The sequence below is a fragment of the Aricia agestis genome, chromosome 6 (assembly GCF_905147365.1).
Source record: "Aricia agestis chromosome 6, ilAriAges1.1, whole genome shotgun sequence".
Taxonomy (NCBI): domain Eukaryota; kingdom Metazoa; phylum Arthropoda; class Insecta; order Lepidoptera; family Lycaenidae; genus Aricia; species Aricia agestis.
In genome coordinates this window covers 4604777-4676865 of record NC_056411.1, presented here as the reverse complement: position 1 = coordinate 4676865, position 72089 = coordinate 4604777, and the positions used below count along the sequence as shown (strand labels likewise).

The 72089-nt window shown below is 37.2% G+C and overlaps 1 protein-coding gene across 1 annotated transcript; it reads right to left on the bottom strand.

Annotated features, from left to right (window-relative positions):
* Positions 1-42891: 42891 nt before the first annotated feature.
* On the bottom strand, positions 42892-64974 carry LOC121728076 (glucose dehydrogenase [FAD, quinone]-like). The gene is made up of 4 exons (XM_042116182.1): positions 64489-64974; positions 45222-45379; positions 44770-44884; positions 42892-44568 (listed from the first exon to the last, which is right to left on the bottom strand). The coding sequence occupies exons 1-4, from the start codon at positions 64972-64974 to the stop codon at positions 43243-43245; spliced, it is 2085 nt and encodes a 694-aa protein (XP_041972116.1). The 3' UTR covers positions 42892-43242.
* Positions 64975-72089: the final 7115 nt, after the last annotated feature.

The window sequence follows — 72089 nt, the reverse complement described above, 5'->3', positions numbered from 1 at the left end:
TATACAGGGTGTTTCAAATAAGGTATACTAAGCGGAAAGGCTCAGGGTCAACTTTGTTGGTCCCGTGACTTATTCCGCGAATTTCCAAAAGTCGTATGAACCCCTGAGACACCCCCTTTCGGCTTAGTATACCTTATTTGAAATATGCTATCGAGTATAGGATATTTCAAATAAGGTATACTAAGCCGAATTTTCAACAGTCGTATGAACCCCTGAGACACCCTCTTTCGGCTTAGTATACCTTATTTGAAATATGCTATCGAGTATAGGATATTTCAAATAAGGTATACTAAGCCGAATTTTCAACAGTCGTATGAACCCCTGAGACACCCCCTTTCGGCTTAGTATACCTTATTTGAAATATGCTATCGAGTATAGGATATTTCAAATAAGGTATACTAAGCCGAATTTTCAACAGTCGTATGAACCCCTGAGACACCCCCTTTCGGCTTAGTATACCTTATTTGAAATATGCTATCGAGTATAGGATATTTCAAATAAGGTATACTAAGCCGAATTTTCAACAGTCGTATGAACCCCTGAGACACCCTCTTTCGGCTTAGTATACCTTATTTGAAATATGCTATCGAGTATAGGATATTTCAAATAAGGTATACTAAGCCGAATTTTCAACAGTCGTATGAACCCCTGAGACACCCCCTTTCGGCTTAGTATACCTTATTTGAAATATGCTATCGAGTATAGGATATTTCAAATAAGGTATACTAAGCCGAATTTTCAACAGTCGTATGAACCCCTGAGACACCCCCTTTCGGCTTAGTATACCTTATTTGAAATATGCTATCGAGTATAGGATATTTCAAATAAGGTATACTAAGCCGAATTTTCAACAGTCGTATGAACCCCTGAGACACCCCCTTTCGGCTTAGTATACCTTATTTGAAATATGCTATCGAGTATAGGATATTTCAAATAAGGTATACTAAGCCGAATTTTCAACAGTCGTATGAACCCCTGAGACACCCCCTTTCGGCTTAGTATACCTTATTTGAAATATGCTATCGAGTATAGGATATTTCAAATAAGGTATACTAAGCCGAATTTTCAACAGTCGTATGAACCCCTGAGACACCCCCTTTCGGCTTAGTATACCTTATTTGAAATATGCTATCGAGTATAGGATATTTCAAATAAGGTATACTAAGCCGAATTTTCAACAGTCGTATGAACCCCTGAGACAACCTCTTTCGGCTTAGTATACCTTATTTGATATACCCTATACTCGTATATGCTTTTCGAGTATATGATCTTACCGCCGTACTCAGAGACATTTAATTACGATTAACCTTCAATTTAATGGAGAGTTTGACAGATACTGTATGGGGCTTATGTCAAAATTTTGAATTAATTACATTTAAGTGATTAATGTTAAACTCTGAGTGCGGCAGTTAATGATTAATTTTATTAATGTGAAAGTATTTGTCTGCCATTTTTTCACATTCACTGTGAGATAAGACATGTTATTATACCAGTGTCAAATGTGCGGTCACCGTAGCCCGAAACGACATGCAATTGCTCTTCATAATCTTCATTATATTATAAAACTTCAGAATTTTAAGTTGCTTTAATAAAAGCATAAGGACACAGGTGGTTAATGAATTAAACTTACAACTAAACTACTAATACAGACAGACATACTTTCGCATTAATAATATTCGTATGGAAGTATGGATATTTCTTATACGCGTGGTCCTTCAATCTGGTCACACGGTGTATTAAAGCAACATTATTTTAACCCATCCCAAAATAGCACAAGCAAAGTATTTTCACTTCAACAATAACACGAAGAAGAATACCTGTATTCTATGAAATTCACTTAGAAAATAAAATTGTGAGACGCCGGACTATCTTACCTCGTGCAAAAACACGAAGGCGAATCCCGCTGGATTTATGTGAGGTCGCTTAAAATGTCTACACCTTAATACCCACCGTTTTGTTTGGCTTTTCAAAGTAATGGCGCGTCTTAAAAATCACGGGAAAATAAACCTTATTTATTCGTTAGTAAGGCACTGCGCATTTATCAATTCGAGTGCGCGGTATAAAAATCAGGTAAGACGAATGTGTTGTTTCGGAGCACATTTCGGTGAATGGGACAGGTGGTTTCAGACATGTAAATTTATGTGCGTATACTGCCTCCGTTAAGAATTATTTAGATCATTGTTTGAGAAAATAATTACGTATATTGCAGGTAAGAAACCAGCGTTTCAAGGAAGATCCTGCCAAAAAAATCATATGTTACATACAAAATTTTTTGACAGCAGATATTTTGAATTATCCTGTTGCTTCCTAGGCTGAAACTTTACTTTGTTTATTAAATTATTGTAAATTTTTACGCACGAAAATAAGATATAACGATATTTATCCATAATAAGATGGTCGAAGTTTGTCATAATTCGTGAGGGTTTATAAAAAAGTACGTAGCCAGCTTTAGTTATAACAATATAATACAACGAAAAATGTTTTCATTTCCCGAATACACTTTGTCGATTAAATCCTGAACGTCTAGAACAAAGGGGGCGAGCATGTTTATTTTATAAGATGACACGCTTCTTTTCCTACACAGTCATCCTGAATTTGTATGTTGGTTAGAGGGTTTTCACACTGCCTTCAAACCTAAAAGAAAATAGGAACCTGAAGTTTCAAAACCAACCCTGGTTAAACTACGCCTTGTATGCTATAAAAGACAACATAATATTAAGGCCAAAAGTATGTCATCTGCCTACTTTAAGCTTGTATTGGGTTAATTTTGGTGTTTGAAAACGTCGTAGATGACGTAACTTTTTAAAATTAATCTAATAAACTAATAATTAAAACCATCTCAAATATTATAACAACTTACAAAATTGAGTACGTCATTTTCTGTACCACGTCGTTTAGTGTGAAAACCGCTTTGGGTGAATACGTTAATATTACATAATCTTGCGTGGTCATAAAAACAAGTTCGGGTGCGGACGAGGGTAAAAATCCCGATTTATTTGCGCACTCAATCATAAAATAACATCTTTTGACGCGCCCTGCATCCGGCAGCTTGTACAAATATTTAAATCAATCCTGTTATTGGATATTTACATTTTGCTCCCGGTTGTATTATAATCCCAGTTGCTATGCTAAATCCTTTTCAATACTTTTGCCACACTTGAATTTGGTTATAAAATTTCTACGAAATTTGACAGACGAGTATGTAAGTTCATTTAATAAACTGAAGACGTGAATCATTTTTTTGCTATTAGCATTCTTCCTTATTAGGAACATACATGCCTGGACATGAACAGACGGTCCGGCTGATATTTTATCTTTGTGATCGGGTCCCGTTTTTATCCTATGAGTAAGGGACCATAAAAAGAAGAAAGTTATCCATCTCTGTTATTATACTATGCTGATTTTATAGAAATCTATATATATATATATATAAATATATATATATATATATATATATATATATATATATATATATATATATATATATATATATATATATATATATATATATATATATATATATATATATAAACTCGAAGGTGACTAACTGACTGATTGACTAGAACTTGACTGACCTCCCCTCCCCCCGCGGACACCGAACGGTTAACATCGTCTGACGTGCGCTCCGGGATTAAAAATTATTTTCGGTGTTTTTAAATCGGTGAATTCGTGCTGAGTGTGTATAAACAGCTAGGTAACGGTGTAATCTACGTGTACTGTAAGTGTTTTAACACATTTGCTCGTTTTTTCTTGGATTTAACTCGGTAAGTAAATTATTTGTTCACTTTTTATTTAGGGAATTGTAGGTAAGTAAAATATTGTGTGTGTCGGTCTTGCGATCAGTCGGCTATCCAAACATTGGATGGATATTGATCACTGCGTTTCTCAATTCCTGACCGGTCATGGAAATTTTAAGGCCAAACTCTACGGATTTAATCTAGTAGTATCACCCATGTGCGAGTGCTCGACCGAACGCAACATGTTTGAACAAACAGCTCATCATGTTCTCTGGGAGTGCAGTTTCTGGCAGGACGAAAGAACTACAATGCTAAACAACCTACTCTGCACATCTGGTGTCGCATACTACGGTGATCTCGTGGACAGCGCTAGGAACTTCCGTGCCTTCAAGCGTTTTTGTCACAATTACTATTGGCAACAGTCTAACACAATAAATTAATTTAGCTCTAGCGTAGTAGTCACTATTATTATTAACGTTTATTCCCGTGGTGCTTCCCCCTTCCAGTTCTTTGACTTTCGGTCACTGCAACTTTGTGCTGTCTCCCGCTTTATATGGGGAGGGAATCTGGAATTCTTCCTACTCCTCCTATTTTCTTCTGATTAATTTCGTTGCGGGTCCCAAGACAGCTTTAGCATGTCCCTCGGGCTCCCTGAGATCATATCAAAGGGTTTTCGTGGTTGGATACCGCTGTCGATCCTGGCGACACAGGAGATACAGTGGTGGGAATGTGTGGTGGGCCAAAGCCCGTTTAACTGACTGATTGACATAGTGATCTATCAACGCACAGCCCAAACCACTGGACGGATCGGGCTGAAATTTGGCATGCAGGAAAAAAAAAAAAAAAAAAAAAGGTAGATGTTATGACGTAAGCAACCGCCAAGAAAGGATTTTGATAAATTCCAACCCCAAGGGGTTCAAATAGGGGATGAAAGTTTGTATATAATAATTCCTCTTAACGCGAGCGAAGCCGCGGGCAATAGCTCGTTACCAATAAAATGCAGAAGGATCAGTGCATTCGTAGAAAATGTTAATTAATCTTTATAATATATTATACGAATGCACTGTCTTACAAGTAAAAGAAAAGAAGAATGCAAAGTCTTACAAAAAAAAACGCAGCGGATATACAAGTCTGATATCTCTGTATGACACATGACAGGCCAAACCTTATAGGTACTTAATGTTTTTATGACTGGCGCTTATTCATTACTTTATTACATTGCGTAAATGCATTAACCGCAAATAATGTATACTGTAAATGTATAGGTAAAGAATAATTACTCGATAAAGCTGTTACAATAATGGAGGGAACGTGTCGCGGTCGTGGTATCTCGAGTCTCGCGATGTTTATTCTAATGGCGTACATTTGTAAAATTCACTTTTTACCTCGCGCGCGTCGAGATTCGTGATGTCGGGAAATGTTACGTATATTTAGGGTTTTATTCTTTATTGTATTTAATGGTCTTTATGTTTTGCCAGCATGATTTAGATGCTGTCTTTAGCATGCAAGAGAAAACAGTTAATGATTAATTTCCTCTGATTAATTTCGTTGCGGCCCCCAAGACAACTTTAGTATGTCGCTCGGGCTCCCTAGGATCAAAGGGTTTTCGTGGTTGGATACCGCTGTCAATCCTGATAATACAGGAGATACTGTGGTAGGAAGCGTACATTTTTCCGAGATAAAAAGTATCCAAGATTCTTTTCTGGAACTCAAACTATCTCCAAACCAAATTTCAGCAAAACTTGTGAGCGCTTTTGGCGTAAAGAGGTAACAGACAGACAGACACACTTTCACATTTATAATATTAGTATGGATTAATATTAGTACATATGGAAGTATGGATTTTGAGGAAACCCAAAATATAAATTAGAAGTGACCTCTCTTATAACCATAATACCGTTTATTAGGGCGGCGAGCCCTTTTCAGGAAAGCACTTGACACGCCCTATAAAAACTAATGAAGTTAACTGAAACTTTCTTGTGTACATGTTACGCTCAAAGATCGAAAACGCTCATTGAGCGGGAGAATAGCTCACATCGCGTTGTGGTCATAGTAAAATAGCCACAACGCGAAATTCATGTTGTGGCTCTCATGAGAACGACCACGACGTTATAAAATGTAATTATAATATAAATTAAAATATTTGTTATTTATTGTGATTAGTTTAAGTATATTATAAAAATTGATTATTTTGTAAATTAATAATAATGAGTAACTTAAAATTAGGGATTTTAATTTTTATGTCAATTTAAAAAGTTACAACCTGTCCGTCGTAATATGGTTAAAACAATCTAACAACGCATCTTGGAATCTCTTCATTACCACAACGCGTTGAGATCGAATAGCATGTGAGCCACGACACGAATTTCGCTGTTTGGTCCTTTTGTGATTGCCACAACGCGTCGTGGCCGTTTTCATTAGAGCGAAAACACAAATTTCACGTTGTGGCTGTTTTATTATAAATTTTAAATTATTATAAATATTTCCATCTTCGAGCGTAACAAACACACAATGGTGGATACTCCACAAAAATAATAAGGTTTGGTCATCAACTGACAATACTTTGGCCAAACGTGGCCATTCATGAACCAATACGAGTGATTGAGAACGTAGATATTCGTTTTTGTTACAATAATACCCCCACACCGGTTTCGGTGACGGTGGCCGGTTTGATTAAAATGGCCAGTTACGCAGGAATAATTTCATAGTGCCCAAGTGTGGGCGCAGAACACTTTTTAATTTTTTAATTCAATAAGGGGGCAAACGAGCAAACACACTGATGGAAAGCAACTACCGTCGCCTATAGACACCCACAACATTAGAAGAGCTGCAAGTAGTTTAAAAAATTTGCAAGCACGCTACGCAAATTCTTCAAAGATTAAGACGTCCAAAATGGAACAATCACAGTAAAGCAGATTACACAATCAACATAAACTAATTAACTTTTTTATAAAATGCAAAATACTTTCCCTAATTACGGAAGGGAAAATACAAAAATTATGTTTACTGATAAAAATAACCGAAATTGGCTCGGTATGAAGCAACATTGAGTTTTGTTGTCTTTAAATTTTCAATGTTTGAGAGACTAAAAGGTTTTTTTAATCAATTTTATGTTGTATTTCGTATCGCGGGTACTCTGAGCATGAAGATTGGATCCTCTGATTCCCTCAATTACTTTGCGGTATTTTACCCGACTGTCCAAGGTAAAAACATGTAGTTTTTTTGGTTTTTTAGAATTTACAATTAATAGTAACCAAAGTACGTGTGGCGGTACCCACAATTCGCCTAACATTCCTGCATCGCGCTATCGAAGTTTCGGAGAACGGCAAGATATATACAACGTCTGAAATGACGTCAGTGGGCTTCGGCCTGACCAAGCATGCTATCTCGCTCGGTCGGAAGATCTTCCTTTTCGGCCACCACTAACAACGTTAAATACGTAATGCCTTACAAGAATACCCAATTCAACCTTAATAACTACCTCTATACTTAATTACTTGTGTATTAATTTTTAATGTGCAACAAAATGGCCGGCTACTACAAATGTGACTAATTAAATGGCAATTAGTATTCATTGTTCATTTAAGAATTACTATAGCACTAGATGACGCCCGCAACTCCGTTGCGCCAAAATTCGTTTATCGCGCGGGAACCGTACATTTTCCGGGATAAATGTATCCTATGTCCTTTCTCGGGATTCAAAGCATTTCCATACCAAATTTTAGTAGAATCGGTTTAGCAGCTTGGGCGTGAAAGGTTACAGACAGATAGACAGACAGAGACCCTTTCGCATTGATTATAATATTACAGTATATAGTTTATATAGTAAGTATGGACATTATCTTGCCTGAGTTTAGGCGATTGATCTCTGAGCCAAGCTCAGGAACTAAAAGTGAATCTCATAGGAGTATGAGAAGATGGGAGAAGCACACGTTAAATGTATAATTATATATTAGTCTGTATATACAATTCAAGTACTATCAGAGAAGTTGATTCATACACAGACTGCGGACCTGCGTAATTTGGTCGCGTTATGTATAAGCCAGCCAACAGATTGCGACTGATATTGAATTGACATAAACCCAATGACGTAGGTCCCTCAACTGCCTATAAATCGAATTCTACGATGGTACTATCAGAGAAGTTGATTCCTAGGCAGACGGGGGATCTCCGTAGTTTGGTCGCGTTACGTCAAACCCAGCCGACAGGTCACAATTAACCATAAAGTTAATATACCTAGCGGAATATTAACTTTATGGTTAATTGTGACCTGAGAAAGAGCAACAATCTCGAGCTGTCAAACGAAACCGAAATTGGTTTCATCTGTGTGTAAAAATGTGTATACGTATACACTTACACAAGCAAGATTGAACATGATTTCTATGAGATCAAATTGTCAACGTGCGGCACGTGCCGGCTGGACGTAAAAAAAGAGTGCTACTGTCATGTATCACACGTCTCTTTTCACCACGCAGTGTTACTGATAGTGACATCTCTCTTGCTCAGGCCTTTGTTTCTCTATTCCGCTAGGTAATTGCATAAAGTTAATACTTTATGCAATTAAGAGCTCACCTGACTCTAAAAATCAAACATCGTCCTTCTCTCTTCACACTCACGCCCGTCTTTCATATGCCAGGTGAAAAAGGACGGCGCGGAATCATCGCTGAGTTAGTTTTACTTCAATAAAAGACGAACTATAATGATTATGAAAAAAGTGTTTTGAGGAAATTTAGGTTTTATCAATACCTTTTTAGATGTTAAAAATATTAAAGAAAAGACAGTAAACTTCTAAGATCCAAGCAAAAATGTGTCTAAAACAAGGTTTTTTGTAAAAAAGAAACTATCGAGCATTTTTTGAGTAATCGTGTTTTCGTCTTGAGCATTTAATTTTTATGAACTGAAGTTACTTGTGTCAAAAAATCAGTTTTCTAGACCTTACAGATTTTGAGATCTAGGTTAAAGTATGTGGTCAAGTTAAAGTCATATGGGCTCTTAACATTAAATTGACATGATCCGACCAAATGACGTATGTCCCTCAACTGCCTATAAATTGATTTCTTCGATGGTACATACACACTACGGAGTGCTAAGTACTAAACACGATCACATGAGCTTAGAGAGCGAACAGACTAAGAGCGATTAGATCGTTTGCATTCTTTATAAGATCAAACGAGCCACGGATGTTTACTGTTTCTAAATCGGGTTCTTTATTTGCGCTGTTTCTTCATCAAAAGAATTCTTTTAAGAGCTGTAAATTGCTGTTTTTGTATAGTACGGTAAAATAATAAAGACACTAGAGCAGGGGTTTCCAAAGTGTGCGCCGCGGAGCCCTGGTGCGCCGTGGAAAGGCAAGAGGGGCGCCGTGAGTCGATCCTTCATCATTTGTTATGTAGAGCATGTACATGATTCAATATATTTTGTTTAATTATTATTATTAAAGGTGTTTATTGTATAATTATTGTTTTATTAAAGGTGTTTATTTTTATATATTTTTGTGACAAAATATTGTGACGTGCAACTGCGCCGCAGGCTGAAAAAGATTGGGAACCTGCACTAGAATAACGTTTGTTACAAACGTGTGTACTATAATAATATAGTGATTGTAAAAGTGCTACTGTCCACCGTTTCTTTCAAAAATTGACAACAATAAAGATAAAAAAATACATTCTACGCATGCAGATCTTTCTTGTTTAATAGCTGCAGGTGATTAGCCTGCATTGTCGTGTTTAAGCTTGGAATTAACATTGTTCCAACGCGGGAATCGAACCTGCGATCTCCGAATCACGCACTAAACTACAGAAGTGTTAAAGAAGAACATACAACGCAAGAATCTTCCACGCAAAATAAACAGGACGAAATAGATACAAATCAAGAGATTCATTATACTGATTACTTAATAACTTGGTTTTTGGCAATAGAAATTGTATACAACCAGGTCACCCGTATCGGCTAAAGTAATTAAAACATCGTACACGTCTCTGTTTACTCTAGACAGTTTCCAGACGACCTTATCTAGGTCTAATAGTAGATAACTTGGATAACTGAAGATGGAAGATAAAGTACTACCTAAATCCCTTTAGACCGAACTAATCAAATGACGTAGCTAATTTTGTTCGGTTTGATCTTTCATCATCATCATCTTGGAAAGGACGCTAAGCATTTTTAAATGATCCATTGAAAACTTTATTTACTACGCAAGAAGACATAAAATTAATAGAGTCTCGCGTAGTACTACCTGTTCCAAATTCAAGTGACGCTTTTAAAAAAGCATCGCAAGGCCTTACGACGTCGCGTTGTACTTATGATGTAAATTTTTAATTTACCCATGTAAGTAATATTTTATCTATACATAATATAATAAAATCGTAGGAAAGTCAATTCTGTACATTGAATATTTTTGGAAAAATACTTGGGACGTGATCTACAATCGATATGGAAGCCGAAAATATATTTTTTAGAATTTTTGTCTGTTTGTCTGTATGTATGTCCGGGATAAAGTCAGAAAGTACTGAATGGATTTACTTCAAATTTTGCACGAATATTACTTAGGGGTCGGGTCAACACTTAATGTTTACAACGATATCGCCTAGGGTGGGGGGAAGGACTCAAGTTTTAATATTTTTAGTTTTTTGCTTATATCGCTAAAACGGTGCGATGTAGAGAAAAAAGTCAATTCTGTACATTGAATATTTTTGAAAAATAATACTTGGGACGTGATCTACTATGCTAACGCAAACGAAGTCGCGGGCACCAGCTAGTTGTATCATAAGATAAAAGCGTTTGTAAGTACTTACCTTCGGTACTTGTACTATTATTTATTCTGTGCCTTCGGTTCAATGTTCAATTTTTGACACTCAAATTTTTATTTACTTACTTATAAAAAAATTTTAGTAACAAAAATTTTAACTAACGAAATTCTTTAAAAAAATATTCGTTGTCCAAGAGGCACGAGGCCGTGGGCGGTCGCCCACGTCGCCTACGCCTTACGCCGCCACTGCTTACAACGTCACAAACTCCCAAACTATTACCAGTTACAATATTCGTAATGATAATAATTATTTAGTAGTAGATATGATAATGTTTATATAATTGTGCTCTCTTGACCGAGGAGCTGTAAACCAAATACCCAAAATATTTATGTTTTATGGAACAAGGTCGAAGTGTCGAATTTATAGCGGTTGAGGAAATTTAAGGGGATAAGTACTCGTATTTACGATCTCTTACACCACTTTGGCTGTTGGCTACACTTTATAATTTTAATAAAACTTGGGGACGTACGCTTTATTATTATATTTGAATCAATTATTATTATTAGTCGACTTCCTTTAACAAACAATTGAAAATATATTGTGTCTGCGATACCCACGATCGAATAAAGTTTAAGACAAGTACAGATCTTTGTTGCAACACCACTCCGCCAAAAACGGTGGCGAGATAAAAATGTAGAATTTTGTCTGTAGAGACTTTTATTGCGGTGGTTATGTGTGGCGGCCTTTAGAAAGAAAGATTTTTGTGGCGGTACCCGCAATTAGCGCCACAATCCTGCATCGCGCTATCGAAGTTTCTGAGCACGGCAAGATATATACAACGTCTGGAATGACGTCAGTGGGCTTCGGCCTGATCGAGCATGCTATCTTGCTCGGTTGAAAGATTTTCATTTTTCCTTTTAAACAAGCAGAATATAAATTATGATCATAAAGTCAAAGCAACCGATTAGAGCGATCTAAGATTTTGTAGTTTCGTATAATATATGACTCGGGTCCTCTACGGGTCGTTCTGACACAAATCATAGACGCTTAATTAAATAACCAATTTCAATCAAAGATGAAAGGTACAGAACCGTCGGTAATGTAATCAAAGACGTATATAGACAAGATTGGATGTCGTGGGTAACTCACAATTTGAAAACTGACGTTTTTTTACAAATGCGGGCTTTAGGAACGGGAAAATGTTTGAAGTAAAAAAAAATGCATTCTGTGTATACCTAATTACCTAGATATTATATTAGCTAGGTTACGAAGAAGGTAAGTTATGAGGGAGCGTCCGTGGCCTAATGGGTACAACAGTAGCCCTAGCATGGTAACCAGTGGAAATGCGAAAGTATAGACAAACTGTGGAGATATGGTGGAGATAAACTTAAGGTGTCGTTCCAAATTTTTTCGTTCCGAAAAATTCAATTAAAATGCCACTTTATGACAGACTATAGTCACAAACTGTGGAGATAAGCTTAAGGTGCCGTTCCGATCTTTTTTCGTTCTGAAAAATTCAATTCAAATGCCACTTTATGACAGAATATAGTCCTAAAAATTCAAATAACATCTTACTTTACGACATATACTATAGCCGTCATAAAGTGGCATTTTAATTGAATTTTTGTCGGTTGCGATTAGCCGCGGACGATCGGAACGGCATGCACCTTAAGTTTATGTCCACAGTTTGTCTATACTTTCGCATTTCTACTTTTCGCCGTGCTAGCATTACAGATTTACACACCATGCCGAAGTTCCGCGGCGGAAGTTCGGCATGATTACGTCAGTAATGTCAAACGCATACAATATAACGCGACGTAATTTCGGCATGGTGTGTCATCGGTAATTTAAAATACATTGCATGCGGAATCAAGCCGAACTTCCGCCGCGGAACTGGTGTGTTTAGACACTAAGTCCGCTGGAGACGCCGAGAGGGTGCAGGTTCAATCACGAGTTGAGACGTGTACCAATATTTTCAGATCTCAAGTACATAATATGAATGCTCGTACGGTAAAGGAAAACATCGTGAGGAAACCAAAACCTGCACATACTTAGTCCTAGACGTTCTCTAGACTAGGCCAATTACGTTGCGCGAATTTCGTATGCGCTAATGGCTAAGGCAACCATGCGGAAAAAAACTCTTGTTTGAAGTATTTGAAGAAAACTGATGCTAAGGCCTTGTTTTAAGTTGCGAGGTTTGTTCAAATTATCAGGGACAAAATGAGTAACTGCACTTATGTTGTATGTTAGTTGCCCGCTTCATCTACAGCTCATGTTATATGTATCTGAGCTTAATTGATTTAATTATAATGAACGTACCGATCCGTACAGACCCGACCGTCTGTGAATAACATAATATTCCCCGATTGTGTTTAAATTATAGCATTGATTGTATAATATGTTAAACACTTGGATGAATTGTTCAATTGTTTGCCTTTTAGAGTTTGTTTATCTTCTATTCATTTTGGAAAGAAATAAGTGAATTTTATCAACAGACAAAAAATACTTTAGTTTTATGGGAGATAGATTTATTTTGTTTTTAGTATTTGATGCTATAGCGGCATTAATTCGTTAAAATTGTAACTTTCTTCGGATACAGACCAATCGACGGACCAAAGAAGATAAACAGGTCTTAGTAAAAAGGTCCCGTTTTTACCTTTTAGGTAACCCTAAAAATTAATCCTCTAAAAATAATCTTTATGTCCCTATGATACGCTGTAGTAATGTAGCATCTACCTCTATATTTGAGTGTGGCCCTTAGGCCACTGTATAAGGCCCTAAGGTGTAGCCAAGTCCAGTTCTCTTATAATAATATCTTTTTTTTTAACGAAATAAGGGGGCAAACGAGCAAACGGGTCACCTGATGAAAAGCAACTTCCGTCGCCCATGGACACTCGCAGCATCAGAAGAGCTGCAAGTGCGTTGCCGGCCTTTTAAGAGGGAATAGGGTAATAGGGGAGGGTAGGGAAGGGAAGGGAATAGAAATCTATGGACGCTTCACACCACGTCTGTCTGGCCCCGTATTAACTACCTGAAGGTCTTGTGTTACAGGTACCAGACAACGAAAATATATTTAATTATTTTATACTATACATACATATCCATGTCCCAGGAACATTGAAAACTTTTTGTTCCGTCGGCGGGATTCGAACCCGCGACCCCCGGCATGAGCGCTGACTACGCGCTCTACCACTACACCACAGAGGTCGTCGGATATGCCTCAGAGATTATTCCGAAATCGTTCGCAGACATACCGAAATACATTTAAATATCGGAATTGACTGAATACTATGTACTGACTGACTGACTGAATACTGAATAAATGTATGTGCACATGTATAATGCTGGGGTATCGGTAAATATTTTAACTGTATCGGCTTTAACGGTTAAAGAGGAGAAGGATGGCATATTTTCTGATAAAAAAAAACAATAAATGAAAAAAATTTTTTTCACAGAAAAAAATTTCTTTAGTGATCAAAAATAGCAATAGCTAGTCTACACGCACGACTAGACGTTGCACGCACACAAACACCGTGCCGAAGTTTGTCGAACTGAAACGAGGTTAGACTATAGGCACGACTTCCAACGCCGCCGCACCGGCCACCGCTGTGCCGGTCGAAGTGAGGTTTGTGTGTGTTAGGTTTATTTATTACAGATTACGGAGTTTCTTGATTCAGTCGCCGCGCTCAAACCCCGCAATAAAAGCTATGCAATAGCTTAAAAAACAATTTGCTTTACCGTGCTGCTGGCTCACAGAAAACCGGCGTGAAACAGCGCTTGCGCTGTTTCACGCCGAGTGAGTGAGTTTACCGGAGGCCCAATACCCTACCCTATTCCCTTCCCTACCCTCCCCTCCCCTATTACCCTATTCCCTCTTAAAAGGCAGGCAACGCACCTGCAGCTCTTATGATGTTGCGAGTATCCGTGGGCGACAGAAGTTGCTTTTCATCAGGTGATCCGTTTGCTCAGTTGCACCCCTTATTTAAAAAATAATTAAATTGTGACTTGAAATTTGAAACCTTATAAATGTCTTGTTTTACTTTGTTTTATTCTCTATTCAGTATCTTTAACGCACGGAAATTCACAAATTGTGTCTGACAGATCGGCCTGCGATCAGTCCAAACTGATTCAATCGGCCTCAAAGATAATGTAGGCCTTTAAAATAAACGAAATAAAATTTAACTAATTTTCTCTAAACATTGTCAGACACACTGTTTTTTTAATGTTTGGCGTTAGTAAATACTAAGAAAATCATCCAAAATTTCAAATTACCTGATATTCCCTCGGTAGCCTTTTTCCTGGTATCACCTATGGTCTGATTCTTATCACTATAAGAACAAGGTCGATTTTACATACAAGTCTTGGCATCTGTGCCTATGGGATTCGCCTATAAATCAGAAATATTAATTAGTGTAACCCTTTTTGCCTCACACCGTAATCAGCTTAACTGCTTTGTATACATTTTAGATTTGTTGTTATTAATGTCTTATTTTGGTATCTTATGCGATATACGTATCTCGTGTAATATTCTATAATGATATTTTATTATAACCGGTTAATGTCTGTTTTATGAGGTTACATTATGGCTGGAGTTTATTTTTTAACAGCTTTATTGATTGGTTACTGTTTTGACTCTAAGCTCGGCCGCACATCCTCCGAATTTCTGATCAGAAAAATTCGAACGCCGGGCGTCAAAATTTTCTGATCAGAAACGGATAATGTGCGGCCGGGCTAAAAGAGTTATAAATTAATTAATATTAAAAACTAGGATGACACGACACGAACTTAGTATCACTTTCCTTCTAATGTATACAATCCCTCAATTTCCACGAATATTTCAAGACTAAAATCATCCAAATCGGTTCAGCAGCTGTTAACGAATTTTAGCGAGACTATAAAATATTTCAGAACATTTTTATTTACCTATATTAGACCTATCTAAATCCGCTCACCATCACCAAAATCAATAGACAATAAGCTGTAACTTATAAGTTATTGAATTGCATGAGACCATAAATTTCAGTCATGCAATATTTCTTAAATTTTTTTTCTTGTCTTGTTATTTCTTTAAAACAGTAAAGGTGAAAAAATTTAATAAAGAAAGTAAACATTTTAGAGAATTTAATAAGCACAGAAAAGTAGGGTCAGCTTATTAATAAACAAAAGCGTCGGCCGCTTATCCCAGAATGGCTTTTTCGTGGAAAACCAGCGATTAAGAAAGCCTGATTAATGTAAAAGTGGCAATGTAACAAAATCGGTTGATCCGATTTTAATTTGTAATCTGAAGGGTCAAAGTATTTTTGATTTAGGGTCTGTCGTAAGTTTTTTTAATAAAATCCTCCGGGACAGGTGCCGACAGTAGATTTATTGAGTTTCTCTGTCACCTCGAATATTTAAAAATTGGACAAGTGCGAGTCAGACTCGCGCACGAAGGATTCCGTACCGTGATGGAGCAAATAGGCAAATTTGTTTTTTGTTTGGTAGCCAAGTATAAAGCTAGTCTACTGTAATTTCTGGTATAAATATAAAAAATAATAATAAAAAAGTGTTCACTTTAGATAATTAATAAGCGCAGAAAAGTTTTAATAAACAAATATTAATTTAATTTTGTTAAAGTATTTGTTGTTATAGCGGCAACAGAAATATAATTATAATTTGTGAATTTCAGCTGTCTAGCTATCGCGTTTCTTAGATATTCTCTCAAGAAATATCTTCCTGGAGACAGACAGTCAGACGGTAAGACATCAAAGTCTTGGTAATCTGGTCCCGTTTTTGCCTTTTGGGTACGGATCCCTAAAATGAAACAATCTGGACACTTTGTATGCGCTTTATTAAAAGTGATTTGGCTTATTACAAAATTTATTATGCATACTCAAGGTATCAGCGTAAAGTGACTTCTAAAGTTTTAAGTATTCTGGAATTTTGTTAACGTATTTTGTGAATACATTCTATTGTTGCTTTATTATTTTTTACCGACTTCCAAAAAGGAGTAGGTTATAATTTATGTTCGTTATGTTCGCCTGTTTAAATAATAACTAGCTACTTGACCGAGCTTTGCTGGGTATTCGATGAAAATGACATTTTCTCAAAATGATTCCTAGCTAGATCGCTTTATCGCCCCCGAAACCCCCTATATACTAAATTTCATGAAAATCGTTGGAGCCGATTCCGATTATATATATATATATATATATATATATATATATATACAAGAATTGCTCGTTTAAAGATATAAGATATATCGTGACGACGTATGAGTTATGACTTATGACATATTTTTATGTACAAAACTGTGTTCGTTTTCACATTTTAACCTCTACACATCTTAACCACTCAACCGATCGGGCAGAATTTTAGTACTATGTAGCTACCCTCACCTTTGAATTTTGGGATATAAGATAGTTTTTATCGTGATACAACGTATAGTACGGGAGCCCTAAAACAATTTTATTTTATTACTATTAAGCTAATTTCTTGTGAGTAGCTTTATTCTGATACTCGTAAGACGAACCAAATTTTTATCTGCGAAAAATCTTGAAAGTTGTAGCTAACAGAAATAGAAAGGATTTCATACTTCGACATGATGGTCCTAAAATATCGATTGTTCTATTTGTAGGACAATGTTACTTTTAAATTATACATATGGTTAGGGTTCCGTTTTAGGGTTCAGTAGTCAAACAAGTTTTGTTGATTACAGAACCCTATAACGGAACCCTAACGAGCTGATTTTTTGTATATTGATAGATTAATACTTAATAGTCATATATATAATTTAAGAGTAACATTGTCGTACAAATAAAACAGTCCATATTTTAGGACCATCAATAATTTAAATTATGAAAGTCTTTCTATCTCTGTTAGCTACCACTTTCAAGATTTTTCGAAAATAAAAATGTTGTTCGTCTTATCTCTAAAAGAAGAAGCTACTCACAAAAAATTAGCTTCATAATAATAAAAAAAAATCTAGGGCTCCCGTAATAATAATAATAATATCTCCCACACCGGTTTCGGTGACGGTGGCCGGTTTCATTGAGACCAGGCCAGCTACGCAGGAGTAATTTTATAGTGCCCAAGTGTGTGCGCAGTACACAAGAGCACTCTCTGTTCCTTTACTCTCATAACCCAGTGGGACGGAAGACCGACTCGACTGGCGAGAGATCAGGCGCAGGACCGACTTTTTACATGCCCATCCGACGCATGGATCATCTTACTTGTCAGACAATCAGGTGATCAGCCTGCATCGTCCTAACCAAACTTGGAAATAACATGTTTCCAACGCGGGTATCGAACCCGCGACCTCCGAGTCAAGAGCCGCGCTCTACCACCATACCACTAGACCACGGAGGCGTCCGTACTATGATTACCGCGCGATAACAATTTTTTTATGTAATGAAGTTACGGGCTATGTAATATCAATTCTATCTAATATTATAAATGCGAAAGTATCTCTGTCTGTCTGTTACCTCGTCACGCCCAAATCGCTGAACAGATTTTACTGAAATGTATGGAGATACTTTGAGCACGGGGAAAGGACATAAGATACTTTTCATCCCAGAAAAATGTACGGTTACCACGTGACAAACGAGTTTTATGGCAACGGTAAACTATAAAGCTAGCAGGGTGATGATGATGATTACTCTGAATGCGTATTAAGCGATCCCTGAGGCTGCAAGTCACTGCCAAGATGAGAGTTGGATTAAACTTTCTTGCCGGTCACTCCGCGCTACTAGATTATTGCTAAGCATTTTTTCGACTGGTAAATAACGCTTCAATGCGAGACGATTGGCGAAGTTTAAACACTCTAATCTCTAATTGAGTATACTGTATAGCTTTGTTATTGTTTACTAGATGACGCCTGCAACTCCGTTGAGCTAAAATACGTTTATCGCGTGGGAACTGTACATTTTTCCGGGTATAAAGTGTCTTATGTCCTTTCCCGGAACTCAATATCAAATTATATCAAATATATCAAATGTATCTCCATATCAAATTTCAGCAAAATCGGTCCAGTGGTTTGGGTGTGAAGATATAACACAAAATAACAACATGAAAAGATACAAACAACTATTTACAGTTAAGGTAACATAAGGGTGATTTTAATCACCCTTATGATAATGTACTATCAGAGAAGTTGTTTCATAGGCAGATGACCTACGTAATTTGGTCGCGTTTTGTCAAACCCAGCGGACAGATCATAACTTTCTTTGAACTGACAAAATCCAGCAAAAGGTGTAGGTCCGTCAACTAGGTACCTATGAAGCAATTTCTACGATGGAACATAAAGATTGCGTTTTAATTCTTCTATAATATTATATTATCTGTACTATCATTTTTCTAATTATATTTTGGTTTATTATTAAGTAAGTTTAATCATGCTACATTAAAAATATATAATACTAGCTGTTGCCCGCGACTTCGTCCGCGTGGACTTCAGTTTATAGCGCTCGATGTCAACAAAATTGGTGTCAAAAGCTTTTATAAAAAAAACCCTGGTACCCCTTAAATCAAAACAGCTGTGCAGTGTGCTCATAGTATTTCATTTTTTTAAATTAAACTTTATATTTTATGCTAAATTTTAAAGCTTATTTAGCCCCCCAATTACACAACTTTACCCATAAACTATTTATCATTGATAGGTTTAAGGTTACGTCACTGTATATAATATAAAGTACTGACTTATTAAATAACGTGTAAAAAAGAATTAACAATCGAAAAAAATCGAAACTCGCATGTGTCATGATACCACCTCTTATAGAAAGATGTTGGTGCGTCTCTTACGCAAGCGTTAGCGCGATGTAAGAGACGCACGGCGCCATCTAGTATGAATTTTTGGAACTAACTTAATTTGAACAAATTTTCGTATTTTCACCCCCTTACAACCCTTTTTTCCAGTAAAAAAGTAGCCTATGTCCTTTCTCAGGCTTTAGACTATCTGTATACAAAATTTCATTACAATCAATTCGGTAGTTTTGGCGTGAAAGCGAGACAGACAGACAGACAGACAGACAGAGATACTTTCGCATTTATAATATTAGTATAGATTGTAATAGAAATAGCAAAATATATTAAAAAAAAATAAGTAAGGAATATCGTTAGCTATAAATGTAGCACCCAAACCGATCAAATTGCATCTTACCAATGATATTAAGAGTAGAAATGTTCTAGAACTGTCGTATCTTATTATATTTCAGAGTATCATAAGTTACATGGCGCTCATGATGCATTATTTCATATCCCATACGTTTTTGATATCTAATTTCACTATCGGTACTAGAAAATCTTATATCTTTAAACGATCAATTCTTGTATATATATAATCCCATCAAAAACATCCTGTAAAGAAACCAAGTCTTGCAACTCAGTTTTTATACCGTAATAATTTATGAGATCCATGCAATACCAAGTCGGTTAATTTATTCAGTCCCTACATAAGGGAACTTCTGTCTCAAGTTAGTACGTAAGTTATTATCATAAATCAATATGAAAAATCTTTTACGTTTTAAATAAATAGATCGACTTGGACATCGCATGATTGGATTGTTTAGTATAACACTATAAAGTATCACACAGCACTACGGGCCTGCATCAATCGCATGGAGCGCAATAGACTAAACAATCTAATAATATAATAATTATGTATTTAAATTGTAAGATACATTGTGTTTTCATGCGATGTCCAAGTCGATCTATTTATTTAAAACGTAAAAGATTTTTCATATTGATTTATGATAATAACTTACGTACTAACTTGAGACAGAATGTCCCCTAGGTAGGGACTGAATAAATTAACCGACTTGGTATTGCATGGATCTCATAAATTTTTACGGTATAAAAACTCATATCATTTACATATATCATCTCATTTAACATAGTAGATGATCAACATATTCACTTACTTCCTGATATTATTACGTATAGTAAAATCCTGACCCATATTATATCGAGGTATAAAACTAATCAGTCTAATGAGACACATCTACAACCTTTTGATGTCGGGGATCATTGGGATTTTATTTCATTAGCATTCGTCCTTAATTAGGCGCATTAGAGCTCGTAATTCCATCGGCAGTAAAATGTTGCACATGTTCTGTGGGTCTTTAAATGTTTAATATGACTGTAAAATTAAATTATGGAGCGTGGATTATGTTTTAGAAATATTTTACTTACGTTTGTGTTTGACTTTTATGAGAGTAATATACGTTTGGATAAAATAAAATTACTATCTTTATATTATTAATACGCGAGCGAAAAACTTTGGAGTTTAGATACCTGTTGACAAATAATGCGGAAACGTAGGTGATTGAAATTTCTCACAGTTATAGGCTGTTATTAATAAGAATTTATTCATAGTACCTGGATGACCGAGCTTTGCTCGGTATAGCAATTTCTAAATTGTGATTGCTTTCAAGCAATCACAATAATTATTAGTTTCCTTCAACTTGTAACAATAAAACATATAACGTGATAAGACTTTACAGTTTTATGCCAGTTATTTTAAATTACCAAATAACATTATAACTGACGACTAGTTACTCTGACTATTTTAATATTGGTTAACTTTTATGACAATTAGATTATCCAAGAGCCAGCGATAGACAGATTTTTGTCATTTTATAAAAGCTGAAAGTTTTCCTGTGTGAACAAACAGCAACTGTAGAATTTCGATCGCGTTTAGGAGTTATTTAGTTTTGAAGGTCTACATAGCCTTCGTTACAATGTAAAGCGCTTTTTTTTTCTTACTTCTTTCGGAAATGTAGGAATCTCATCTCAGACACCCTTAATTATTCCCTAAAATGACAAAATTATTACACTTTAAGGTAGTATGGCAGTGGGAAGTAACTGTCATAAGGGTCCGTCAGTGGGAGACGAGATTCGAGAGAGCGAGTGGGGGAGAGGAAAAAAAATTACCTTAAATTTTATCGAAGGTGCGGTAGACTTTCAAAACTGGATAGTGGATACCTCCTAAAGTATCCGCGACCGAAGCTCTATAATAGTTGGTTGGCGTCCTTACCTCTATTTGAGTTACTATCTTTTGCCCCCGGCAATCGAATTAATTTCACGCGATCGAATCGCGTGAAATTAAAAAATCGCGTAAAACACGAGTATTTTAGGAACATTATGTTATTCCAAAACCAAAAGTAGCCTTTGTTACTCTTCATTCTTTCGACTTAGTATGTGCTAAAAATCGTGTCGATTAGTTGCTTTGCTAGGGCGTGAAGGAAGGACAAACAAACATACTTTCCCATTTATACTAAAGTATAAATGGGAAAGTATGTTTGTACGAGTAGTATGTTTGTAAATGGAAAATGTATCTTTGTAAATGTATGTTTGTAAATGGAAGAGTACGAGTATAGCATAATTATTATAGGTAAAAGAAAACTCTGGCTGTTTCTGGCTCTTGGTTTAGCTTATGAGTAGTTACAATATGACGGAGCGGTGCTTATTCTACTTCAACATCAGCTTAGCATGATAACGCTGATATTTTGTATTCTAAATCAAATTCTTTTATGCGACGATATACGACATCCCTCGTGTCCTTTTGCAAGAGTGTGATGACCAATGATACATCATCAGCACAGCTCAAGAGATGTACTCTCAAAATTTTGGGTACGTTCAGTTACTTGTGAGTAAATTCGACCAATAAACCAAAAAAATTAAAAGTAACAAAAAAAGTTTCGTTACACTCACTCTCTATACACCAAAAGCTCTTTTCCTAAATGTTTCATAAAAAAGACTTTTTTTCAATTCTTTCAGGCACCGGGGACTGTTTTCGTTTTCTAGAACCTAAAAATACAAAAAAAAAACTCAAATTATATTGTGGAGTATTATTTTATATTTAAATATTCTTGTAGCACACTACCTTTAACTATTTTTCTATACGGTGGAAAAATCCACAAAGTTCACTGCGGCTTTTTAACAAAATTAAAACAAAATATTTTAAACTTTCAATTATATACTTTTCGAAATGGTTAGTAAGTATATAAAAGGCAAATTCATGTAATAATTTTTCCAATAATAACTGTTCAACTAAAGAAAAATTAAAGAAATAAAGAACAATGGCCAAATCGTACCAGGTGGGCGGTAGCGTCCCGACATGCCATTAGTAGCAAAAATTCCCTAATATTTTAAGGCATCGAAAATCATTAGAAATGTGTCTATAAATAGCCACAAAAAAAAAAAGATCAATATATTTTAGTTTCGTTATGTTCTGACAGCCGGCGATCATTCGCAACGTTCTATTTTCTGGGCAATACTCTAGGAAAATTGAAATAATTAGAAATGAGATCGCCGAATATACACTTGTAGGCTAAACCGCAGTCGGGAAAAAGGTAGTTCTTAAGTCTAACCTCAAAATAATTGTAAACGTTATTAATTATTATAAAAAATCGTGGCTATTTAGACATAATTCTCAAACGGAATTATGTTTAAAGCATAAGAACAACCAAGTCTAGCTATAGTTTATTTTGGGACATCAAAAATAAAAGTCGAGTCCAGCTCCTATACAAATTTGGCCATGATTCTTTTGTACATAGAAAAAGGCACCAAAAGCCATTAGGGCAAAAAGAGACGATTCCGTGGAAAAAAACCACAGACGCAATAGTGCCTTTTTTCCAGGCAATTACTTTTAAGAATGTAAAACATTTTTTATACTTACTGTGAGTTTCCTTTTACGGTTAACACAAAGTAATTTAAACAAAAAACAGTGCAATCACGCATACGCGAGTTCGCGGAGTAAGGGCGTGGTGGCGCGAGTGCCTCGTCGCCGCCCCACGCGTCCTTTCACACATTCCAAGAAAACGGTCACTAAAGCCTTTGTTGCTTTTTTCGCCGGGAAATTTAAGAGCTAACAAATATGGCATTTTTTAAAACTTCATTTACTGGTTATTAAAATTAACTTTTTACTATTTTTTACACTGAAGGTTATAGATAATGAGCTGCCGATTTCGATTTTGCAATAAAAATAAAAAGCCATAGTGACCAGGGCGCCCTTATTCGTAGGATACGACGATTTATGCTCATGCTCATGCTCACGCTCACTCTCACGCTCACGCTCACGCTCACGCTCACGCTCACGCTCACGCTCACGCTCACGCTCACGCTCACGCTCACGCTCACGCTCACGCTCACGCTCACGCTCACGCTCACGCTCACGCTCACTCTCACGCTCACGCTCACGCTCACGCTCACGCTCACGCTCACGCTCACGCTCACGCTCACGCTCACGCTCACGCTCACGCTCACGCTCACGCTCACTCTCACGCTCACGCTCACGCTCACGCTCACGCTCACGCTCACGCTCACGCTCACGCTCACGCTCACGCTCACGCTCACGCTCACGTTTAAATTTATATACTTTATCATACATTATTTTATTAAATAAAACATTACTCACACTGCAATGTGCACACTAAGATCTTTTGAATGACAAGCTATAGGCTATACACGAATTATACTCTTTTATTTATGGTTGAAGTCTGTTGTCAAATTGAAAATAGATTTTAGTTTTTTTAAGTTTAATGAATCTGTACTGTAAACAATAATTACACGGTCCAGTCTGTCATCATTTGACTTAATTAATCTGAGACTGTCGCAGGAATTATGTTTAACAAATAATAAAGTCAATATTTTGACAATAGAAAAGCGTTGAAATTTGAAACTTAATAAATAGGTAATTTAGTTTTTTATTTAAGGTAGAATTTCGATCATTGGGAAATTTCTAGTACACTTAATATTGAATAGGTGATGGTCGATGGAAAACAAAAAAAAATATCCACAGCCGAACATATAACCTCCTCGCTTTTTGGAAGTCGGTTAAAAATATATTATATTAAAACTATTCATATTACATAGGTTGTAAAAAAACAAAGTGACAATATATTATTAGGGTCTGTATGACCTTTAGTAACTATTTAGTGATTTGTGTAGAGTCCCCTGTATAGAGTTTACTGTGAAAGTTGCAGCCCTGAAAAAGTAACGTAAAACGTATTTTTCAATTTTTGTATGTGCAAATTTATGATGCTAGAGCGCGTGCCACACAAATAATAATAATCGGCCAAGTGCGAGTTGGACTCGCGCACGAAGGGTTCCGTACCATTATAGAGCAAAAATAGAAAAAAAATGTGTTTTTGTATGGGAGCCCTCCTTAATTTTATTTATTTTATTTAAATTTTATTATTAATTATTTAAGTATAAATACAGCTGAGTATTTTGATTATATACATTTCAAGTGCCTACCTGTTGTCATCATTGATACCAAAAAATGTTTGAAAAATTACGTTTGTTGAATGGGAGCCCTTAAATATTTAATTTATTTTGTTTTTAGTATTTGTTGTTATAGCGGCAACAGAAATATATAATCTGTAAAAATTTCAACTCTCTATCTATTACCGTTCTTGAGTTACAGCCTGGAGACAGACTGACAGACGGACAGACATCCAAGTCTCAGTAATAGGGTTCCGTTTTTACCCTTTGGGTATGGAACCCTAAAATAAAAATAAACTATTTTATCACTGCTACTTTCACAGTAAACTTTATTTAAAGTACACAATACACATTACACGCCCTAAAGTAGTTTAACCACAGAGATAGATCAAGATAGATCCCGCATGTGTATGTACTTCACGTGCTATATCCCGTTCCCAAACGACGATGTTCGTCAATAATCGTCTTTCGAAAGTCTGTTCTTTAGTCTGCTATCCGAATCGGACGTCAATCAGAATTAAAAAAATGCCTAAATGCCTAATCGTGCCGTATTGAGCTATAGAAATTCGAACAGAAAAGTTGGCCTAGATAATGGAAACGTTTCTTATCATCGGTAAGTCATAGTAGGTAGGAAAAAAGTGGCACGCTCGTTTTCATATAAATGGAGGGACATGCGGTATCTATCTTGATCTATATCTGTGAGTTTCACTTTGTTTAGCTACACCCTTTACATTTTTAACATGCACAAGGGCTTGATTTCAAATAACTTAAAGTAGCAATACAATGCAGCATTTTGTCACAAGAGCTTATTACTGGTCTCTGTTGTACGATTTTAAGAGGAGTCCACACCGCCCTTTTTTTCCATACAAACGTTGTCCCCTGTTTCCTCCCTGGATAATGCTAGTAGAGTTATAATTTTTTTCCTGAATATCTACGACCACTAATACGATGTGCCTATATTTTCTTTTTTTTCATAATTTAATTATTAAATAAGATATGAACGTTCAAAAACCCAAAAAAATGGCCAGATTTTCCGCTGTGTTCAAACGTCCAGAAAACAGATTTGGCTAGATTGTATAAAAAAAAGCAAAACATAGGAATACAGCTCAAGCCTTTTTTTAATCTTTAATGAAAAAAGTACTTAAATCGGTTAAGTTTTGGAGAAGGAATCAGGGGACAACCAATCGTTGATTTTCTGGATTTTTTGCAGTTGTCTCTATCGCGTTCTGCGGTATAGGCTTGAGGTAAGGGAGACAGCTATAGATATTACACGTGCTTTTTTTTTCATTTCTCTAGCCCCTGGTGTATCCTCTTAAGGCTGCGGCTCAGTATGATACACACAATACAATTTATGCTACTACCAGCTCATTGCATAAAACAAATTTCACGTTGCATCTTAACGAAGTTTTGGGCTAAAAAGCTCCATTATACCGAAAAAGCGAATCAAAGTCCATATAACTAATGTTAACGACTTTAAAAGTTTCTCTCGCGTTTGCCAAAAGACTCGTAGTCGTATACAACTATTTATCATAGCAAACGGAATACATAATACTTTAGTACTTATAATCAAAACTGTGTTCTGATTCAATTATATTAATAAAACATATTTTACTTTGTAGTACCTAAATATTGATTTCCTTCCTTGTTCAATCCATTTTCTAAATAAAATTTGGTGGTTAACAAGCAAACGTGTCACCTGATGGGGAGACTACCATCGCGTCACCCATATACATTGTACACTCGCAACATCAGAGGAGTTGCAAGTGCGTTGCTGACCTTTTAGGAGGGAAAACGCTCTCTTCTTGAAGGCTTGCAGGTCGTTATGGTCTGGAAATACTGCTAGCGATAGTTAATTTCAGAGTTGAGCTAATCTATTTCCAAACAAACTAAAAAGCAATATTGTACTTAAATGTCAAACCAATATGTCGGCTGTACACTCTCGCCGAGAGCTCTCGGGCGAGAGTCTCGTGCGAGAGAGCCTTGCCCGAGTGTGATAATGTACAATCTCGCTTAGTTCAATCGCAGTTATGAACTCAGAGAAGATGGACCATTATTTTTCTCTATGAGATGGACGAAAACACTTCTCTTGTGCAGCTGCCGTAGCTCTCTGTGCTATGAGCTATTATAAATAATTAATTAGTAATTACCAAATATTTACACAATAAAAAATTTGAAAAAGGCGAAAACGTATCTACGATCAATGATCATTGATCACCATTCACCATGCATCGCAAGATATCATTGTAATCCAAAGATCTATAATCATATTTAATTTTATTTCTCACAGATAAAGACTGATAATAACGTTTATTATTGTTATTTTTCTGTTCTGCACTGTCTAGCGGCGCGACTAATAGTGAAAAACGCGAGAGTGTACAGTAATGCGCTCGCTTTCCTCGCGAGACCCTTTGTCTCGGGCGCAAAATACCGACACCGGACCGAGAGGGTCCGAGACAGGCGAGACGAGGCGAGCGCACCCATTTACACTCTCGCACTCGGGCCGCCTCGCTATGTCTCGGCGAGAGTGTACAGCCGACATTAAGTGCGTGAAACACGATTGGTCAAAACTCCGTTGTTTGATGTTTTTTTAAATATTGTTTTGCTGACTAATAGGAAACAAAGTGGATCAAACAAAGAACAAAGCATTCTTAATGTTGCAGATCAGAGTCGGATGCTGTTTGAGTCTTTCAAGGAATAGATCAAAACGAGACATTGGTATCTGTTGGCACAAGATTTCGGGAAACATAACAATCGTAGCATATCCATTTGATATCGGATATAATGATGAAACATACTGGGTGCTATTACATAATATCACCGAAATACATGCAATATGCATGTTGAGAACAATGAACACCTCCGTGGTCCAGTGGTTTAGAGTGCTCTTAACTTGGAGGTGGTGGTTACGATCCCGTTGGAGAATGTTTTTTTTTATGAAATAAGGGGGCAAACGAGCAAACGGGTCACCTGATGGAAAGCAACATCCGTCGCCCATGGATACTCGCAGTCAGCCTTTTAAGAGGGAATAGGGTAATAGGGGAAGGTAGGGAAGGGAAGGAAATAGGGGAAAATAGGGAAGGGAAGGGCAGGGAAGGTAAAAGGGTAGGGGATTGGGCCTCCGGTAAACTCACTCACTCGGCGAAACACAGTGCAAGCGCTGTTTCACGCCGGTATTCTGTGAGAACGTGGTATGTCTCCAGTCGAGCCGAATGTTATTTCTAGTAGTAAGTTTGATTAGAACGATGAAGGCTAATCACCCGATTGTCTTAAAACAGAGATGATCGATACATCGCATGGCCATGTAATACGATGATTTTTACCCCCCAAAAAAAAGAGGGGTGTTATAAGTTTGACGTGCACTATAACCAACACAAGTTTAAAAAGCATGAAATAAAATAAAATTAAGAAATTAAAAAAAAAACCCGAAAAACAACTTTAAAAAGTAATGAAATAATATATTTTACTGACTTTAAATTTAAATAATTCCTAAGTGTAAAGTGATATTTTAGTCCATAATTGTTGTCAAGGTGTGTCGGGGGACCGCTAATGTAGATGTTTAAGTTCACATAACATTTTTTTTTTAATTAAATAAGTGGGCAAACGAGCAAACGGGTCACCTGATGGTAAGCAACTACTGTCGCCCATGGACACTCGCAACATCAGAAGAGCTGCAGGTGCGTTGCCGGCCTTTTAAGAGGGAATACGCTCTTTTCTTGAAGGCTTGCAGGTCGTATCGGTCCGGAAATACTGCTGGTGACAGTTCATTCCAAAGTTTTACAGTGCGCGGCAGAAAGTTACGCGAAAAACGCACTGTGGAAGACTGCCATTCATCAAGGTGATGAGGATGGTATGTTTTTCGCGTGGGACGATAGCGAAAAGTTGCAGATGGTATGATTCCAAACAATTCCTCAGAGCACTCCCCGTGATACAACCGATAGAGGATGCAGATTGAAGCTACATCTCGGCGTAATTCCAGGGGGTCCAAGCTGTTTGAAACACTATGGCAGTCAACAATTCGAGCAGCCCTTCATTGGATACGATCCAGAGGGAGCAGTTAGTATTTTGGCGCCCCTGCCCAGAGATGAGAACAATATTCCATATGAGGCCGAACCTGCGCCTTGTAGAGTTGTAGGCGTTGGTCCGGGCTGAAGTACTGTCTCGCTCTGTTAAGAACAGCAAGCTTCTTCGAGGCTAATTTGGCCTTACCCTCAAGATGATATCGGAACTGGACTTCGCTCGATATGTTGACGCCAAGTATCTCAATGCTAGGGGAGATGGTTAAAGATGTGCACTCGAAACGAGGATAAACGAGCATTGGTGACTTTTTAGTGGTGAACGCGCAGACTTGTGTCTTAGTGGGGTTGAATTGGACTAAGTTACGTCTACCCCATTCAGAGACCTTCTCCAATGAATTCTCCACCTTAGACACAAGTTCGTTTCGACTCTCAGTGATATTTTGCCGAGAAATATTAGGGGAGCCGGTATATACATAGATATATAGCATCACCTGTACTATCATCCGCATAGCAATGAATGCCGTTGGTTTGTAACATGTCATTGATATGCAGTATGAATAGAGTAGGCGATAGCACACAGCCCTGAGGGACACCAGCATTAACAGACTGAGTTTTCGAGCATTCGCCGTCAACTACGACCTTTATGCTTCTGTCTGCTAAGAAACTAGTGACCCACTTACATAATTTCTCGGGCAGCCCGTATGATGGAAGTTTTGATAGCAGCGCTTTATGCCAAACCCGATCAAAGTATTATAGTTTAAGGGTCAGTTTTCAGCGCACCAAATCGGGACAATCAGTGACACGGCGATACAAAATGCAAAAGACATTGTTGGCGGTCCCCCGACACACTGTGACAACAATTATGGACTAAAATATCACTTTACACTTAGGAATTATTTAAATTTAAAGTCAGTAAATTATTTCATTACTTTTTAAAGTTGTTTGGCGGGGTTTTTTTTAAATTTCTTAATATTAAAAAAAAATTAAACCGACTTCGAAATTTCCTATCTCAAAAACTACTGAACCGATTTTGATGAATTGCAATATTCCCCAACTTGAACAATACCTAGTACAACTAAAAGGGAATGACTTAATTCAAACTTGTAGTTACGGAGATATCTTGCATCTGATCTTTAGCGAATTTTTGGAGAGCCATAAATAATAACATGTACATAATAATATTATAATATTCAAAGTAGGTGTGGTTTTATAATTGACTAGAGACTTACAGTTATGACTTGCCGACGTAGATAAAATAGTATTTGCATTTCTAACCTCGGGCACCTATCTTTGTGGTATAAATTAGAATAAACGAAGCTCATTTTCAAGTTTTTCTAATTTGAAATGCAAGCGGAGATGGACTTTTATTATCAGCGTGAAGAGATTAAAGGATCCTTTGAATATTTATGTTTTTTAACAGCCTAATTTGAAAAAGATTTGTTGCAAAAGTTTAAAATGACAATTAACTGTGTAACGTGATACTGCCTGGTAATTAATAATGTTTAAAAATGGGTATTGGGTTGTAAGCTTGTTTTACCACATTTATTTGTTCAAATGCGTATCAATGTACTTTAAAGTACTATAAATATATTTAATAATAAATATATTTAATGTATATTTAATAATAAATATATATACTTAAATAATATTAGTAGCTACTTGAAAAATGATCAATTTATGGCCTACTAGACGACGCCCGCAACTCCGTTGTGCCAAAACTCGTTTATCGCGCTGGAACCGTACATTTTTCCGGGATAAAAAGTATCATATGTCCTTTCCCGGGACTCAAAGTATCTCTATGCCGAATTTCAGCAAAATCGGTTCAGCGGTTTGGCCGTGAAGAGGTAACAGACAGACACACTTTCGCATTTATAATAATACTAGATAGCACCCGCAACTCCGTTGCGCCAAAATTAGTTTATCGCGTGGGAACCGTAGATTTTTCCGGGATAAAAAGTGTTCGCGCCAAACTTTAGCGCGACGAATGTGGCAGTTGGCAACACTGCGCATGAGTCTGCGCTGTCAGCTGTCATACGTTTGACATGCAGTTCGACACAGTCCATTACCGGCGCGCGATCGTTACATACGAAAAATATCGGCTAGCCGTTCCCGTGAATCGCGATCTCAGCTCAGTGAAAAAGAAGGTGACAGTGTCGTGTGACCACATCAGCACATCAGCTCTATCAGCCCATCTGCCCAGCTGTCTCAGCCACCAGGTAACCCCAGTTTCCTTTCTGCCCAACGTTGTAGTGTAGGGGTCCTCGCCCCTACAAAAAGTATCCTATGTCCTTTCCCGGGACTCAAAGTATCTCTGTACCAAATTTCAGCCCAATCGGTTCAGCCGTTTAGGTGTGAAGAGGTAACAGACAGACAGACAGACAGACACACTTTCGCATTTATAATATTTGGATTAAATGACACCCGCAACTCCGTTGCAACAAAAATGTACGTTTCACTCGTAATTTATTTCGAGGGAAACGTAATTTTTTCCGGGATAAAAATCCTATCTCCTTTCCCGGTACTCAAAGTATCCTACACAGCAAAATCGGTTCAGCGGATTGGGCGTGATAGACAGACAGATAGACATACAGACACATTTTATAAAGTTCCGCTTATAAATCAATTTCTGTGATATGTAAAACCGGAAGTTAAAATATTCAAATAGCGTGCGACTTTTCGCAAATGCGTTCGTGGAAAATTTTTGCACGAATAAAATACTCTCAAAATGTATTCGAAGGAAGTCAAATATTTCGAATAATGATAATATGGATGTAGAATAATATAATAATACAAGCGATACAAAATAAAGCTCTCAGTAGTACTTTCACTAAAATTTCAAAGTACATCAACCGGTGCATAAATAAAGAATTTAAAAGCTTAAAGATTAATTTTGCAAATGAGTCTCCATATTCATGAATATTCACGGGGGTCTTAAGACAGCTCTGTCTAACAGATTTGTAAGTCTTCATTTATTTAAAAGGTAGCATTCACCTGCGGCTCCGGTTTGAAATACTGGAAGTCTTTTAACGTGGTTTTAAAAAGCTTTAAAAACACTTTAATGGATACTTCAACTAACTTATTTAGAAGAAGTTAAGTTTATGAGTGCTGTTAAAAATGTACCATCGAAGAAATTTATTCATAGACAGTTGACGGATCTACGTGGTGTACTTGTAAATAATCCAACCAATGGTTGGAAGAAATTTATTCATAGACAGTTGACGGATCTACGTGGTGTACTTGTAAATAATCCAACCAATGGTTGGAAGAAATTTATTCATAGACAGTTGACGGATCTACGTGGTGTACTTGTAAATAATCCAACCAATGGTTGGAAGAAATTTATTCATAGACAGTTGACGGATCTACGTGGTGTACTTGTAAATAATCCAACCAATGGTTGGAAGAAATTTATTCATAGACAGTTGACGGATCTACGTGGTGTACTTGTAAATAATCCAACCAATGGTTGGAAGAAATTTATTCATAGACAGTTGACGGATCTACGTGGTGTACTTGTAAATAATCCAACCAATGGTTGGAAGAAATTTGTTCATAGACAGTTGACGGATCTACGTGGTGTACTTGTAAATAATCCAACCAATGGTTGGATTATCCAACCATTGGTTGGATTATGTAATTCAATGTAAGTCGTAATCTGTTAAGTGGACATTGGAATTGACATATTATTAACGCGAGTCACGACCAAACTACGTATGTCCGCCATCAGCCTATCTATCCAATCAGCCTATATAATCAACTTTAACGCCTCCGTGGTCTAGTGGTATAGAGCGCGGCTCTTGACTCGGAGGTCGTGGGTTCGATTCCCGCGTTGGAAACATGTTATTTCCAAGTTTGGTTAGGACAATGCAGGCTGATCACCTGATTGTCTGACAAGTAAGATGATCCATGCTTCGGATGGGCATGTAAAAAGTCGGTCCTGCGCCTGATCTCTCGCCGGTCGTGTCGGTCTTCCGTCCCACTGGGTTATGAGAGTAAAGGAATAGAGAGTGCCCTTGTGTACTGCGCACACACTTGGGCACTATAAAATTACTCCTGCGTAACCGTCACCGAAACCGGTGTGGGAGCTATTATTATTATAATCAATTTTTCTGATAGTACTTATAGATATACGAAACTGATAATAATTAATTAAATACCACCTTAAAACTCTTGTAAATAATTAGCGTGTCAGCTAAGATTGATGAAACATAGCTACTCAACAGAGTGTGTGAGCGGTTCTTATTACCGGCCTAGGTGTGGCATCTCACATGAGGTGACTTTCCGATATTTGCCTCAAATGTCACTATTTAGACCGCAACGCGACGAGGCGAGGCGAGGCGCGCCATTTTGTATGGATTTGACAGACATCTTGCAAATCTGTCAAATCCATATAAATTTAGAAATGCATCTACGCGTCGCGTTGCGGTCTGAATCAACCCTATGATATAAAAATATGTTATAGGTTTCATTTTCTACCGACGTTGGTCGAGTGGCGACCCGTGTCGCCGCTGCACGCTGCTTTGTAATAGCGTAGAGCAAAATTAAACGCACAGCCTATGCCATAAAGTAGCATTTTATTTGAATTTTGGCGGTCGCTGTTGCATGGCGCGTTGATTCTTTATTTATTTCTGTGATCTGTACCTTATTTGTTCAGGATCCAGACGGTGTCACGGCCAGGCGCTAAGCAGCCACAAGCTCGCCTTTACAGTCGAATGATTTTCCTTTAGAATGAGTCCACAACTCTTGAAAATCTTAAGTACTTTTTAAAAACCTTGTCTTCGCCGAAAATTACTGCCGAGATTTACACTTTTCTACGGTTACCTTGCACTTTTCTTACGACGAATTGAGCGAAATAGATTTTAATGGTCTCTAGAGTTTTTTGTTTGCGTCTATTTTTTTAAACTAGTTTTAAATGACTTTATACGGAGTGTAACAAAACTAAGTGATAATAGTATAGGGTGTGTATGGGTCCCCTTTATGGTATTGAGTTCGCTGTGAAAGTAGCAGCACTGAAACTGTCAGTTTTTTCACCTTTGTATGGAAACATTCGTGACGGGGGGGCTTGCTTATAAAAAAAAAAATGCCTTTTCAGCGCTGCTACTTTCACTTTCTACTTTAACTTCAAACAAGGGACAAATACACATTCTAAAGTTGTATCACTTAGTGTTGTTGCATCATGTATAATCGATATTTATAGACTAGGAGCCAGTGGCATCCTGATTTTCGTCTTATAAAAGCTGATAGTTTTTCAGTAGATGTGCCTTATACAAAAAAGAACGACCAGCGACTTTAGAGTTTTGGTAGCGGTTACTTCAGGAGTATGCGTTGTAAAGGTCTACCGAACCTTCGATAAAGTATATAAAGCTCGATTTTTTATCTTATTTTCTTAGGATGAACTAGAGAATTCTCTTCTTCCGCAGTCAGTCATTTTGACCGGTTGCTACCCACTGCCAGACTGCCTGAAAGTTTATTGTATATGTTACGCTCAAAGACCGAAAACGCTCAGTGAGCGAAAAAATGGCTCACAACGCGTTGTGGACATAGTGAAACGGCCACGACGCGAATTCGTGTTGTAGCCCTAATGAAAATGGCCACGCGTTCTGAAACCAGCTCTTGTGTATTGCGCACATACTTGGGCACTTTAAAATTACTCCTGCGTAACTGGGCTGGTTTCATTAAAACCAGAGTGCTCTTGTGTATTGCGCACACACTTGGGCACTAGAAAATAACTCCTGCGTAACTGGCCTGGTTTCATTGAAAACAGAGTGCTCTTGTGTACCTATTGTGCACACACTTGGGTACTATAAAATTACTCCTGTGTAACTGGTCTGGTTTCATTGAAACCAGAGTGCTCTTGTGTATAGCGCACACACTTGGGCACCATAAAATTACTCCTGCGTAACTGGCCTGGTTTCAGAATGCGTCGTGGCCGTTTTCAGGGCCACAACGCGCTGTGAGCCATTTTTTCGCTCACTGAGTGTTTTTGGTATTTGAGCGTAACATATATACAGTGTGTAACAAAAATAAGTGATAATACTTTAGGATGTGTACGTGTTCCTTGTAGAGAGTTTACTGTGAAAGTAGCAGCTCTGAAAGACGAAATTTTTTTTCACTTTTGTATGGGCAAGGGCCCGAGCGTCACGAGTTTCCCCATACAAAAGTAAAAAAATAGGCCTTTCAGGGCTGCTACTTTCACAATAAACTATCTACAAGGAACACGTACACACCCTAAAGTATTATCACTTATTTTTGTTACACCCTGTATACTTTAGGGCTATCTGAAATTTAGATGTAGATTTTTCAACCCTCTGCAGCGAAAGTTCAAGTCTGATAGACAACGTAAACAATAAACCTAACGCACTCCACACCAACCAGCACAGCGGTGCAAAGTTGCCAAACCTCGGCAAGGTGTTTGGATGCGTGCGACTAGACATTTGCGAATTATGATTGCATAAGTTGATAAAAATGCTATGGAATAACTTTACCACGGCAGTCACCGAGTGCCACACGTATTTTTTTCATTGTCTTCGATTTTAACAAGATAAATTTACCTCCATACAAAGTCCAAGTTTAAAATCGCATTACGGTGCGAGCTCGCGTGACGGTGTAGCGACGTAAATCACTGGTCACAGAACAAAACACGTGCATTCCCGTTTAGACTTTGTTAAATGTGTTTCGGAACGGACGTTTTACACGTTGTCTTCAGGCACGAGCGACGCTAAATCCAAGAAAATAAGCAGTCGCCACCTTTTACTTTTAACAAACTTGGGCTGTATGTAACGGAATCTGTGAACACGATTTTTACCTATCTCCAGTAGTCTTATTAATTCGAAACTTTGCATACGTATTAAAAGTCAATGACAATGCAATAATTTGTATTGTTTTAAAAAAATATATCGAATAATTCTGTAGGATGAAAATAAATAAAGTGTGTTTTTTTAGGTTTTTTTAAACTATTATTATTAACTACCTGGACTCAAAAATCTTGTATTTTTACCAACCGTAGAAGATAGAGGTATGACACATCGATGCAAAAAGACTCGCCTAAATAATTTCATTGTTGTTTAGCGCATTTATATTTTAAGTCACTTTACCTTTTTTAACTTTATACATGGGAGAACCATGCTTCGGCACGAATGGGCCGGCTCGACCGGAGAAATACCACGTTCTAACAGAAAACCGGCGTGAAACAGCGCTTGCGCTGTGTTTCGCCGAGTGAGTGAGTTTACCGGAGGCCCAATCCCCTACCCTATTCCCTTCCCTACCCTCCCCTATTCCCTTCCCTTCCCACCCCTATTACCCTATTCCCTCTTAAAAGGCCGGCAACGCACCTGCAGCTCTTCTGATGCTGCGAGTGTCCATGGGCGACGGAAGTTGCTTTCCATCAGGTGACTCGTTTGCTCGTTTGCCCCCCTTTCTTCATAAAAAAAACCTTGTAGAGCCCGCTCATGATCGATAATAATAATAATAATAATTGGTAACTAATTTTTTTTGGAGAAAATAGAAGTTACTGATTACAATTTTAGAGGGAATACGCTCTCTTCTTGAAGGTTTGCAGGTCGTATAGGTCCAGAAATACTGCTGGTGACAGTTGCTTCCAGAGTTTTACAATGCGCGGCAGAAAGTTACGCGAAAAACGCACGGTAGAAATCATGCGGTTATTCATCGGTTCTGTGAAAAATATGACATAATTATTATGAAGGGTTCTTCTGTCAGAAACGAGCAATTCTTGTACTTATATATAAATTGGAATCTTGGAATCGGCTCCAACGATTTTCATGAAATTTAGTAAATAGGGGGTTTCGGGGGCGATTGATGTCGTCGTCTTCCTGGCTAAGTGTCGTAACTGAAAAGTATTACTATTGCTGGGCAACTGTTTTTCGGTTGAGTGTTATGTATTTTGCCTTATGGATTTCTTATTTTTAGGTTTATCATCAAACTATTGACTGATTTCAGATTCTTTCGGCTATCTTTATGTTTTAATATGAATCGCAATGGTTATAAAAATTTTGGTAATTAGTTAAGCTCGAACAAAGCAGATACGTCACTTTGTGAGAACTTTGTTTTACATTTCTGTGTGAGCAGTCAGTTACAACGACAATTCTATAGGTGTTATCAAATTAATCTAAGTACATTCTATGTGAAATTATATATTTTTAACTTAGAAACATAATAATTATAACAATGAAATGAACAGTCTTAATAAAATCAATGAACTACTAGAAACTTAGCAAGTCTTGTTTAATATAATTATAGTCAGAATATCCAAGTATATTCACTTCATAGCGCTTGCTTCTTCTAGCCAATTTTGAATATTGGATGTAGCTGGCTTGGTACGATAATGTCACCACTTTTCTTAAGAGCGTATCCAATAATAATAATAGCTCCCACACCGATTTCGGTGACGGTGGCCGGTTTCATTGAAACCAGGCCAGTTACGCAGAATTAATTTTATGGTGCCCAAGTGTATGCGCAGTACACAAGAGTTCCTTTACTCTCATAACCCGATGGGACAGAAGACCGACACGACCGGCGAGAGATCAGGCGCAGGACCGACTTTTTACATGGCCATCCGACGCATGGATCATCTTACTTGTCAGATAATCAGATGATCAGCCTGCATTGTCCTAACCAAACTTGGAAATAACATTTTTCCAACGCGGGAATCGAACCCACGACCTCCGAGTCAAGAGCCGCGCTCTATAACACTAGACCACGGAGGCGTATCCAATAGTGCAGCTATGCACGGAAGTCCCCCTCACTTTGCTCGTGATTAGGTACCAAAAATCGTAAAATTATTTCCTGTATATCTTGAGCATTATTGACAGTGTATAAGACGGTTGAAGCCACAATGGAGATTTTATTCTGACCACTGCACCCATCAGAAAATAAGTATACGGTAAGAATACCTTTTATGTCCTATTTTTTGAGGAAATCATACAACCGTATGTACATACTACAGTTAGCATTACTTTTTTCTCATACTTTGACAGATAAGCGTTTTACAATAATGTGTTATCTCTTTAACGGTAGAAGATACCGATACGATTGTTAGAGAGAACTTATGCAAAAAGAAGCTACGATTTAGAAGGTAGTATCAGTGTAGTTACGACAGTTTGTTAGATACTACACTTAGCCAGGAGGGTGACGATGTATCTAGCTAGGAATCAATTTTAGAAAATGTCATTTTATTCGTGTTTTATCGAATAATAAAAAATAGCAAAGCTCGGTCAAATAGCTAGTGCATATTATGTTATGTAATAACCTACTGTAATCTCTAAAGAAGATATCGAATTCAGTATTAAGATTAAAGTGCAATATAAAATACTGCACTATAATTCTCGCTCCATCCACATAACTTATAACCATCCATCCATCCATTATAACTGGATTACTAGTAATTACTAAATGTACCTGGTGGTTGGACCAGCAAATCAACACAAGGACAATTGAACACGTAAGTGGAAGAACCACATAACTAACATTTTTAAGGACAATAACTAATTTTTTTCCCTTAAAATTACAACAAACCTGGTAACTTATCAACTTCATCATGTGGCTAATATATCTAGCTACACGCAATTCCACAGATTTTTTAATAATTTTTGCGGCCCTAAAGCCTCCATTAATGCAAAAATCGGCATTTTTTTAACTGTTACTTACCTGGTTCTTCCACCCACGTCTACAATTAGAAGCGCACGGGCATGTATTGTGTTTCCGACTCGTTACCCCCAACAGTCTAGCGCCACCGATATAATGACAGTTCTATTAAACTTTGAGAAACTTAGATTTTTGTGACGTATTTCAGAGGAGATTCTTCTATTAATTGTTCTTAAATCGTCTTGTAAGGAGCACAGTTATTTTTGCCGTTGGCTTTTATTTTTTAGCTCGCACTTTGACGGTAGAGGTATAACGTTTGGCAAAATATAAAGAGTTGTCGTCGCGACACTACTGGTTTCTATGTATAGGTACAAGTTGGAAGCCGGCTACATGAAGCGGCAGCAGACGACGTGTCGTCGCGACACTACTGGTTTCTATGTATAGGTACAAGTTGGAAGCCGGCTACATGAAGCGGCAGCAGACGACGTGTCGTCGCGACACTACTGGTTTCTATGTATAGGTACAAGTTGGAAGCCGGCTACATGAAGCTGCAGCAGACGACGTGTCGTCGCGACACTACTGGTTTCTATGTATTTCTATGAAAAGTGTCACTAGCTTCATGTCGCTAGCTGCGGAGGGTATTTCATAGAAATACATAGAAACCAGTAGTGTCGCGACGACACGTCGTCTGCGGTTGCTTCATGTCACAAGCTGTCAACCGGCACCTTAAGACCGGCCGCACATTGTCCGAAATTTCTGATCAGAAACAGTTGAAACGTCCGCGCTGTCTCTTACATTTTGCACTGAACCGAGTGAGTTCGAACTCGCCGGAAGGATATTTGTGCGGGGTGGCGGTCCGGCGAAATTCAACTGTTTCTGATCAGAATTCGGACAATGTGCGGCCGGGCTAAATCTCCAACAACTTTCAAATTAATTATCTCTAATTCAAATAATTTTGACGCTCAAATGATCACAGAACGTGGTATTTAATCCACATTTATTTTATAGATAAACGATGGTCTGTCGTTGTTTTGTCAGTTTAATGTTTAACCGGCGTCAAAACTCCTCAACATCAGCCTAAGGGCCTTTTAATGTGTCCTCCATTTTCCTTAAAACTTTCGAAAGTAGAACACATTTAAAATTTAAAAGTTGATATCGTTATTGCTATTGTTGGCCAACACTTAAGCCGTGTAGCCCGCCGTAAGTAAACGAGAATAAGTTTTATCCTGAAGATAATTTAAAATTTTGAGATGATGACTTTATGACATTGGATATTTTAATATACTTATTTGATGAAGTGCCTGGTTTTTAAGGTTTTTGACAGGAGTTTATTTGTTCATTGTCACTTAACCCTTAATTCGACCCTAAATAGCGGGCTATACGTTTACTTTAAAAAATTCTAGCTCGAAAATTATTCCATATTTTCATGAGGTTTCTGTATTATACTATTAAAAAACTATTCTAGATTTAATATAAAAATACTATTATAAATGTTTCAAAGAAAAATAATTTAAAAAATCGAAAAATGTAAGCCAAAGTCGAACGTTTGCAGGATACGTTTTTAGATAATGTCATTTAAGATATTTATAATGGTCTAAGTTACACTTTAGCAATAGTTATTTATTGTTAACTATCTGAATCATGCGACTGAATAATAATTTGGAGAAATCTGCTTTCATATTGTACCTATAATTATGCCTAAAGTATACGTTTAGCCGATTATACATTGCCGCATTCTCAGAAATCACACTATGAAATTCTATGTATAGCCGGTTTCACTTCGTCGAATTAAAGGTGAACTAAAATATATCATCCTGGACCTTTTGTTAACTGCTGCAGCTGGAGCTGTTGGATTAGCTGGACTTATACTTCGTCCATGGTCTTCATTAGACTTAATGTTTCGATGTTTTTTCTCATATTTGATAATATTTATATGAAAATGTTTCGGCCCCTTCAGTCTTAGCTTACTTTTGTACTGTTCTATGAGAAATATTTTGGTTATTATAGGAATTTTACATTTCTACCCTCTCTAAGCTCTTACAAAAGCTTTCTTTTCCTCATTGAGTAAGATGTAGCTTACTGAAAAAAAGTTTTTCTGATATTCATAATTTTGTAAAAATTGGTAAATTGCTAGTTTGAGGTTTTTCTTTATAGATATCAATGATTTTTTGAAAAAAAGTATAATTACCATACCAAAAGTATAACTGGACACGATAATTGACGTATTTTTACAAGTGAAATTTAACTAATTGATCTTTACTGTCTAGATGAAAATCCTCACCAACCTCCTTGACTAAAGCATTTTTAGTAGGCACTTAGATGGCTATTAAATTGGTTTTTGATATTATATTATCTTTTGCAATGTTTATACTAAGGCTCTCTACGTATATGACTCTATTATAGGTCATGAAACATTGTGTTACAGTTTTCATAGTTTCTGTCATTACTGCGCTTTTACCAACCAGCCATAAGTAAGTTATATGGCTGTATTTTATTAAAATTTCTATTTTTTTACATATCAGAACCTTAAAAGCATATTTTAAATGCTTTTTGAAATCAGCCAGTTGATAAATACTTTTACTTGAAGCTTCAGAAGCTTTCATATGCGAATGCTCTTAGTAGTCATATTTTGATTCATTTTAAAATCCTTAAAGAAAACCTCCAATTTGTAGAATATTACGTTTGAAATTAAGTCTATAATATAGCTACTAGTCTATGTGGTCATTTAAGATCCAAAAAAAGGACACTTATAATTATTTTTTGCAGGAACTTAAAACTACCCCTATGTTTCATCCCCAATAAATGTCACAGTTTAAGCAAATCGATATAACAGGCTATAGAAACAGCTATTATTTGTCCTAACTTAGCCTAGAAACCAATTATTTCTTCTTAATTTATTTTATTTCAAAAAAAAAAAATTTATGTGATTTGCTCTGAATCAGAGTTGCATAGCGGGCTATACGTATATATTGAAAGTATGTTTTGTAGGAACCCGGCAATGTATAATATACTATACTATCATTTTCTTGAAAATTGTCAAATAGAGATTTTTTTATATTTTTCTGTACATATTTAGACATTAAAGAAAAGGTATATGAACAAAAAAAATTAAAAATCGCGAAAAAAAATTCCGTCGAATTAAGGGTTAATTTGATTGGCTAAGGTAGAGCGGTAACTAGTCAACAACGTTATTGAAATGTTAAACCCCTATCAAAAAACATCAAAATCGAACATTTAAAATAATACAACTGGCTTTAGAGTTTAGATCTTTGTATTACTATTAGATACTAGTTAGAGAATAAATTATTAGTAGTGTATAGATACTGTTACGTGCTAGGGTTCGAAGGAATTGGAGAGAAAGACCTGCTGACTCTCTTGAAGACTTTATTCACTAAGTCCGTGTCACACAAGCACACATTAGGTCACAACACTTAGCACTAAGTCCAAACACTAATCACTAGGTCCAATCACTGAGCACTATCACTGTCCTAGGTCGTAGCCAAGTCGCAGGTTTCACTGGTTCACTCACTTGTTGTCACTCCGAAATCGCCTTGATGATAGCTCGAAACGAACTGAATGCCGGGCCGTCTATCTGCGGCTTTTTATATGGCGAGACGAATTTCAGAAAGTTCCCGATTCACGTAAACAAGTAAACAAGTAGAACTTTCTAGGAGGCTCGAGCATGTACCACAATAAACATAAACAACTAAACACGTAAACAAAAATAAACCGGTAAACACGTAATAAATGTTGGACATTTCTAGAAGGTTCGAGTATGTACTTGCGCATCACATGCCATCTAGTATTGAGTAGGGGATTTATGTTGTCGGCGTTCCCTCGATAAGTTTCGCTGGTTTGACGCTAGATGGCACTACATGTCCGTATACCGTGTACCGTAACAATACTATCTGGACACTACTACTAATAGTAGTGTCCAGATAGTATCTGCGTTAAAAATAAAGTTGTCTTCCTTATTCCTCGTGTTTATATAGAGATCAAAATATTATATTTAGGGTAAAGTTTTACTCACAGAAAACATTCCAAAATTAACTGTACGTTCACTAAAATAGCTATTAAAAATTATGCTAGTAGCAACAATAATGCTGAGGGTAGGCGGGAAATCCTTAAACGCGCTTTGGACTGGTTTAAGGATGGCCTACGTACAGATTGTTTTCGTCTCGGCGGTTTATAGAGGCGGATAATGGATGTGTAGGAACGACAGATGTGTCTCCTGCGGGGCCACTTAATGAGCGTTTTATCAACGTCTTGAAAAGTTTTAAGTAATACTTACAGCCTTGTTAACATGTAAAAACTCATAAATGTATACACTATACATGTACTTTTACTTATTATTATGAATTATATTATGTATAATATTAAGAGGAATGTAATATTATGTCTTGATAATGTCATGTGAAATCAAGAGAAACGTTTAATTTTAACTTGTCAAGAAATAAAAAAGTTTAATCAAGAAAAATGTTTTTTCTATGTTAACACGTGATTTTAATTATTGTAATAATATACTTAAAAAGTTTATTTATACTATTTTATAAGAAAATCTCTACAAAAGTCTCTTGTTATTAAAAATATGAAGGCGTTTTTGATTTATTTTACTGGCCACACTCGCAATGTCTTCTGTGTGGATGATTCAGCGCAAGATATTCTGTTGGTCTTTGTTTGAAACTTTCTTGTTTTACTTGCTGCACTTAAAATGAATGTAGAATTCAAGTGTTCATTATTTTTACAAATACTCGAAGGCAAAAGTTCAGTTGGTAGCGCTTTAGCAAGGCAAACGTTTTAACTTAGCTTTTCTTTGGTATAAAAGTAATTCATTAGGCACTGCTGCGTTTTGCATTCATTGCGTCTTTTGTTAATTTAATTCGTTTGAATTTTATAAACTATTTTATTATATAAAATTAAGTGCTCAAATAGTGTAAATTAACTAATCCAATCTTGTTTTATCATATCAGATGCCTTTTCTGCGATCATTATAACTGGGGCGTTGGTATTGCCTCGTACAATAAAAGGCATTATTGAAGCATCTACTACTCTTAGCCTTTTCACGCCATAAACCTTCAACCTGGGGTCGACTACAGCAGTTTTATCCCATATTGGTCCCATTTTGCATGTCCCCACTGGATGGTAAATTGTTGAAGTGTACTCCATGTAAAGACAGGCGAAATACTCGTATGTTCCCCAAATATGTGCTGAACACGAACCGACCGGTACTTTTACAAACTTGGCACCACTTCGTTTGAACGCTTCCGTTTCTTCCAAGCTTACTACATACTTTGCACCTTCGACTAAAACATCCATGTCTTCTTTCACTGTAAAGAATCGCGAATATATCAACGGCGGACCAAAGACGGGGTCAGTATGATTTAGTAATATAAATCCTCTGCTTTTAGGTTTCAGTAGCAAAGGCCTAGCAGCAATCCCATCATAAAATGATAGCGGTAACACGCTTGCTGCTCTATACGAGGTTGGATCTGCGTAAAACTCTTCAACATTTCTACTGTCAAAATGGAATTGAACATCTGGAGCTTGTTCTTCAGCAAATTTTGTTTTTATAAAGGCGACGGAATTCAGAGTAGATGTTGTTGATAGAGGTCCATTTTTCTTTGGTTCCTGTTGGCGATATTCAGTAACTTCTTTCAAAACTTCTTCAGAATTCACACGAGTAGAAGTCAAATTAGAAAGGGATAATATAAGACCATCGGTAGTGACGTGGTCTTGTAAATTATATCCAACTTTCAAATTAGATATGACTGGTATACCTAACTGTTCCAAATGTTCTTTGGGTCCGATACCTGACAACATCAGTAATTTTGGGGAATTTAAGGCCCCACTGCTGACAATCACCTCCTTTTTGGCGTACACGTCGAATATTTCTCCATGTTTATGATATTTAACTCCAATAACAGTCTTTTTATGCGGATCAATAATAAGTTTAGTGACAAACGCTTCGGTGACTATATGAATATTTGGCCGCTTATAACGTATTGGTCTTATAAAAGCCTCATTTGTGGACACCCTACGTCCATCGATTGATGTAGATTGAGCGATATCTGTCCCGAAATTGCTCTCACGATTCAAGTCGACTATAGGCAACCCAGTTTCTTTGAATCCTTCCACCAACATAATAGTATTCACATCGGTATACGGAAATCTCTCGACATTTAGCGGTCCCCTGACGGAATGATAGAATTTATCATGGGACTCGATATCTCTATTGTTTTCGGATTTCTTGAAATACGGCAGGACCTGAAAGATATAAAGCATTCTGTTGGAATATCAATGTTTATGGAGAGTATATCGGATCGATATTTTGTGGCTAAAGGCATAAAGTATCCTATTGTTTACCATTGGTTTATTTCATATAAACCGTTGGTAAACAATACATTGAGTATAGGATCAATATTTTGTGTGGACTTGGTATGGTTGCTTTGGTTATTTATTCATTACCTCTCGATAGCTCCAGCCCACATTTCCCAATTCGGCCCAGTGGTCGTAGTCACGTCGGTGTCCCCTCATGTACACCATGTAATTCACTGCACTCGAACCGCCCATGGTTTTACCCCTGCAATAAAAAAGGACCACTACTGAAACTGATACTACTATTTAGTATTTTCGTAATTTTCGGTGTTTATAAACTGTAATATAGAATAAGTAAAAGTAATTTAGAGTTTTGGACGAATAAAATGTTCACTATTGTGAGCTGAAAAAATCTTCGCAGAGTTATTATTATTTTGGAAGATCTTCAGTGGCCTTTTTCATCTATTTTTGTTGAAGAAAATCTGTTTTTTTTTAACCTGATTTTGGCCTTTGGAAAAACACCTTTCGGAATTCGGATGATCTTCCTTTGGAGCTCCCACGCATATCCCCTATATACGTAAAAAAAAGCGTATATTTTTTACCTTATCCAAGCACAGGTTCCTCCTCTCTGTGATCGGCAGGACAACTCTTCGGGTTGAGTGTTATAAAGCCAATCGATGCTGGACCTTCCGAGAAGAGGAGCCAGTGAAGGCACGCTGGTCACTTCCGGTTCCTCTGGACCCGCTTCCAGTAAAAGTATCTGGAAAGACAGATCACTTAATATTTCCAAATATAGAGTTTTGTTTTTGGGAATCTATTTTTATAATTTTATTATAAAAAGGGCTTTTGCCCGCGGCTTCGCTCGCGTTAAGAAGTAACTAAACAAACTTTCATCCCCTATTTTAACCCCTTGGAGGTAGAATAATTCAGAATCCTTTCTTAGCGGATGCCTACGTCATATCATCTACCTGCATGCCAAATTTCAGCCCGATCGATCCAGTGGTTTGGGCTGTGCGTTGATAGATCACCATGTCAGTCAGTCACCTTTGAGTTTTATATATATAGAAAGCCAAATAGAATATTTATTATATTTGTTTCTTTCCTTCTTGACCTTGACCAGCGTCCACAAGTTCAATCGTGTAAAGAGAGTATCTGGCTTGGCTTGCGTGAGCTTGTGGACGCTTGTATCCGATCCGGTGTAGTGTCGGTTTTTTGATAAAGATCAAAGGGCGCTTGCTTGGATGTACATAATACACTGACGCATTCACAAGTGTGTAAACGACTTCCAAATGCCAAGTGAGATTTGTGGACGCTTGTGCCTTGTCGATGCTTGCCAAGCCTTGGTAATCCAGCCAACAACAACAGCAAATGGAAACCCAGCATTACATTTCGTATCGTTGAATTTCTAAATTACAAGTGCTACAATGTAAGTATAAAAGCAACGTTCGCAACTGTTCTAGTTCCGTAGTTTGACAAGAAGTTAAGCTGCAAGTTACACGGGGAGTTGGGAAGCTAATAGGTCTAATAACGTAAGACGAATGATAAACGGAACTCTAAAACATAATATTCCAGCAGATAAACTAACTTATTAGTAATTGAACTGTTTTTAATCGAGGTTTGTTGACTTGCACAGAATAGATAAAAAAATTAACCGACTTCAAAATAAGGAGGTTATTAATGCGACATACTTAATAATTATTGTTAATAAAAAGAATAAGACGAATGATAAAGAAGAACAAAGCAACACAGCAGTGTATGGAAAAAACTGGGAAACTTTCCCGGGAAAAATAGAAGTTTGTTACAAATCAAAAAAGCCGAAATTAGAAACAATGCATTTGTAGAGGCCGCGGTTTGAAGCCGGTTTGAGTGAAAAATGGATGTTCCACTTCCGGAAAAGTTTGATTGAGTTCCAGCTCGCCATTTAATATTGTATTAACTCATCCCAGACTGCCACATCCACAGTTACACCTCTAACAACGCCCTTATGCCAATTGCATAAGGACTAGAATCCAAGATGAAATAATTTGTATAGTTCAACTTCGAAAGGTAGACAGTGCATAATTTTTGCTGCAAACTTTTGCAATTTTGATATGGAGTTACAAAACTCCAGAGGATCATTCTACATAATATTTTGTTAGCAAAGTGTTTTCTGCATTGAATATAAAATAGTTTCACCCATTATCAGCGTAGTACTGTTATGATAATAGTTTTCTATCTCTTATTTTTATGTTTTACTAGTTCTGTACATGTAAAACATTATACGCGGGATACATACAATTTTTTTGCAATAGTACCACTATTGCAAAATAATATTATGTAAGTAATCTAGTTTAATTTGTTTCTGTGTCCATCAAAGTCGGTGCAGCACTTTTTGAATCTTTTTTTGAAAGTATTTTTTTTAATGAAATAAAGGGACGAACGAGCAAACGGGTCACCTGATGGGATGCTTCCCATCAGGTCAACTTCCATCGCCCATGGACACTCGCAGCATCAGAAGAGCTGCAAGTGCGTTGCCGGCCTTTTAAGAGGGAACAGGGTAATAGGGGAGAATAGGGAAGGGAAGAGAAGGGAATAGGGGAGAGTAGGGAAGGGAATAGGGTAGGGGATTGGGCCTCCGGTAAACTCACTCACTCGGCGAAACACAGCGCAAACGGTTTTCTGTGAGATCATGGTATTTCTCCGGTCGAGCCGGCCGATTCGTGCCGAAGCATGGCTCTCCCACGTATAAGCATTGACCAGTTGAATAAATTAGTAAGTAAGTCTAGCTTTGATAATGTTTGTCTGTCTGTTTGGGTTTTACCGATTTAGTAGAAAAATGATATGGTAGTACTCTATGAATCCCAAGAAAGGACATAATGTGATAGTTTTAATCCCAAAAATATAACTGCAGGCAACGTCTAGTATAAAATATTTTGTCAATTAACTAACCGTACGTATTATAATAATATTCTTCAAAATTAATTTAATACTTTATCTTCTGCATAATTTTAAAATAATTACAGGCATCTTTTATCGATGGATAAACATCAGTTAATGATACAATTATTCTTTGTATAAAATATAATGTTCTATCAGTCATAATTTGATTCCACGCGTAATATTGTCAATCGTTAATAAAATCGTTAACCATTTACGAGTTAATATGGTGCTTAAATTTTCATTCTATGTACACTCAACACTACAATTTTAGGAACAAAATATAATATGTTAATAAAATAATTAATGTTTGCAAGCGAAAAGAAATAATTTTCGCCACGAAGAAAGAGATGATAATACTTCTTCTCCAACGTCGGAGGTCTACTCACACTCCATCTTACGTATTTTTAATCAGGTCACGCGTAACGCGAGTTTTTGTTACTCTTTAAAGTATTTGCTCATCAAATTACGAAAAGGAACAAAAGTTTTCAATCTTGAGTTTCATTTCGATTTCAAGAGTGCGATTCGAACCGCGACTTCCGGGCTTCAACGCGCTCCAACTGAGCCATAACGGTCATCAGCAGGGCTAAAATGGTCAATTAAATTTAGCATTTAGGAAATTTAGCAATTTCTCTCAATAAATACAGCAAATGAATTGTCAAAACTGTCAAACTGACAAATGTCAAATCAGTACAAAAATACAGAAATGAATTGCAAGCAGAGTTGCATTTTGCGATTTTAGAAAAATGAATCATATTATGATTCATATCATGATTCTTCAAAGCGACCATTTTAGCCCCGCAGAACTTTTTTGTTGTTGCACTATAGACGTATATGCAACCGATTGTACACATAAACGTTGGTATCGCGAGTTTTACGTTGTTTTACGGTAATGGCGTATGTTACGGAAACGTTGCATGTTTTACAACGTTTTACGTGTATTTTTATATAACACTGTCGTGTTTACGAGTGTCGCTATAACATCATGCGTTTTTGATATGACGGGATTTGGATCTGGGATTTTGTTATTGCGAGAAATATCGTTAGGATGCTTTATGTGCATATAGGACATAAATGTAGGTAACCAGGTAAATATTGTTATATCATAATATTATGTACTGTAGGAATATGCTTAGAAACTACGAATAATAAAAAATAAGGAAACGTAACTCCCATACTTCAACCGTTTTGAATTTGGTTCCTTTTCACACACTAAAATATGGCAATAGCGACTCAAAACGAAATAAAGCCGTTGACATTAATTGTCACTTCTATATTTACACAAAATTGTGTACCGAATACATGCATTAAGAGGATACACCAGGGGCGAGAGAAATTGAAAATAGGTATTTGAAAATGTATTGCTGTCTCACCTATCTCAAGTCTCCCACCGCAGAGCGCGATAGAGACAACACGACAAAAGTTCTAATAAAAGAACAGAAAATCTTCGATTCGTTGTCCGCTGATTCCTTCTCCAAAACTTAACCGAAGTACTTTTTTCATTAAGAATTAAAACAAGGCTTGAGCTGTGTTCCTATGTTTTATTTTTTTTGTATATTCTAGCCAGTTTTGTTTTCTGGGTGTTTGAACACAGAGGAAAATCTGGCAATTTTTTTGGGTTTTTGGACGTTCTTATCTTTTTTAATAATAAAATTATGAAAAAAAAGAAAACATAGGGACATGCTAATAGTGGCCATAGATATTCAGGAAAAAAATCATAACTCTACCGGCATTATCCAGGGAGGAAACAGGGGACAGCGTTTGTATGGAAAAACGGCGGTGTGGACTCCTCTTAAGTATGCATGTATATTCGGATTACATTTTGTAGACTCGTGGACAAATTTTTTGACACAGTTACTTTTCCTTAGTTTTTATTATTCGTAGCTAAGGAGCCTCAAAGCAAGATCTTCCGTTCGAGCGAGTTGTCATTTCTGACGTTTTATAATAATACTAGATGAGGCGCGCAACTCTTTTGTGCCAAAAATTCGTTTATCGTGCGGGAACGGCCAATTTTTCCAGAATTAAAAGTATCCTATATCCTTTCTCGGGACTCAAAATATCACCATACCAAATTTCATCGAAATCGGTTCGGCACATAGAAGAAATCAGATCAAACTGTTTTAGAGCAGCTTGGCGACAGACGTACACGAGATTTTTGTAAATAAAAGATGTCAAAACTTATATTATTTTAAATAATTATGAATTTTCGTACCTCGCCTCGTGGTTTGGACTACAGTAATATATTTTTGTGTCCACATTTGTCATAATTGCAATTACCCCGATCACAATATCTGCATTTAATTAAAATTCAGCACCAGTAATAAAATGTGTGGCATAACTCATGGTGTGTTTAATGAAATCAATTATTTTATTCATAAATTAAATTCATAACTGGTTGCTATTAAGCATTTGTGTCCTAACCCACATTTTTTTGTTGTTAAATTTGTAATACCTTATATACAATTATCCGCCATGTATACAACGTGTAACAAAAGTAAGTGATAATACTTTAGGGTGTGTATGAGTCCCCTGTATAAATTTCACTGAAAAAGTTGCAGCGGTGAAAAAGTAACTTTTTTTCAACTTTGTATGGAAAAATAATGACGCAGCTGGGCGCTTGTCCATACAAACACAAAAAAAAATTGCTCTTTCAGCGTCGCTACTTGCACAGTGAACTTTATACAAGGTGTAACAAAAATAAGTGATAATACTTTAGGGTGTGTACGTGTTCCTTGTATAGAGTTCATTGTGAAAGTAGCAGTGCTGAAAGACCAAATTTTTTTTTTCACTTTTGTATGGGGAAACTCGTGGCGCTGGGGCCCTTGCCCATACAAAAGTGAAAAAAAAATTTGGTCTTTCAACGCTGCTACTTTCACAGTGAACTCTCTACAAGGAACACGTACTTATACACCCTAAATTATTATCACTTAGTTTTGTTACACCTCATAAAGAGCTATCCGCTGTACATATCATTATATTTCATCGAGGGAGAATGCGTGTAAATTCAAGCCTGTCCAATGTTTGACACAACTCAATTAGAGTAACAGAGCAAATGCTACAACAAAAGATGTCCACCGTACTTTGTACCAAACAGATTGCCGGACAAGTTTCACAGCCCACAACACAGTTTCCATATTAATTGTGAACAGTTGAATATTGGAAATATCTGCTCCGCTCCCAACTTTGTTGTTTTGACTTTATTCAATATCTGTTGGACAACTAACTACAACCAATAAAACGTTATTAAATACCGCTGGTAGCACCGGTTTTCGTGATGACGTTACATTTTGCTACCGATGATATCAACATCCAAACATAGAGACTCCTCCTCTTTTGTGATTTAAAATAATCAGCCAAGTGTGAGTCGGAATCGCGCACGAAGAATTCCGTACCGTAATAGAGCAAAAAAGGGCAAAAATTGTGGTTTTTGTATGGGAGCCCCCTTGAATATAAATTTTATTTTGTTTTTAGTATTTTTTGTTATGGCTTCAACAGAAATACATAATCTGTGAAAATTTCAGAAGTCTAGCTATAGCTAGACTTCTATATATAGCTATAGCGGTTTTTGAGATATAGCCTGAAGACAGACAGACGGACAGACAAAGAAGTCTAAGAAATAGGTTCCCGTTTTTAACCTTTGGGTACGGAACCCTAAAAAGAACAAAAACAAACTTTCTATTACTTAGGTTTTGAATCAAATCTCTGTTACATAACGTTATAATATGACATAATTAGTTAATTACACGTAACGGTTTCCGAACTTTTCTTTCTTTTTTAGATGAACATTGACCTTGAAAGTGGAACAAATCAATGTCATTTTTCTGGCCGTGAACTAAATGGCGCCTAAAAGTATAACAAGGAAAAATACCCGTAGTTTTTTCTCGTACTGTCGAAATAAGCGTGGAGAGAATGGATTGCTTGTCGGTATAATAGTTTTACCAAAATATGTTTATTGCCAGATTTTGGTAATTTAAGTATTGGTGTATTCCTTCAGATTTTTGGTTTCATAAATATATATCCCACCAAAAACATTTCATGAAAAATGTTGCCAATTTTAATTGTTACTTTTATTTTCGTCCAAGAGGAGTTTTAACTAGACTGCCAATGTTGTTGACGGACATGCGTCATTTCGTCGGCTTATGCCAATTCAGTCTTAGCTGTGATCGGTCGGATGGGTTTGACCTAACGCGACCAAATTACTTAGGTCCTTTATCTGCATAGGAATCCACTTCTCTGAAAGTACAAGACATAAAATCACGCGTACAATTTGCGCGAAACAAAAAATTTAAAAAGAAGAAAAATCTTAAAAGAAAGATTTTGTTCAATGCTAGAGCTCAACGTAAAAGAATCAAGAATTGCGTCATGTAACAGAGATTACGAAGGTATTGTATAGTTTCAAGCGATTCCCACTATTATCTTACAAGCTGAGAGGGAAAATGCAGTTCGCCAAGAACTAGCAACAGACTGCGATTGTAAAAGTTTTTCGCTTTGGGATACACTGTCATTGTTTAAGTTCACGAACTTAGAGGCACTGGATGCGGCATCAGATGTTTATATTAATTAACTATTCCATTGAGAATTTTAGCCATTTAATAGGTACAGATGTAGGTCTCTATCCCTTTATGGCTAAAATTATGGATCTTTTGAACTTGAATATTATTTTCATGGGCCACAAATGCGAAAAAGCTCTTAAAGTAATGCCAGTGTTAATTTGTGACGTGACGACCTCTGTGGCTCAGTGGTGAGCGCGTTGGTAGCTCAAGCCGGGGGTCGTGGCTTCGAATCCCGCTGACGGAACAAAAAGGTTTCAAAGTTCCTGGGTCATGGATGCGTATTAAATATTATGTGTACTTATCTATACATATAAATAAAATTGGAGTGGCTGTTTGTAATATTAAAATAACCGTTTTTTACTACATGCATATGAATATTTAGATGGTACTTACACCAAAATAACAATTTTTAGAATTTTTGTCTGTCTGTATGTCTGTCTGTTTGTTCCGGCTAATCTCCGAAATGGCTGGACCGATTTTGACGAGACTTTTATTGGCAGATAGCTGATAAAACCGACTTCCAAAAAGGAGGAGGAGTATTTTACATTTTTTTGACGCGGACGAAGTCGCGGGTAACAGCTAGTCATAAATAAAAATCTTAAATATACTTAATACTTATGTATAGTATGAAAGTATTAAATATATTTCCGTTGTCTGGTACCTGTAACACAAGTCCTTCAGGTAGGTACTTATACCAAAGCGTCCGTAGATAAAATTAAAAAATAAATATATAATTTCAAAAGATACTTGGATAACAAACAAATATATATTTTATACGTGGGAGAGCCATGCTTCGGCACGAATGGGCCGGCTCGACCGGATAAATACCACGTTCTCACAGAAAACCGGCGTGAAACAGCGCTTGCGCTGTGTTTCGCCGAGTGAGTGAGTTTACCGGAGGCCCAATCCCCTACCCTATTCCCTTTCCTACCCTCCCTTATTCCTCCCCTATTACCCTATTCCCTCTTAAAAGGCCGGCAACGCACATGCAGCTCTTCTGATGCTGCGAGTGTCCATGGGCGACGGAAGTTGCTTTCCATCAGGTGACCCGTTTGCTCGTTTGCCCCCTTATTTCATAAAAAAAATAAAATATATAGCAACTTTTCATGTAACTACGAAACATCGATATTTGTTTCCCAACTTTCATCGTAATTTGCTATGGTATGGTAAATTATATTCAAGCTTACTACTCAATGATTTTTAATCATAATAAGTTACTTGATTTATAACAAAAATATTTTATTATTTTTCTAATTATTTAGCTTAAGATTATTTAAATCTAATCCAACTAATAAAATTTTCTCTAAATCTATAAAACCTTAGAAAGAAAGCAGCAACTTTACGTGAAATTATCAAAGCCACTGAACGGCTACTAGTTATTATTATATGTCCCCATGATACAGTGAAGGGTTGGAATATTCTTCCCCGGAGCCCCGTTAAGAAGGCCTGTCGTAAAGGCGAATTAACGTTGCCAGACTTGGGACACTCGTGTAGAGGTCCCTTTATCTACGATATTATTACAATCATTTCCATGCTCGTTTTCATACCGCCAGGTAATTCTACTTTGGAATGATAATCATACTCGTATTGTCGATAAAATTATATCACAAAATATTAATAAGTAGACCTTTTTGATGGCTTTATACATAAATTAGCTTTATAGAAGTATTATTATGAATTAGGTGTCAAGGTCGCAGCCCGATCAGTTTGAAATTGATAAAGTTTCATACGAAACTTTTATCCCCTATTTTATTCCCTTGGAGATAGAATTGATCAAAATCCTTTCTTAGCGAATGCCTACGTCATAACATCTACCTACATGCCAAATTTCAGCCCGATCGGTATAGTGGTTTGGGCTGTGCGTTGATAGATCACTATTGTACAAAGTACAATAATGTATTAGGTTAACTGCTGAGTGAGAGCTTTGTGTCAGCAGTTTACATTCATTAACGTTGTAACATTTTACTTAATAAATCAGTGTAAGAACAGCACTCATCGGGTTTGGTTGTTTCATTCCATCCCTATCTATCTGTAGAAACATTACAGATCTTTTTGGTCCTTCGTTCCTTCAGGACCTTGCTCTCGCGTCGCGTGTAACATACAGTTGCTTTGCATCCGCGCCGCGTTGTGAGGACACCAGTGACTTTAGCACATACAGTGTTATATCTGTGACGAACAGTTGCAGTGACGTACAGTCAGAACTACAGTTAGTGAAGTGTTCAGTGGACTTTACTCCGTGAGGTTTCTGTAGCATCGACAGCCGCAGCACCCACATCAGCGACAGCATCGACAGCAGTCCCGCAGGAGAGTAAACCACAGAACCAAGTAAGATCTTTCCATATTTTCTTTACATGATGGACAAGCTAATTCAGCAGCAGAACGCGATCCTAGAAGAAATTAAGCGTATAGAGACTAATTTTAGGAAGGATTCACCATCCCGTAAAACGCGCGAATATCTCGATGAGAGACTCGCTAATTTGGACAGGCTCTGGGCTGAGTTTAATGCGAACAACGACAAGCTCAGTCTGCGCGGTCAACCTGATGCTCCATATTTCGTCGAAAATCAGTACGAGGAGGCACGCGAATTTTACAATAATGTCCGTTATAGAATTTCTTCCTATACACCTACTTCGAAAACAGACCAGACAGGTACTAGTTTGTCCGTCAGAAAACACACGACAACACCGTCACCGTCTCGCGAGCAGGCACCGCCAGCACAGGCGCCGCCAGCACCGCCGCAACAGGCACACACAGACATTGAAAAACTTTTATCGCTTCAACGTACAAATTTTAGGGCATTCGCTAGGCTAATTAACAATATTAACGTAGACAACATAGGCGATAAATGGGAGTTAGAAGATGAGCTGCGTAGTGTTCAGTCTCGCTGGAATAACATTGATTCCTTACATTTAGAAATAGACAATATTTTACAAGGAGATAACGCGGACTACGATAATGAATTTTCCTACTACGAAAATTGCTATAAAGATATCAAACGGTCACTTAATAAAAAATTAGCATCCGCGGCTCACATCCAACAGGCAACACCTCAAATAGATATCCCCGTGTTTACAGGCAAATACACACAGTGGCCTACGTTTTACGATTTATTTTCCGAAAGCATCCATAACAATAACTTGCTCACAAAGGGTCAAAAAATGCAACACCTTAAGGGCAAACTTAGAGGAGAAGCCGAGCGTCTTATACAACATCTACATATTTCCGCTGAAAACTACGATACCGCTTGGGAGCTTCTCACTCATCGGTATAACAATCGTCAGTTGCTATTTACAAAACAAGTAGAGATATTTTTAAATCAGCCAGCTTCTTACAAACAGTCAGCGTATGAAATTAGGCGTCTCTATGATACATCCATGGAGTGTATTAATGCCATACAAAATCTCGGCATAAACACTTCCTCTTGGGACCCGCTACTCGTACATCTGATTACGAAAAAACTGGACCCTGACACGTACAGTGACTACCAGGAAAATCGGAAAAAACCACGGGAGCTACCTACGCTGGACGAGCTCATGAATTTTCTAGAAAATAAATTTACAGCTTTAGAGCCCATACAAAAAAGAAAGGCTCAAACTTTCACACCAAAGCCCTCTTCGTCGCATTTAATTAATACGCAATATAACACAAAATATGCTAAAGGCAAATATTATATAGCGAAACCGCATTATCAGGCGACAGCAACTCGCATGTGGAACTGTCCGCTCTGTCAGCAGAATCATATTTTATTTAAATGCAGTAAGTTCGCTAAGTTATCGACCGAGGAAAAAATGAGAACGGTACTAAAATTACATATTTGTCAAAACTGTCTTTACATTCACGATGCAAATGGTTGTACTTCTGCAAAACGTTGCAAACATTGCCACGGTGATCACAATACCATTCTACACGATGGATATTACGCTGTTTTCAAAGCCCAGAAATCCTTACCTCATACGACATACTCGACGTCATCGATTACGCAAGCACAGCCCGTCGTCACAACAGCTCCGTCGTCGAGTTACATGCCTACATCTAACTTAGCTAATACTAACTTTACACCTAATTACAATACTAATAAAAATCATAATGTTAACTACGTAGCTACGGATAATGAGGAGATATTATTAACTACACTACTTTTAAAAATACAAGCCTACGACGGTACTTACATAGTTTTAAGAGCGCTTTTAGACCAAGGCTCTCAAATTTCATTAATTTCGGAGCGCGCCGCCCAGCTGCTAGGTCTTCCTAGACAACATCATCCCGCTTCTATTTCTGGAATAGGATATGGCTCTAAACAAGGAAAGGGAGTCGTTACTTTGAATTGTATGTCAATTTACGATGACTACACATTTTCAACTCAGGCTATTGTTATAAATAAAGTCATTAACAATTTGCCTAATGGAACATTTAACAAACAGCCGTGGTCACACCTGCAAAACATTAGACTTGCGGATCCCGACTTCAACATCTCCAGACCTATTGACATGCTACTGGATGCGAGTGTGTACTCCGACATCCTCATGGATGGCCTCATCAAGGGCCCTAACAAGGCGCCCATGGCACAACAGACTAGGGTAGGTTGGATCTTGTCAGGGGACGTGAAGACATTTAACTGCTGTGTCGTGCTGAACAATCTAGCCGATATTTCGCAGTATTGGGAGCTCGAAGAGGTTCAGAGCTCCTCGACTGCCCGCTCGGAGGAAGATGAGTACTGCGAACAGCTGTACCAGTCGACCACGAGACGATTACAGAACGGTAGATATGAAGTTGCGATTCCGATGAAACAGGACTTTGAGAAACATCTGGGAAACTCTAGACCGAAGGCGATAGCACAATTTTATAATTTGGAACGTAAAATGGCAAAAAATACAGAATTCTCAGAAAGCTACACACAGTTTATGAGGGAATATCTAAGTTTAGGACATATGAAACCTGTAACAAAAAAGGTAGAGCCGTCGTACTACCTCCCGCATCATGGAGTTTTAAAAGCTGACTCGACAACAACTAAACTGAGAACCGTTTTTAACGCCTCATCAAAAACTGTACCCAGTTTGAACGATTTGATGCTTCAAGGCCCAAATCTACAAAGCGATTTACATAGTTTAATTTTATCGTGGCGTAAACATAAAATCGTCATTACAGCGGATTTGGAAAAGATGTTCCGTCAGTTTTTTGTGAGAGAATGTGACCAGCATCTTCAGAGAATCGTATGGAGAGACATCTTCTCGACCGCAAAAACTGCAGACTCTTCGCCGCAAGAATACCAATTAACGACAATCACATACGGAACTAAGTCTGCGCCGTATCTTGCCATGCGAACCCTGAAACAGCTCGCTTTAGACCATAAGGATGATTTTCCTCTAGCATCACATGCTATTTTGACGTCATTCTATATGGACGATCTCCTCACAGGTGAGAGTTCTATAGAGAAAGCGAGAGATTTGCAAAAACAGATTATTGATATTTTCAACACAGCAGGCATGAACATACGTAAATGGTCCAGTAACAACATGGAGCTCACACAAAACTTGTCACCAGAACAGTTGGACATTTCGCTAGATTTCAAATGTGCTGAATCGCGAAAAACATTAGGGTTACGTTGGAGTCCTAGAACAGACTCATTTACATTTCAAAATAAATTCGTGGATTTAAATAGCGAGGATCACCTTACAAAACGACAACTACTCTCCAACATTTCGAAGATTTTCGATCCGCTGGGGTGGCTCTCACCTCTTACAGTAAGAGCTAAGATTTTATTTCAACGAACTTGGTTGGAGCCGAACATTACCTGGGATGATGAGCTTCCTCAGCAGATAATTTGTGACTGGAAAACATTAAAACAGGATTTTCAACATTTGGATAAATTCGAATTACCTAGATATTTAGGTAATACTCATAAATACATTATACATGGGTTTTGCGACGCCTCGGAAAAGGCTTACGCAAGCGTGGTGTACATTACCGCTACAAACAGTAAAGGCGTGTGCACAACGAGGCTGCTTACGGCGAAAACAAAACTCGCTCCTTTGAAGAACAAGTTAACTCTACCTAAGCTTGAACTATGTAGCGCACATCTTTTGGCTAACCTTTTGGATAAGGTCTTGGCTACAATGACGGACAGTCAATATGAGGTACATTGCTGGAGTGACTCTATGATTGCATTGGCTTGGATTCAAGGTGACATTCACAGATGGCAGAAATTTGTATCCATCAGAGTGCAAAAGATTACAGAAATTGTCGAACCTTCACGTTGGCATCATGTGAGTACAGAATTAAATGCAGCAGACTGTGCTACAAGAGGATTGACAGTTGCACAACTAGAATCCCATTCATTATGGTGGGGCCCAGAATGGCTCAACAAGTTAGATATAAGTTCAATTGAAAACGTTTCTAATTTAACTACATGTATTGAAGAAATTAAGGCTAGTGTGAACGCGACTTTATCAACTACAATTATACAACATAAGACTTTAATATTACAATTATTGAATGAATACAGTTCATTGGCACGTGTCGCAACAACAGTGGCATGGCTATCACGTTACATCCTGTGGCTTCGCAACAAGAAGAATGTGCCACATCAGAATTATTTGTCAGCTGTTGAAATGGAAAATGCATATTGTATTATAATTAGAACTGTACAATCTATAGAATTTAAGGAAGAATTTAGTTGTATTTTACAGAATAGAAAATTACCTAGGAATAGTAAGGTATTATGTTTAAATCCGTTTATTAGTAAGGATGACGGATTACTGAGGGTCGGTGGGAGACTTAATAAGTCGCATTTAGAAAGTTGTGCGAAAAATCCAATTATTTTATCGAATCACAGTCGTCTCACAGAACTAATTATACAGCAAGCTCATTCTTTAACTTTACATGGCGGACCCAGACTTACCTTATCACACATTAGATACAAATACTGGATACTGAGCGGGCTCCGTACTGTTAAAAGAGAGTTACGTAAGTGCGTTACATGCAGGCGTTACAGCCACCAGAATCATCAACAGATCATGGCAGATCTACCCGAACCACGCGTAACTCCTTCGCGTCCATTTAGCATTACAGGTGTGGACTTCACAGGATATTTTGACATTAAAGCACAAAAGGGGCGTGGGATAAGAACAACGAAAGGATACGTAGCCGTATTCGTATGCTTATCGACCAAGGCCGTTCACTTGGAGCTCGTGTCCGACCTCAGCACCCCTGGATTTCTTGCAGCCTTTCGTCGGTTTTGTGCCCGGCGAGGCACCCCGAGTCATATGTACAGTGACAACGGGACAAATTTTAAAGGCGCTAACAGATTGCTGATCAAGGAGTACAAAGAGATTTTTGCCACAATTGACAGGAATTTCTTCGCGAACATAAACAGCTACAATATCAAATGGACTTTCAACGCACCATCATTTCCATCTGCAGGAGGTCTATGGGAGGCTGCCGTCAAATCACTCAAATATCATCTTCGGCGAGTGATAGGCGAGCAGCGACTTACCTACGAAGAATTTAACACCCTGCTACAGCAGATAGAGGCCTGCCTTAATTCACGACCACTGGTTGCGTTGACGGAGAATCCTGATGATGATTACCTGACCCCTGGACATTTCCTCGTAGGGGGACCTTTGCTGTCTCGTCCACAGGCTGAACCGGAACATCTTAATCTTAACACAAGATGGCACATGGTACAAGCTATGAACAGGAACTTTTGGAAGAAGTGGTCTTCGGAGTACCTTCAGCAGCTTCAAACACGATCCAAATGGCAGAGTCCATCGAGAAACTTTGAAGTGGATGACATAGTTCTGGTGAAGGAAGACAATTTACCTCCCGGGAAATGGGCTTTAGGTAGGATAGTCGAGGTACATCCAGGCAAGGATGGGTACGTGAGAGTGGTATCGGTTAAGACCAAGAATGGTATATTGAAAAGGCCAATTTTAAAACTTTCCCGACTTCCAGTCAAGGAGAGCGATACCGTACAGGTAAACAGCAGCTCTAGTGATCATGATCGACATGTCGTGACCCCTGGAACAATGAGCAGGGTACAACCAGAAAGCCAAACAAACCAGCTACCGCCATCTCGACGTCGACCTCGAAGAAATAATTTATGTCATTTTATATTTACTTTACTTGCTATGTTTTTATTTACAATTTCACCCACACAGGGAACCTACAATATATCTAATTTCAACTCGAGTCAAAGCCTGTATTTCGACAAACAGTTCGATATTAACTTAATCAGGGATGAGTGGAAATTAGTTGTTTACTATAATATGTCAACGTATTGGACGAGTCTTTCATATTTACAGAAGTACGTAAAACATATACAGAAAGATACTTCACAACTTTCACCGCAGTACATAAGCATAGCCGAACAATTACAACATGAACTATCGGAACTTCAACATTATAATGTATTGCTGCAATATAAAACTAACAAACGACAGAAGAGAGGCATAATTAATGGTGTGGGTTATGTAGCTAACGCATTATTCGGAGTTCTCGACGACAGGTTTCTGAAACAATATGAAAAGGACATAGAGAAGATTTCGTACGACTCCAATCACTTACGAAGCCTTCTGAAAAATCAAACGAGCATTATTGAGGCACAGTCGAACATATTACGCAGAAATGAAGATATTATGTATAAGCAATTCAGCTTGGTACAGTCACATTTACAAAACTTTACAAATATTTTAAATCGAGTACAGTCGGACAGTGAGCATCAACTTAATACTATATCATCAATTCTGTCGGCACAGATTTTAATATCGAATCTTCGACGTATACAAGATAATTTAGTCGATACAGTAACTGATTTATCTCATGGACACTTAGACACACATTTAATACCTTCAGAACAGCTGCGACAACAGATGCACATTATTTCGAATCAATTAAGGGGAGACCTAACTTTGCCTATTAGTGAAGAAGACTTACAGGAATTATACAAGGTCATGAAAGTTAGCTCAAAAATCGGAAGATCATTTCTAGTAATAGAGATAAAAATACCTTTAATTGCTAAGGAATCATTCGAACTAGACAAAATATACAGTATACCTTTTAAAAGTAATCTTATTATTCAAACATTTACACCTTACATAGCTTTTAATTTACAAAAGGAAATATTTATTTTACTAACAGAAGAAGATACTCATTTGTGTATGCATTTATCTTCAGGAAAAGTCTTGTGTGCCTTTGATAGACCAATTTATGAGCAACAAATTAATCATTCTTTTTGTAATCTACATACAAACAATAAAACATTATGTACGACTAAAACAATTAAGTGCGAAGAGCGGTGGATCAAATTACGTGCTAATAACAGGTGGTTGTTCTCGTGCTGCGAAAATTGCCAAGCGCGACTTTTCTGCTCGGACACAATAGAAATGATTACCTTACAAGGAAACGGACTCATGGACATAGCGTCGGGATGCGTTTTGAAGAGTAGATCCGTTACAATTTACGGACACACTAACTATCTTACAAAACTATCTACGAAGCCTGACATCGCTCCAGTACCAGAATTTTCTGTCCTTAATCATATTCTAAATTCTACATTACCTGAAAGTTTCATACCAGACAATCACAGTCATACTTGGGACCAGATGAAGATGCAGTTGGAGAACATAAAAAAGGAAGCTGATGTGGTTTACTCTCCCGTCAGTGTACACGACGTACACCACTATACTGCGATCTACGCCACGCTGACACTGCTGATCTTAGGGGGGTGCATTTACGTCGTCCGTCGTGTTCGTAAGACGAGCCAACAACAGTTTCGAGTGTCCCCTGCTGTCACTGCCCCGGTGGTTCTGCGGGCGGTGGAGGCCACTAACGTGGAACTTCCGGAGCTGCCTACAAAGCAGCAGTCATCATCATCAACGGGGGTGGTTCCTCCGAGCACCAGTACGCAGTCATGTGTGAAAACAAGTGGCAAGTGTAAAAAATCTGTGCGATTGTCAGTTCCAAAAATTAGTGAAAGTGAAATTAGTGATTATTAATTTTAACTGTGACATAAAGTGGTTTAGGACAAACATTTTAGAGACATTAGGTTACGTATGGACATTAAGTTTTAGTTCTTTACATCATTCAGCATCCTTTTCCCTGAGTCCCAGGATGTACAAAGTACAATAATGTATTAGGTTAACTGCTGAGTGAGAGCTTTGTGTCAGCAGTTTACATTCATTAACGTTGTAACATTTTACTTAATAAATCAGTGTAAGAACAGCACTCATCGGGTTTGGTTGTTTCATTCCATCCCTATCTATCTGTAGAAACATTACAACTATATTTTATCAGTCAGTCACCTTCGAGTTAGATTTAAATTTAAAAGTAACGAACTATCATCAAATCAGCTATACATTTCGTGGCACTATAATATTGATATTTAAATGATATATTTATCTTTTTAATATAAATTCAGTAGTTTTAGATTTTAAGCAGACACACACAAAAAGTTTTCTATCCAAACAGCATAAAATATTTTTCAACCTATTTAGATCACAAAACTTTTTTCTCTTTTATAGTCATTATTGAAACATTTTTTGTCCAAAAACATAAACCGACAAAAATTCTTTGTTGTCCGTTGAAAGTAATTAGTCCAAAACCCCTAAATATAGCTGCGCTTTTCTTCTCTCTTTGCGTAAAATACCTCCGTTGTCTTATTGCACTTTATTTAAAATTTTCATTTGCATTTGCAATATGAGCTGTCCTAAATACTCCTACTGTGACGGCGTATATTTTGGAGTTGAATTTTATTTTAGCCAGACTCCTTCCTGACTTATGAGATGCATGGATTTTGTGAGGAATCAAAAGTAAAAAGATAAATTCAAATGGCCATTGACCTATACTTCCGCTTGTGACTTGTGTGTACTGTGAATGGATATGAGATACCGGCAACATTTTTGTGTGCAAGTAAGAGACAAATAGCGATTATTATAGGTTGTCTCTTTTATTTTTTGCATGAATGTGTGAATCAATATCTCTAATTTTCCTCTGGACTATATTTATGAATGTTTGTGTGTACTCTCCGTTATACGTTAATGATTTTATCAAAACTAGAGATCGCCCAATGGTCGAAATTCGACCTTAGTTTCAACGACATTAGGACTACTACCTATATTTTGTAAAAAAATATTGACTTTATCATATTTTTTTTCAACTCTTGTCTCTGGGACTCAGCTGATCTCAGACTGGCCGTGTAAGCATTGTCTAATAGTAGCTAAGATTCAATAATAAAAAAAAACTATAATCCATTTTCAATTTGTCACCTTGTAGTCAACAGACTTCAACCATAAATAAAACTCGTATGTATAGGCTTGTCACTCAAAAATCTGTAATTTTGCCTAGTGCGTGTATATGATAAAAGCATAATTTCAAAATAATATTTGCTCGATGCACTCCTTCACCATGTAAACTATAACTGTGCAAAATTTCATTCACCTACGTTTTCTCGTTTTTCGTCAAAAGGGATACAAAGTTTTTGGCTCACGTATTAATATATAGATATCTCCCGTCTTGTGACATGTAATTTTAATCTTTAACTTATTATTTAGAGACAAAAAACCACGAAACTTAATTACCTGCTGCACTCAGAAACGAATTAATGACATAACTGTTTAATAGAGATTAAGACATAATAATATTATGCCCTAAAATATTCATCAACATTATATTCTGTCAAACTCTCCATTTAATTGAAGTTCAATTGTCATTAAATAACTGCGTAAGTTTAATTAGTTTTTAACCACTGACAAAAAGGGGTGTTGTAAGTTTGTAAATTTGACTTGTCTGTCTGTCAGACAAACAATGGGTGGATTGATTTTGATCTAGTTTTTAGTTTGAAAACTGACATTATTAAGCTTGTTATTAGATTTAGTTCATCATCATCAGCCCGCTCAGTGCTGAGAAATGTCAGTTTGAACAACTTAAAATTTTTCGAATCGGGGGTTGTGTATTAATTTCTTTATTTAACGTTATTGGTATCTCTTCTGTTGTTAGCAGATCACTGTTCTAGATACAAGTTTATGTGAGGGCTAATTTATATTCTAGGGGGACATAACTAGTAAGTAAAAGTTTTAGTGACCTAATGTATTCCTTTGTGGTCTGGAAGTTGGATTAAATAATGAATGCAAGTTATTTCTTCTGTCATTTGATTGAAAATTATAGTTTCTTCATTAAACATTATAACTTAGTAATAATATTTAATGAAGAATTAATAGAAATGTGCTGAAATAATTTGAGAAATAATCAATTTCTTTTAAAAGAACTTGCACAATATAAAAATCTAGCTTTGTCTAAAAACACCTCATATGCAGCAAGCCTTTATAAGGTTAATATATTTTATAGTGGATGTTATAATATTATCTATTTTGCTATTATAATATCCAAAATGCTAGTGGGAACTTACCTTCCATTTTTTCACCTCAGATAATCTGTTAGCGATCACACATCCCGCTGAGCCGGCTCCCACAATGATAAAGTCATATTCGTCCGCCTGTCTCTTGCTTCTTGTTCTTTTCCTCTCCTTCTTCTCTTCTTTAACCGTCACCTTCTCCGAATACGCGGATTCCGGATCCAGGAAACTGTGTCGAAAATTATCGAAATTGAAAATCGGCGCGAGGAAATTTCGGAATCTGCTGCGCTGCGGCTTAAAGTCTTCTTCTAAATATTCATCCCCTTTATAATTCTCGAGCTCGTACGGCCGATAGATCGGTTCCGGGACGATCGGCTCGGTTATCGTCCTGTACGGGTTCGTCGGAATGTCGAGAGATTTGCCAAACAGTTGGGTAACGAGAGCCAAATACATGAAGGTTCCTTGTGTACATTGCGTTAAGGGCGCCAAAGCTTCTGTGCACACAGTCGTTATATCAGGCGGGATCCAGTGCGATGCCATTTTTAAGGTCACTTCACAACACACTACTACAGTCTATTTCGTTCGAGTGCCACGAGCTAAGTGATTACCGAAGGTGAGAGTATACGTTGGGTAACTATTATCCAGTTTTTGTGACTGCAGCCTTGTGCTAATAGTAAAAGAATTAATCCAAGGATTGTTTATTTCCCACACCTTTACTAAAATTGTTGGCGTGACTGAAATCATTCTTAACTGTGAGATATCTTATATCTTTAAACGAGCAAATCATGTTTAAATATATAATTGAAATCTCGGAATCGGCTCCAACGATTTTCATGAAATTTAGTATATAGGGGTTTTCGGGGCGATAAATCGATCTAGCTAGTAATAATTTTTTAAAAATGTCATTTTATTCGTGTTTTAACGAATACTGAGCAAAGCTCAGTCAAATAGCTAGTTTTTATTATAATGCGCGCAGTTGCATAGCGTAATGGGTCATACATAGAGTTAGGAAACTCATCCAAAAAGCAAATAAGATTTATAAGCCAACATTTTACCAGGCAATGCATATAAGATTAATTTTTGCGTGTATGTAATCAATAGAAGTAATACATATAATCGCATACATTTTTGTTTATTGCGTAATTAAGCTTAATTATTGCAAATTTCAGCGCACTGGCCTGGAAACAACAACATTTTGTTTGTTTTTCATATCATCGAGCGGATCGCAGTAATTATATTCATGTTATTCCTAAAATGTTATTACTATAATTTTCTGTTTATTTTTCAGCCCCTGTAAATTTTGGGTTAGGAATATTTTACAACTTATGCGGCCTTTTCGCGTTGACCAAAACATGATATTATTATTATGAACTTGTACTATCAGAGAATACCTAGACAGATGGCGGACCTAAGTAATTTGGTCGCAAGTCAAACTCATCTGACCGATCACAGTTAACATTGAATTATTGACACAAGCCGACCAAATCAAGTAGGCCCGTCAACTGCCTAGGAATCAATTTCCTCGATGATACATGTGGTACATTGGTCTTACACTTAGGCCCGTATAAATAGTCAGTACTCAAGATGCATCTCGGTCTCAAGACGCGGTTCGGCACTGTGATTGGTCCAAATTTTGACAGCCAACCAATCACAGAGCCTGAACCGTGTCTTGAGACCGAGATGCATCTTGAGTACTGACTATTTATACGGGCCTAGGATTGACCAGAAGCGACATCGGTTGTGCATGCTTTATTTTCGCAATCATGGTATTCCATCATCAGATTCCGACCTGTTTCATTTAAATCAGCTACGCTTAGTTCCCAAGTGTGTGCGCAATTCTCTGTCTTGACTGTACTCTAGAACTGAGTTGTCGCCCGCAGCAATACAATTGTTCTTTGTTTGTCAGTTTTTGCCGTGTCGAAGTATGTCAACATGTTCCCGCGACTTCTAATGATATTGCTGCCGGGTCAACTATGTATTATCTATCGTAGCTTACATTCATTCACAGTTTTGACAATCACACGTGGAACTTGGGATTAACGACGTATTATTACTTAGAGAATTTGATGGACCTACGCGGATGGGGCGGGGGCTCCGTAACGACAAAACCTAACCCTTGCGGGCTGCTCCCCCGTGTTTGTTTTTTTTTACATAATTTCTTGATTTGGTCGCCGCACTCAGAGCTCGCGATAAAAGCTATGCAATATCTTACAAAAAGTTTGTTGAAAAAAACAAGGACCGAATATACGACCTCTGGGATCGATCTCCAAATATAATAATAACACGGTTACACGGAGGATTCAACGATATATAAAAAAGTTGACGAGTCTTAATAACTTTAATAGAGTAAAACTTAAAATATTACACTACGCTTTTCTAGACTGTTTTCTATTGTAATTTTTCAAAAGACTTTTTGCAAAAGCGTCTTCCTTTCTTGTACTGTGATTCTATTGAATGTTTAGGCCCATTTTCTGAGATTTCCTATCTAGAGTTTATCTATTCAATAGTATTGAGTGGTAAACGTATTGATGTGGGCCAAACGGAACGCTAGGGAAAACATTAACTGATGTAGGAAAACTGGGAATTAATATGTCAAAAACTACAGCCTAAAAATTTTTTTCAAACAGATTCAAAACTACTCACTTTTCCGGCTCTCGAAGTTGAGTGGTTTGTGCGTGAAGAGGTGACAGACGTACACACCTTTACAATATGAGTATGGATATATCCAAGTCATCGACCATTTAACCCTTCGATCGTCTGCGATAAAGGTACGCACCGTCCAGGGTGTTCGGGTCTAATTGATCACCCTGCAAATCCCACTATCCATTTTCGCGTGCTAGTTAATTAACTATTAGGCCACTACCGTAATACCCTGTATATTGAGAAATGAATGGGATGTGAATCGGTTTTTGCTGTCTAAGGGTGGGTTGCACCAGAGGCGTTGTTATAGTTAAGGTTCTCGTCAAATATGGCGTCCATTATGGACTTTTACTAGGGATTTGACAGTTCATTTGGCATTTTGTTATGGTTAAAGTTAAAGTTATAGAAGTAAGTTAGTGCAACCCACCCTAAGCATTATTTGAAAGTTTCTGCAGTGCATCTGAAATTAGAAGCTATATTACGTTGAGTTTGAAGGTATAATATTCCAATCGAAGCCTAATAATCTAATAGGAGTCATTTCGTATGAAGTTACACGCTTCGATTTCTGCGGCAGTTACATAGATAAATCCATAAATTAAGAATTTTGTTCCTGTTGTAACTACAAAATATTAATCTTAAATACAAAAACCCGGCTTTAAAAATTATATTATAATGGCATTAGTTGTTTCATCAATAAGTACACCGCTTTTCTTTGAAAATTTAACTCGCACTAAGCCGGTTTTTATTTTGTTATATTTATGATTTCTTAGATACTACATTAAAAACTTGCAGATGGTAATAATATTGTGATGAAGTAAAACCTATTTTTCTATGTTCCAAAATCTTTTTCACATAGGGGTAAATTTCACCCCAGCTGTTTCCATGACACAGATTTTTGCTGCTAAAACCGCGAGTAACGACTAGTATTAAGTGAAACGGCCCTTTTCCCTTGTAAACAAAATTATATTGTTTTAAATTTGAATAAAATGTAGCCTAAATCCGTGTCGGCGATTATCTCGGCTCGGATTTATGTGGGCTACAAAGTATAAGCCTTTAAGCGGAATAGTGATTTAGGAAAAGATGCTTAGCGCATAATTTATATTATCAATAGACGCTAAGTTGGGAGGTATACTATGGTTTTCCTTTTGCTTTTCTACTATAGTTTTTCTAAAGAATTATCATACTGTTTATATAAACGTACTTCTTTAGGAGAACAAAATTAGGTTTTTATAAATTTAAGCTAAGCTGAATTAAATTTAGCTCTGTATTTAATATCGATTTTTTTTCATTGTCTTTCATGCTGGTCCGAGGCACGTTTTTACACGAATTTTCTTGACTAGCGGAAGTGAGCCTTACTAGACCAAATTTTCCCGACAAAAAGTAATATTATGTTTAAATTAAATCTAGGAGTAATTATTATATCGTTGATCGTAGAATAGTGTTTAAAAACAAAATCACTCTGAAGTGTCACTAATTTATACTTTATTAATTTACTAAACATTACGTAATGATGGAAATTGTGTAATTTCGCAAACCCTATCCTTAGAAAAGATGTAGTTAAAACTTTTCTAATTTGACACAGAAAAGCAGTTGAAAGCCAGTTTATTGGTAATAAAACAACTTTTTATGGCTCGATACAAAACTACATTAACAACATGACTTCGCTAATTTGTACAGTTTATGTTGGTTGTAAAACTGCATACTGTATTGACAATAACGGGGTAATGTAATATTATGAAGTCTGAAGACGTCGATGGAGATACGAACAGTGTGGGTCAATAGGCTTCATGACTATTTTTTTTTCTTATTAGTAATTGAACGACCCTTAAAAAATAGAAACATCGCTGAAAGAATGACTCTGATAACTTAAAAATTCACCAAGATACAATTTGAACAAGACAATTCAAACATCTCATAAAAAGCCCGAAACGCTCCATACAAAGTGCTACGAAAGACTGATGTAGTTTGTACGCATCGGGAGAGAACTTTGTTCGATAGGTATATTATATATTGCGTTTATGAAAGTGGTTTCATAACAAAAGTTGCTTTTAATTGCATAAGTTATCGAATGGTATACAAATATTATGAAATATATTTGAAAAAAAAAGACTTGATCATCCAACTTTGAAGGCGCATAACAAAAAAAATACAAATGCTATCGAGCTGAAATTTTGGGAACACTTATTTTTTACCGTGATTTCTTTATTTTATTAACAAAATTCGCTAATCTTTGACCTTGTCATCATCCCTATTCAGACCGACGCGACATACAAATTTAGAAATGCATCTACGCGTAGCGTTGCGGTCTGAATTGACCCTTACATCGCCGACATACTATCATGGTCGACGGCCGTGTATCTACCGCATGCCCGTCACCCGAGCACAGTAATTGTTGACACACACAAACCTGAAGCCTAGATCATAAAAATACACTTCGGTCGTGATCGTTCGAGGATCGGAAAGTCACCTTAATGCTAAGTTTGCTCGATAGTTTTACTCCAAATCGAGTAATAATTACTGTGTGGACTGTAAAACTCACAGCTCGAAGGCTCGCATCGAGCCGGCTTGATGGAATTAAATATTATATCGATTTAGAATAAAACTATCGAGGAATGCTGAATGTGTGGACGAAATCCCGAGCCGCGGGTTTTGCTCGACGTTATTGCTCGATCGAGCAAATCCGTATGTGAGTACTTAGCATAACTAAAACGTCTGAAACGTCAAAATATGTCAAATAAGGGTAACCGTTGTGGAACTGTTTTTTTTCGCTGGTTACATCCTTGATCCTTGTAGGTATGATACTGCCGTAAATCAAAATAAACATTATTTTATAATGAAACGATTTTAAATGAAACCGCATAACATTTTAACTGTTATTTAAGTTTTAATGTCGGAAACAAAACGCTGTTATAACGACTCACATGCTGCGATAAATTAAACGGAGCTGTAAATTCTGTGGAGTCATTTTAACTTGTCGGTTATAAAATCCTCGGGTTAGCATTAATGCTTTGTTTAACATTTTGATCTAAGTTAAAAATAATATCGACTGGAAGAGGCACGCAGCTTCGTTGCGCCAAAATAAGTTTATCGGGCCCTACGTTTTTCTGGGATAAAAAGTACCATAATAATAATATGTCCCTGTGCCAAAGCATTTCTATACAAAACAGAAAAATCGGTTCCGCGGTTTGGGCTTGAAGTGGTAATAAGCAGCCAGACATACTTTCGCATAATATAACTTTGTATTTTGAGCGGCGACCGCGCCGCTATTATAAATCATTACATACATTTTTTGACGTGGAAGAGCCATGCTTTGGCACGAATGGGCCGGCTCGACCGGAGAAATACCACGTCCTCACAGAAAACCGGCGTGAAACAGCGCTTCCGCTGTGTTTCGCCGAGTGAGTGAGTTTACCGGAGGCCCAATCCCGTACCCTTTTGCCTTCCCTACCCTCCCCTATTCCCTTCCGTACCCTCCCCTATTGGCTATTCCCTTCCCTACCCTCCCCTATTACCCCTTAAAAGGCCGGCAACGCACCGCAGCTCTTCAGATGCTGCGAGTGTCCATGGGCAACGGAAGTTGCTTTCCATCAAGTGACCCGTTTGCTAGTTTGCCCCCTTATTTCATAAAAAAAAAAAAAAAAACATTTCCTTGATCTCGCGGTTCACGCTGACACATTTAAGTCCAGCCTAAGTATGAAAATCGGTTAGCTGTATTTTTTTATGAAGGGGGCGAACGAGCAAATGATGGAAATCAACTTCCGTCGCCCATGGACACTCGCAGCATTAGAAGAGCTGCAGGTGCGTCGCCGACCTTCTAAGAGGGAATAGGCTAAAAGGGGAGGGTAGGGAAGGAAATAGGAGAAGGTAGGGAAGGGAAAAGGTAGGGGATTGGGCCTCCGGTGAACTCACTCACCCGGCGAAACACAGTGCAAGCGCTGTTTCACGCCGGTTTTCTGTGGGCCCGTGACATTTCTTCGGTTGAGCCGGCCCATTCGTGCCGAAGCATGGCTCTCCCACATAAGAATATCCGTAGGTCCGCTGCCTGTGATTCTATAATATAAAAAAGAGCATTTTCATTTTCAGATGATATTAGTTTTAATGAAACCGAGATTTAGTGTTTTGTGTGCGTATATTTTTACTATAAAATTGCCCCATATTTCGTGCAGAAAAAATCCTATTTTCGACCGTTGTATTACACATTAAATTTTAAAACAAAAGTGCTGCACACTGCACATCTCTCATGCCGGGAACGTGGCATGTAATTTAGATTTTTTTGCTATTTTTTTTTGTTCAAATACCCATTGTTCGTTGTAATATAAATTTATGCGGGACTAAATCAAAATATCATTACTATTCTCCGTTCTGACCGGGAAAGCGTAATATTTCGGAAAAAAATCTACAACCACGACAATTTTGTACGAGATTTTATATCGATTGTAATTGAATTTGTTTGTTATTTATGTTTTCTGTCATTTGCGGTACAAGACAATAAAAGGATTATGGTGTAGTCAAAAACCTAGATTCACAGCCTTCATTTTAACTAAACCACTTTACGCACACACACACACTTGCATAAAACTGCGCTACAAGATATTTTGCTCTACTATTAGTTCTAATCCTAGGAATCCACGGGGGCAGTTTTTTTGACTAGATACCATAGAATAAATTGATTCACAGGCAGTTTTAAGAGCTCACCTGACTCTAAAAATCAAACATCGTCCTTCTCTCTTCACACTCACGCCCGTCTTTCATATGCCAGGTGAAAAAGGACGGCGCGGAATCATCGCCGAGTTAGTTTTACTTGAATAAAAGACGAACTATAATGATTATGAAAAAAGTGTTTTGAGCAAATTTAGGTTTTATCAATACCTTTTTAGATATTAAAAAATATTAAAGAAAAGACAGCAAACTTCGAAGATCCAAGCAAAGATGTGTCTAAAACAAGGTTTTTTGTAAAAAAGAAACTATCGAGCATTTTTTGAGTAATCGTGTTTTCGTCTTGAGCATTTAATCTT

Coding starts and splice junctions, on each gene's coding strand:
- LOC121728076 (XM_042116182.1), bottom strand. CDS start 64,974: ATGGCATCGCACTGGATCCCGCCTGATATAACGACTGTGTGCACAGAA. Junction 45,380..64,488: donor CTGAGGTGAAAAAATGGAAG/GTAAGTTCCCAC, acceptor CTGTCTTTCCAG/ATACTTTTACTGGAAGCGGG. Junction 44,569..44,769: donor TGGGCTGGAGCTATCGAGAG/GTAATGAATAAA, acceptor TATATCTTTCAG/GTCCTGCCGTATTTCAAGAA.